At 43.9% G+C, this 60,948-nt stretch overlaps 1 protein-coding gene across 1 annotated transcript; it reads right to left on the bottom strand.

Annotated features, from left to right (window-relative positions):
* Positions 1-2,438: 2,438 nt before the first annotated feature.
* On the bottom strand, positions 2,439-58,717 carry LOC135505756 (synaptosomal-associated protein 25-A-like). Its single transcript, XM_064924856.1, has 8 exons — positions 58,625-58,717; positions 17,976-18,120; positions 16,441-16,482; positions 14,578-14,626; positions 12,981-13,098; positions 5,901-6,020; positions 4,932-5,076; positions 2,439-4,434 (listed from the first exon to the last, which is right to left on the bottom strand). Exons 2-8 carry the CDS (start codon positions 18,045-18,047, stop codon positions 4,366-4,368), a joined length of 615 nt encoding a protein of 204 aa, XP_064780928.1. The 5' UTR covers positions 18,048-18,120; positions 58,625-58,717; the 3' UTR covers positions 2,439-4,365.
* Between the last annotated feature and the right edge of the window lie 2,231 nt (positions 58,718-60,948).

Below are 60,948 nucleotides of genomic sequence, written 5' to 3'. Positions count from 1 at the left end.
TGCCAAACAGTGAAGGAGATATGATTCCAGGGAAGAGGCCAGTTCTCAGTCCTTGTCTGGGACGAGACACACCCCACCCCTTACATACCATTGTATTACAGCCATTTTACAACCACACAGCCCCATTACACACAGTCACACATATGGTATACTTCAGCCATTCAAACCTCTTATTCGCTGTATCTCCTCTGAACAGACAGACTTACTGTATATGGGATGAGAGCCAGACATCACAACTACATTACCCTATAATTTGCTGTGTTTAAGTGATCACCACCCACAGTCACGATGCAGGGAGCATCCAAGATGTAAATTACACTGTCTGCATCCCAAACAGCACCCTATTCCCCATTTGCTGCACTACTTTTGTCTATGGCCCATATGGTCAAAAGAAGTGCACTATATAGTGAATAAGGTCCCATTTGGGATGCATCCACAGTGAGGGGATAAGGGGCCTGGTGGGTAGCACTTTATTTTACAGTATTTATTCATAGATTTTAGAAATTAAATGGCCAGTCCTCTTCTGGTGCCGGGTGGAGATTATAACAGAACATGGCCAAGATGTTCAAATGTTCATAAATGACCGCATGGTCAAATAATAATAATCACAGTAGTTGTCGAGGGTGCAACAGGTCAGCACCTCAGGAGTAAATTGGGATGTGTAGAAAGGCCTCTTTATTGTGTCCTAAGTTTTCATAACTGTGACCTTAATTGCCTACCGTCTGTAAGCTTTTAGTGTCTTAACGACCGTTCCACAGGTTCATTGAACAAGCATGAGAAGCAGTGTTTAAACCCTTTACAATGAAGATCTGTGAAGTTATTTGGATTTTAACATTAACGAATTATCTTTGAAAGACAGGGTCCTGAAAAAGGGATGTTTCTTTTTTTGCTGAGTTTATATATATACAGATATATGTACAGTTGAAGTCAGAAGTTTATACATACAGTTTGGACACACCTACTCATTCAAGGGTTTTTCTTTATTTGTACTATTTTCTACATTGTAGAATAATATTGAAGACATCAACACTATAAAATAACATATGGAATCATGTAGTAACCAAAAAAGTGTTGAACAAATCAAAATATATTTTAGATTTTAGATTCTTCAAAGTAGCCATACTTTGCCTTGATGACAGCTTTGCACACTCTTGGCATTCTCTCAACCAGCTTCATGAGGTAGTCACCAGGCATTACCATCTTGAAAGAGTTCCCACATATGCTGAGCACTTATTGGCAGCTTTTCCTTCACTCTGCTGTCCAACCCATCCCAAACCATCTCAATTGGGTTGAGGTCAGGTGATTGTGGAGGCCAGGTCATTTGATGCAGCACTCCGTCACTCTCCTTCTTGGTTAAATAGCCCTTACACAGCCCGGAGGTGTGTTTGGGGTCATTGTCCTGTTGAAAATCAAATGATAGTCCCACTAAGTGCAAACCAGATGGGATGGCATATCACTGCAGAATGCTGTGGTAGCCATGCTGGTTAATTGTGCCTTGAACTCTAAATAAATCACAGATAGTGTCACCAGCAAAGCACCATCACACCTCCTCCTCCATGCATCACGGTGGGGACCAGACATGCAGAGATCATCCATTCCCCTACTCTGCATCTCAGAATATACAATTATGTATCATAATTATGAAACGCCCCCATCGCATTCATCTTAATAGTGAGACATTCCAATGGCCCACCAGATACTGAATCCTGATCCATTTCCAAATGGCACACTATTATCTATATAGCCAATAGGCGTGAAAAATATTCTGATGTGCCCTTGAGCAAGGCACTTAACTCAAATTTGCTCCAGGGGCACCGTACTACTCTGGCTGACCCTGTAAGGCAACACATTTCTCTGCAACTATCATGTGTATGTGACAACACCAAACACTGTTTTTTTTTGGGGGGGGGGGGGGCGGGACTGGAAAAGTTACATAACTGTAAAGATGGATGGTATCGTCAAATATGTGTCTTATTTACATGTATAATGTCAGTCACAGTATACATATACTGGGTATTGTTAATGTTGTCATTACATATACTGTTCAATTTACACACAGTATTTATTTCATGTTCATACATCATTTGGTTGAATATTGTGTTGTTGTCATATGTCAGTGTGGTGAATCTTACTGACACATGACCAATCACAGAGAATAGGTTTTATTTCTCAATTCAGCTAGCTACAAAATGTTCCACCACTTCAGAACCTGACAGAATACTAAGGGAGTTGTGATACTACATGCGTTTTGAGGACGTCAAATCTCACAATTGAATCTATGGTGTCGTTCAGAGAAGGTGTTTATTCATTCATCTCAGCGATTTGGTGTGCGTCACTATACAAAAAAGCAAACAAAAAAACATTTGTATGTCATTTTTTTGTTTCAGAGTGATATTACTATCATATTCATTTATTTGTATCATTATTATTTTACCATTAATAAACCACACGGGGAGATTAAACAAACACAATCCTCTTATCCTCTTATAAAAGTAAGGTCTCTCAGAAATACGAGTCTTTGCTTTGCATTTTTTTTATTTTCCCCAGAGCATCCAATACCTATGATACAGTGCCCAACTGGTCCCCCACCTTTCAGCACATATTCAATATCTTCACTGAACTGCATATTAATTTAGAAAAAAACAGGTCCTTTTTTTTCACGATAATCTCTTCACGTGAAGATCATTTTGCATTATTGTACAATGGTCATAGTCTGTAAATATATGTTGATATAAATAGTGGAACTATTGCAAACTTGCAGGAGAGTATGGATCGTTTAACTGTGTCATAATACTGATTATGAGTGAACAAAACATTAGGAACACCTGCTCTTTCCATGACATAGAATGACCAGGTGAATCCAGGTGAAAGCTATGATCCCTTATTGATGTCACTTGTTAAATCCACTTCAATCAGTGTAGATGAAGGGGAGGAGACAGGTTAAAGAACGATGTTTAAACCTTGAGACAATTGAGACATGGATTGTGTGTGTGCCATTCAGAGGATGAATGGGTAAGACAAAAAATTTGAACTGGGTATGGTAGTAGTTGCCAGGCGCACCGGATTGAGTGTGTTGAGAACGGCAGCGCTGCTGGGTTTTTCATGCTCAACAGTTTCCCGTGTGTATCAAGAATGGTCCACCACCCAAAGGACATCCAGCCAACTTGACACAGCTGTGGAAAGCATTGTCAACATTGATCAGCATCCTTGAGGAACGCTTTCAAGCCTTGCTGAGTCCATGCCCTGGTGAATGGAGGCTGTTCTGTGGGCAAAATGGGGTGCAACTCAATATTAAGCAGGTGTCCTTAATGTTTTGTACACTCAGTGTATGTATTTTTAAGACCACTTTTATGTATAAGACATAAAATTTACTATAATTTGTAATCATCGTGTTTTTTCCCTCTTCTTCATTTGTCATGACACCATCAAAATAAGGTGCATGACAGCAGCTGATGGAATGATACAGTTTTACTAAGACAATACTGAAATACTGACAAGGAAAACAGCAGTGTACCATTATACAGTATATACAGGTATCTGTCAGAATAAAGGAAACACCATCATAAAATATCATAGTAGGGCATTGGGCCACCACAAGCCACCAGAACATTTTCAGTGTGCCTTGGCATAGATTCTACAAGTGTCCGGAACTCTATTGGAGGGATACGACACCATTCTTCCTCAAGAAATTCCATAATTTGTTGTTTTGTTGACGGTGGTGGAAAACACTGTCCAAGGCGCCACTCCAGAATCTCCCATCAGTGTTCAATTGGCTTGAGAACTGGTGACTGAGATGGCCATGGAATATGGTTTATTTCATTTTCATGCTCATCAAAACGTTCAGTGACCACCCGTGCCCTGTGGATGGGGGCATTGTCATCCTGAAAGAGACCACTCCTATCACAATAGAAATGCTTCAGCATGGGTTGAAGGTGATCTCTCAGAATGGCTGTGTATTTATTGTTGTTTACCTTGCCCTCGAAGAGGTTGAATGGACCTAAATCATGCCAGGAAAATGCACTCACAGTAAAACAGAGCCGCCAGAACCCTAATCTACTCCAGTGTTTCCTTTATTTTGGCAGTTACCTGTATTTACTATATTTGATAAAGAGAATAAACACTTCACAAGTGAACTAGAGACATCGAGTCAGCACTGTATACAATCTTTGGAAAGAATGATACAGAGGATAAGAAATATTTCATTTTACGAGGACAATCATTGAAAAAGCCAGACAAAGGATACACAGAACAACATTTACAATGTGGGGAGGTGATATGTGCACATGTGCAAACCCAGAAGGTAAATACCATGACAATAAATTGCGATAAATTGCGATTGCGGGAAAAGCAACATGCTCTGGGAGCTCAGCCACTGCCCAGCATCTTAGTGGCCCGTTGGTTGGCTTCGTCAATCCTGGTCTTGTTAGAATCAGCCTGGAGAAGGAAAGGAAAGGACAGGAAAGGAAAGGAAAATGAAAGGAAAGGAAAGGAAAGAGAAAGAGAAAGAGAGAAAAAACATGAGTTATTTGTGGTTCTGTTTGTTTTCTCTTGGAACATTTTGCAGATAATATACGTAGATAATGGCACTTTGAGATGTGAGGCTATTGAGTCTCGGTTGTCATGTGTCAACAAATATTTGAACAACAACTCCTAATAATAGCATATAGACAATAAAAGACCAATAGAGGACCAATAGAGGACTAATACAGACGTGGACATCGATTAAAGGCAGGCCCCGTACTTCTCTGATTTAGAGGAGTTGGGTTAAATGCGGAAGACACATTTCAGTTGAATTCATTCAGTTGTGCAACTGACTAGGTATCCCCTTTCCCTTCCTTTTCCCAACAGAGGACAAATAGAGGACCAATAGAGGACCAACACAGGACCGATACAGGACAAATAAAGGACCAATAGAGGACAAAGGGCAGTACCTTCTCCATGATCCTGTCGATCTGACGATTCTGGGTGTCGATCTCATTGCCCATATCCAGGGCCATGTGGCGCAGGTTACCGATGATGCCTCCCACCTGTTCCAGGTTCTCATCCATCTCATTTTCCCGGGCATCATCTGTTACCCTGTGGTTTAGAAACTGAGTTAGGCTTGCATGCATCCAAACAAACACACAGTCATACTCGCTCGCTCGCTCACACACACACACACACACACACGTTTTTCTATCCTTTTCGAGATGTAGAATTAATTTCCATTCAAAATCCAATTTTCGCTAATGCCTAACCCTAATTGTAACTCTGACCACAAACCTAACCCCTAAGCTTAAAATAGCCTTTGTCCTCGCTGGGACTTGGGAAATGTTCTCACGAGGGAGAATTTTCCTTCTTTTACTATCCTTGTACTATCCTTGTGGGGACTTTTGGGGATTTCAGGTACCCACAAGGACAGAAGAACAAAGACCACACACTACATATGAAATAATATAATTCATAAAGGTAGTCATACATATTTCACCTTTAATTTTTCCTCCTTTGGGGACCTTCGCCTCCCATCAAACTCTCCATTCCATACAGCTCCCCCAAACCCAAACAACTGAATATCCCTGCCCCCTACATTAACCACCAACCCACCCGTTCCCTCCACGGCCCCCTCCCTAACCTGCCCCCTACATTAACCACCAACCCACCCGGTCCCTCCACGAACCCCTCCCTAACCTGCCCCCTACCAACTCACCCGGTCCCACCAACTCACCCGGTCCCTCCACGAACACCTCCCCCACCTCCCCCCTACATTAACCACCAACCCACCCGGTCCCTCAACGAACCCCTCCCTAACCTGCCCCCTACATTAACCACCAACCCACCCAGTCCCTCCACGAACCCCTCCCTCACCTGCCCCCTACATTAACCACCAACCCACCCGGTCCCTCCATTGCCCCCTCCCTCACCTGCGAACAAATCCTCCACTGATGGACATCTGTTCGCGGTCGTCCACCACACGGGCAGGCTGGCTGGCCACCACCCCATCCTGATTGTTCCCCCAAGCCTTGCTGCCGCCACTCTTCATCCTGGGGGGGATCGAGGAAGAGGAGGGTGAAGCTTAATCACTACTAGATATATTATCTATCAGGTCTATTTGTATCATCATGAATTAATCCACCACATAGAAAAATGAGAAACAAGTCAAAGACAACAGAAAGCAGGCATGGGTTTGGTCATTCCTTCATTCTCCAGTCTTAACATTGTTAGTGTGATGCGATGTCATATCTCAAAGGTATATATAACACACTGTACTCAGGCAAGTTTAGTATGTTGAGACACATACCTTTTCCCAGCTGAAAAATTTGACCTCTTACATTTTTACATGCATTTTGTAAACAACAGTTGGGATAACTCATTTTTTTCCACCCTCCCCAAAGCATTCCTTCACATTGAAATGCCCCACCCCTTCTCCCCCCTCCCAGGTTGCATCTGACATGCCACCCTATTCCCAACACACATCCACTACTTTTGGGAATAGGGTGGCTACATGTGACACAGAACAGAGAGACGAGGGTTTGACAAGACAACATAGAATAACAGGACTGGACTGCCACATAGGGGAAGAACTGGAAAAGAAAACGAAGCAGAGGGACATAACAAGAGTACACTTCTTTTTTTAATGTCAAGTATTTTGTTCACGTCGTGAATCTATCTAGGATATGTTATTTTGGGGTGGAAGGTGGCCTAGTGGTTAGAACGTTGCGCCAGCAACTGAAAGGTTGCTGGGTCGTATCCCCGAGCTGACAAGGTATAAATCTGTCGTTCTGGTCCTGAACAAGGCAGTTAACCCACTTTTCCCCGATCGGCCATCATTGTAAATAGGAATTCGTTCTTAACTGACTGCCTAGTTAAATAAAGAAAAATAATATCAGGTAGTGTTAAAGGGATACTTTGGGATGTTGGCAATGACTGGATGTCTATGGTATCTACTAGCATGCTAGCAGTTACCATAGACTTCCAGTCATTGTGCTAATGCTAGTTAGCATTTGCACTAATGTTCATTAGCCACTTCATTCAAACTGCACACAGAGGCATACACATGGTATCCAGTTGGATATGACTCTGGGGAAATAGATGATGAAACCAGGAAGTATCCCTTTAAGGTCGATCAGTGAACAGTGTATTATTATGGCATTCTTGGTCATTCTTTTGTCTTTGACAAAATGTTGGCTTCCTCTATTTCAGGGGGTAAGTAATATTTATGCAGTACCTGTAGTGCCTTGAGTGCAAGAAATGCCCTTGATAAATTAAATGTAATATTATTAGTAGTAGGTTAATTATTAGCAGGTTAACCAAGATGAATTTAAAACAAATTATGTAGCTGTATCTAGATTTGTCTAGCAAGACCCTTGCTGTCTCTGCCTGGCCAGTTCCCCTCTTTCCACTGGGATTCTCTGCCTCTAACCCTATTACAGGGGCTTAGTCACTGGCTTACTGGGGCTCTCTCATGCCGTCCCTGGAAGGGGTGCATCACCTGAGTGGGATGATTCACTGATGTGGTCATCCTGTCTGGGTTGGCGCCCCCCTTTGGGTTGTGCCATGGCGGAGATCTTTGCGGGCTATACTCAGCTTTGTCTCAGGATGGTAAGTTGGTGGTTGAAGATATCCCTCTAGTGGTGTGGGGGCTGTGCTTTGGCAAAGTGGGTGGGGTTATATCCTTCCTGTTTGGCCCTGTCCGGGGGTGTCCTCGGATGGGGCCACAGTGTCTCCTGACCCCTCCTGTCTCAGCCTCCAGTATTTATGCTGCAGTAGTTTATGTGTCGGGGGGCTGGGATCAGTTTGTTATATCTGGAGTACTTCTCCTGTCCAATTCGGTGTCCTGTGTGAATCTAAGTGTGCGTTCTCTAATTCTCTCCTTCTCTCTCTCGGAGGACCTGAGCCCTAGGACCATGCCCCAGGACTACCTGACATGATGACTCCTTGCTGTCCCCAGTCCACCTGGCCGTGCTGCTGCTTCAGTTTCAACTGTTCTGCCTTATTATTATTCGACCATGCTGGTCATTTATGAACATTTGAACATCTTGGCCATGTTCTGTTATAATCTCTACCCGGCACAGCCAGAAGAGGACTGGCCACCCCACATAGCCTGGTTCCTCTCTAGGTTTCTTCCTAGGTTTTGGCCTTTCTAGAGAGTTTTTCCTAACCACCGTGCTTCTAGACCTGCATTGCTTGCTGTTTGCGTTTTAGGCTGGGTTTCTGTACAGCACTTTGAGATATCAGCTGATGTACGAAGGGCTATATAAATAAATTTGATTTGATTTTGATTTGATTTGCTATGTACTCTGTCTGACAAAGATCTTAATATGACAGGCAGCTTCTATGGTGGCTTAGGAGGCCCTGGTGCGAGTCTATGCTTCAGGCTCATTTTAATGAGTCTACAAGTACACTGCAGTTGTCAAAATATGAACCACCATCACAAACTGTCTGTCTGTGTGAAATGTATGTCATACTGTGTTTTGTATGCAATTATTAATTTTAATACCATTCAACACAGAGCATAAGAGGACCCTGAGTTATAATGTCTATCTTGACTTCTCTTTCTTTCCTCTCCCTAAAACCATGCCTGTCTTTCCTCTAAGTAACCAAATGGCTTGGTTGGATTAAGCCTTTCTGTAACCTCGACGCTCGAGGAGGGTAGATATTTCTTGTTTTATCAGACGATGGAGAAGATGGCTGATTCTGACCTCTCCCACTGAGCTAGTATTTATAGAACTGGACTGAGGCGATGATTACACAGACCACTGTGGTAAAACACACACCGTCAGGCACACTGGCGACGCTCCTCTCTTCCTACATTCACTTTGACTCAGTTATGTAATACAATTTGTTTTACATGCAACAGTTAGGTTATCTAATTCCTTCGACATGCCATTTGCAACGTTCTCTATCACTCTCTCGTTTTATGAGGTAAAAATGTGTTGTTGTTTTTTTTTAAGTGAGAAACTCCCAAGTTCCCTGATCAGAGTGAATCTGTTTTAGTAACATACTGTATACCCTCCTTGGACTTACATACTGTACTTGGATATGATGTCAATCAGACAACAAGAGAGACCTCATCAGGGTTAACTAACCCTTTGACCCACAGGCTCATAGTCCCAATAATCCTACTAGTGAAGAAGATTAAGTTGGATATGGTTGGATGAGGAATAAGAAAAGAGACCTACAATACAGGTTAAATCCAGGGGATCGAGTTCTTGTCTCCAGTATAGATCTAGATATCTAGAACAAAGCCCCGGGTTTCAGTCAACAGGGTATCTTGCCTACAGTATATATGATCTGGCTGACCTAGATCTGCGCTGCTTCCCTGGGGCTGCATGGGAAGAAGGGGGCACACAGTTACCACAGTGCTCTGTGGGAGTGGCGGTAGGATACTGCATAGGCAATGAAGCATAGTATCCATTTGTTTTTAGAATAATCATTTGGTTTTTGTAGCCTATTATAACCTGTTTGCGTCTGGGACCAGGAGACTGAATAACAGCTTCTATCTCAAGGCCATCAGACTGTTAAATAGCCATCAGTAGCACATTAGAGGCTCCTGCCTATATACATAAACTTGAAAAAACTGGCCACTTTAATAAATGGAACACTAGTCACTTTAATAATATTTATATATTTTGCACTATTCATCTCATATGTATATATAATTCCATTCTATTCTACTTTACCTTAGTCTATGCCGCTCTGGCATTGCTCGTCAATATATTTATATATTCTTAATTCCATTCCTTTACTTAGATTTGTGTGCATTGGGTATATGTTGTGAAACTGTTAGATATTACTTGTTAGATATTACTGCACTGTTGGAGCTAGAAACACAATCATTTTGCTACACCCACAATAACATGTGCTAAACACATGTATGTGACCAATAACATTTGATTTGATTAAAAATTAATGTTATTTTATGTTTATTATTATCACAATTACTGATTATCCCTTATTCTATTTTTTTCCAGTCACTACCATAATAGTGGCAAATTAATGGGACCCAATTTAGCACCCAATTATATGACAAGTAACAGGAGTTCATCATGATCATCATCATCATCAGCATCATTTTTTCAACATGTGTACCATTAATATGAGCTGCATCATCAGCATGCATGGCATTCAATGGTCATGCTCTCCAGTCATTCCAGTCAGTAGTCATTCGTGGGTTCGGGGTGCAGAGTTCACAGTTGCAAGGAGAGAGACAGAGATCTGTCTGCATGACGTGCAATTACTGATCTGTTCTGCAGATCTCAGGTTATTTGGGTGTCTGACCATGTCGTATTTACATGCAGATGAAGAAAACTGACAAGCAGTCCTGGAATCTTATAGTGGCTTAGATCAAAACTATAGTGGCTATGAAAGTAATAGTAACAATAGTGGCCATGAAAGTAATAGTAACAAAAGTGGCTATGAAAGTAATAGTGGCTACAGTGGCTTTGATAGTCCGGCAAGAGGAGGGAGGAGAATGGTGCTGTTACGTGACGATACGTTTGCTTGGACGAGAAGGGATCTTGGAGAAGGGAGCTTGGAGAATGGCACTTAGAATATGGTGTTTGTGGAAGGGTGCATGGAGAAGGGTGCTTGGAGGAAGGTGCCTGGAGAAGCCCCTGCTGATGAGTTTTGGCCTGACTTATAGAAGGATAGGAGTCAATACTTTTGGTAGGATGGTGTGTTAAGGGGCCATAGAAAGTCTCTCCTGTCTGTCTAGCATTAATAATTAGGGACAGCAAGTGTTTGGACATTTGTGGGCAGTATTCAGCTTGGCTATTATGCTGTTGAGGAGAACTCCAATATAGTCTACATGCTGAATAAGCTAACACTGCATTGTTAAGGGGTTGAAAACCTCCATACACTGTTCTCACACCTTTGTTGATTGTTGGCTGTGACAGATGAGCCTGTGGGGAGCTCCCGAGCCGAGTCTGGGGATTCCACAAGATATTCTGGGATATGTCTAGAGGCCTGTCCGGATTATTACCAGAGTGAGACCCATGAGGACCTGAGGCTCCTGTCAGTCACCACTGTATGTGTGTGTGTGTGTGTGCGTGTGTGTGTGCGTGTGTGCGTGTGTGCGTGTGTGTGTGTGTGTGTGTGTGTGTGTGTGTGTGTGTGTGTGTGTGTGTGTGTGTGTGTGTGTGTGTGTGTGTGTGTGTGTGTGTGTGTGTGTGTGTGTGTGTGTGTGTGTGTGTGTGTGTGTGTGTGTGTGTGTGTAGAACGTGTGTGTGACATAATGTCGTGTGTGTGGGTGTGTGCACATATATTACCAGTCAAAGGTTTTGACACACCTACTTATTCAAGGGTTTGTCTTTATTTGTACTATTTTCTACATTGTAGAATAATTTTGAAGACATCATAACAATGAAATAACGCATATGGAATCATGTAGTAACAAAAAAATGTTAAACAAATCAAAATATACTTTGCCATGATAACAGCTTTGCACACTGTTGGCATTCTCTCAACCAGCTTCATGAGGTAGTCACCTGGAATGCTTTCCCAACAGTCTTGAAAGAGTTCCCACATATGCTGAGCACTTGTTGGCTGCTTTTCCTCCACTCTGCGGTCCAACTCATCCCAAACCATCTCAATTGTGTTGAGGTCAGGTGATTGTGGAGGCCAGGTCATTTGATGCAGCACTCCTACACTCTCCTTATTGGTCAAATAGGCCTTACACAGTTTGGAGGTGTGTTGGGTCATTGTCCTGTTGAAAATCAAATGATAGTCCCACTAAGCGCAAACCAGATGAGATGGCGTTTCGCTACAGAACGCTGTGTTAGCCATGCTGGTTAATTGTGCCTTAAATTCTAAATAAATCCCAGACGGTGTCAACAGCTAAGCACCCCCACACCATCACACCTCCTCCTCCATGCTTCACGGTGGGACCCACATGTGCGTATATAATCCATTCACCTACTCTACATCTCACAAAGATGTAGTCTGCGTCTCACTCTGCGTCTCACTCCGCGTCTCACAAAAATCTCATATTTGGACTCATCAGACCAAAGGACAGATTTCCACCATTCTAATGTCCATTGCTCATGTTTATTGGTCCAAACAAGTCTCTTGTTCTTATTGGTGTCCTTTAGTAGTGGTTTCTTTGCAGCAATTTGACCACAAAGACTTGATTCACGCAGTCTCCTCTGAACAGATGATATTGAGATGTGTCTGTTACTTGAACTCTGCAAAGCGTTAACTTGGGCTGCAATCTGAGGTGCAGTTAATTGCTAATTTCTGAGGCTGGTAACTCTAATGAACGTATCCTCTGCAGCAAAGGTAACTCTGGTTCTTCCTTTCCTGTGGCGGTCCTCATGAGAGCCAGTTTCATCATATCGCTTGATGGTTTTTGCGACTGCACTTGAAGAAACTTTCAAAGTTCTTGAAATTTTCCGGATTGAATGACCTTCATTGTTACGGTAATGATGGACTGTCATTTCTCTTTGCTTATTTGAGCTGCTCTTGACAAAATATGGAATTGGTCTTTTACCAAATAGGGATATCTTCAACTGATTGGCTCAAAACGCATTAAAAAGGAAAGAAATTCCACAAATTAACTTTTAACAAGGCACACCTGTTAATTGAAATGCATTCCAGGTACCTCATGAAGCTGGTTGAGAGAATGCCAAGAGTGTGCAAAGCTGTCATTAAGGCAAATGGTGGCTACTTTGAAAAATCTCAAATATAAAATAAATGTAACACTTTTTTGGTTACTACATAATTCCATGTGTTATTTCATAGTTTTGATGTCTTCACTATTATTCTACAATGTCGAAAATAGTAACAATAAAGAAAAACCCTGGAATGAGTAGGTGTCCAAACTTTTGACTGGTACTGTATGTGTATGTATGAGTGTGTGTCAAGAGGTCTTACGAGAGTATCAGAGGATTGAGGGGAGGAGTCAGTCTGGTTAGAGCTTGAGCAGACTAACGCACTGCTGGCCACTATGACGTCACTTCCACCTTGGTTAATGGCAGGCAGGCTGGCAGGCAAGCATCACCTACTTGTTACATGGGCAGGAGCAAATACCACAGAATTTTCCTAGATCGTTCAAATTCTTTTCTGCATCCTTCATGTCCTTATTGATTTGGTCCATTCCCTCTTCGATGCGCTCCAGTTGCTCTGATTAAACACAAGTAATTCATCCCCCACAGAACGAAGCACGTGAGAAGAAAAGGAAAGGAAAGAAAGGAAGGAAGGTAGGAGGAGAGAAGACAAAGAAGAGAAGACAACAGATTCAGACACTCACTGTGACGAAAGGGGGAAAAAATGGACGCCACCACAAGTGAAGAACCTTTGGGCTCGTTGGGTCAGTACCTACTTGTTACAGGGACATATGATAAGACCACAGCATTTCCCTAAATCTTTTAAACTTTTCTCGGCCTCCTTCATGTCTTGGTTGATATGGTTCATGCCATCTTCAACACGATCGAGTTGTTCTGGTCAGGACAAAGGGATGACAGCAGTGGAATGAATTTGATTGACTATTTGACAGAAAGATATGAGTCATGAGCAGCATTAAGCTGTATACAATATGATATAATCTATATGAGTTTCTATTGCGTGCATGCATCAGTAAACTGGTATAATATGTGATGATGGATCTTCACGCCAGAGAGGTACTGAATAAAGTTAAGCCTGAGACTGTCAGTTGCAATATATTCTTTAGATTTTCATTTTACAGAAAGAAGCCTTTTAGTGTTGAAAAGTACGCAAAACAAAATATTTGTGGTTTATTACTCATTGGCGAGGGGATTTATTATTTTTTAAATCTAAAGATACCATCATAAACGGTTTGCCATGGCTGTAGCATCACGGCAAATCTGAAATCCTACCGATCCTATACTACACCTAGGAGGTGAGCTGTTTTTGGGCAGTGTGGACATTGGGTCAAGGCATGAATATGGTAGCTGGATTGATGTTATTGGTGTAGGGAATGAATTGAAAAGAAAATGTGTGGGAGGGGATTAATGATACCGGGTAGGCAGGTGGGTGGATGGACAACTCTGATGTTCGGGTTTAGGAGGTTGCGTATGAATTACGTGCAGCACGTGTTATAGTAAGATGAGGTTGGAAAGTAGAGTAGAGTAGGTCAGGAATGCAGTCAAGGCTTAAGCCAATTGATAATGTCCACCTTTGTAAAAATTCCCGGCATGCTTTTATACACAAGTACTGTAGAAACAACTAAGTCATGTGACCTTTACTTGAACAGCGGCGACTAAGAGGAACGTCAAATGGAAATAAGGTGATGTTGAACGGGTATTTTTCTTCCGCTCAGTATCAACATAATCAATTGACCACTTAATGGATTACGAGCAAGTGCACAGGAAACATTTCAACCGTCAACAAAATCTCTGTTCGTTTACATGGGTATCTAAAATATTGCTATTTGAGTGTTTTTGTACCTTCATCCATATATATGTCTTTTTTAATGCACAAAGCCCTTAAAATAACTCAATAACTCAATATAAACCAGAATCTGTCATTCTAGCTAGCCACTTCAAAGCATGCACTGTTAAGTTATTCATAGCAAAAATTCAGATGCAAGGCGGGGCACAAAGTCCTATTGGTTTTCCCTCCCAGAAGACATCCAACACTTACCTCCTTGCTCGTCCAACATAACCAAAGTCCTGATACCAGCATCTTTACTCTACTCCCCGAATAACCGCAGAGAAGAAGGAAGGGGTGAGCGGAAGAAGGAAGGGATGAAGGGGAGGAAGGAAGGGATGAAAAGGAAGGAAACAAGGAGAAAGAGAGAGGTAGGATCAGTAAGGGAGTATACAGAAGCCATGTAGAATGGAGATTAGATGGCAAGGCAACGTGATAGAAAAACAGGATGACACCGTCAGAAACACCTCACGCTTTAGACAAAGTTAGATCAAGGTCTTGCGATTTGCTCAACAACAAAAAATCTCACAATAGGGGTAACATTGTCTGAATCGCAACAGCCTGATAACATTAGCATATTCGTATAGGAGAGTATCAACGTTTGGGGCGAGCAATATGCAGCCACTGCATTGTATAAATATATGTTACATTTTTTTTAGTAGATGCTCTTATCCAGAGCAATGAGGGGATTTGAACCAGCAACCTTTTGGTTATTGGGCCAACAAGCTTAACCACTAGGCTACCTGCCACCCTATAATTTATGCTGTAAATTAGCATTCGGGTTCCCAGACAAATCCCAAAGTAGTAAAGAATGACTCCCAGGGGGTTTACAAATCAAACACGATCCCCATACTGCACTGCACTGATCCCTTCAGCTCTGCTCAACACTACCACGTTATGCAAACCATATAGATGGAGATGGATACACCTTGATCCCATCATTAAGTATTTGGAAATGCAGTTGCTTGTTTGTTTGCATGAAAAATAAAATGTTCTCACTTATTTGTTATGATGAAAGAGAGAGAGAGACAACAACTTAAAATCAAACAGAATCTGTGCTCCAAACCAGTGTGGTGACACACTCTTATCGCTGAACAATTATCACACATAATCATCTGATTAATCATAGCAGTCTGACTAATGTGTCGCTCTATTCCTCTCTCATCCTTTATAGCTCCCTCTCTCATCCTTTATAGCTCCCTCTCTCATCCTTTATAGCTCCTCTCTCCGCTCTCCTTCTTTTTCTCCTCTTAAGTCTTCCCTTTCGCCAGACAGCCCCTCCCTCTATCTTCACAGACGCTCGTCTGTTTGTCACGTCTGAGGTGCTGGTATCTTTTTCTCCCTCTCTTCCTCCAGTATTGACAGGGAGGTGCTGGTATCTTTCTCTCCCTCTCTTCCTCCAGTATTGACAGGGAGGTGCTGGTATATTTCTCTCCCTCTCTTCCTCCAGTATTGACAGGGAGGTGCTGGTATCTTTCTCTCCCTCTCTTCCTCCAGTATTGACAGGGAGGTGCTGGTATATTTCTCTCCCTCACTTCCTCCAGTATTGACAGGGAGGTGCTGGTATCTTTCTTTCCCTCTCTCCCTCCAGTATTGACAGGGAGGTGCTGGTATCTTTCTCTCCCTCTCTCCCTCCAGTATTGACAGGGAGGTGCTGGTATCTTTCTCTCCCTCTCTTCCTCCAGTATTGACAGGGAGGTGCTGGTATCTTTCTCCCCCTCTCTTCCTCCAGTATTGACAGGGAGGTGCTGGTATCTTTCTCTCCCTCTCTTCCTATAGTATTGACAGGGAGGTGCTGGTATCTTTCTCTCCCTCTCTTCCTCCAGTATTGACAGGGAGGTGCTGGTATCTTTCTCCCCCTCTCTTCCTCCAGTATTGACAGGGAGGTGCTGGTATCTTTCTCCCCCTCTCTTCCTCCAGTATTGACAGAGAGGTGCTGGTATCTTACCCATGTCAATACCATGCACTGTTCTGAGGCAGATACTGTACAGTACACTAAGAGCTGTGACACAGCTTGCATTGTATTCTGGCTTGGCGTTGTAAACACTGTAAGTATGAATGGTTTCTTTCTCTAACCTCTTCCACCAGCTGTAGCATACGACGAGTGCTCTCCAGCGACTGTGGACAGAAAGGAGAAGAAAGTTAGAATTGGAAAGCATGAGAAGACATGACAGATGTAGGTTGACGAAGCTCCATAGACATCACACCCTATGTTTGTGAAATGGAATTGCCTGGAATTGGGACGTAGACACTGGAATCGATAACCAATACAATCAACATGGCAATACAATCAACATGATGATCATTTGGAAAGCCAATGAATTATCTGTCATTTCATACATATTCCATTGATAAGAAAATGTCAATATAATGTGCATCAGTAGGTTGAATGGTGAAAATAGAACTCTGATGTAACTACCCGCAAAAGTGAGTCAGTCAGTTATAATATGTGTTTTCTTTAGAGGCACAGAAACCATCACAACTATACTGTGGAATCAATACATTTCAAGATGTGGAAGTATTAAAGAACTTGTACTGTAAATGTATTTGAATTCAAATAAGATTTTTTTTAAACAGTGCTTCTAATTTTTTGTATCATTCAAAGCGATATAAACCCTGTTTTTAAATAACTGCATAAAGTCTGCTTTGATAGCTTAGGATCCCAGACCCCTTCTCAACCTCTACAATTGATGGCCAGCTAGCATCAATTATTTTGAATACATAAGTATTTTGAATACTTCTCAGAAAACCAAATATTTGAAGGTAATATGCAAGTTATAAAATAATATATATATATATATATTTATTTGATGGATGCCAAATACTTGATGAAGAGCCTAAAACTACAACAGTTAGTTGAATTAGTCTAAATATGTGATCATAAGCACATGGTTTGGAGGGCTCTTAGATATGAATAATAATATAGCCTATAGCCTAGAATTAATTACATGAGGGACATGGAATCAATTCAACATTGGAGTAGACCACTTTTACAGCTTCAAAATAATTAACAAATCATAGTTACAACTATAATTATCCTAGGTCTGGCACACACATAAACTAACACTCATCCACACGCACGCACACACATACACATCACACACACCACTATTATGTAAGAACGGAACCAGGTGGACTCTCCCTCCACCTGACACACAGACCCTGGCATTGCACAGTCGGAGCCAGGAGCTGTAAGCCCGAGGCTGGGCCATCAGCATGTTACAGTACCCTCCCTGTACATCTGCCCTGCTTGTCCTCTATAGGAGCTGGCTGCTGCTGACAGGAGGAAGTCATCTAGTGGGGCTAGATTGTGATACAATGTGTGATACAGTCAAATGTATTCGGAAAAAAAAACAAGAAGGATTTGACTGGATCTGTTTAAGTTGATTTTATGTCAAGAGGAGAGTGAGAAATTCACATTTCCTCAATTCTACAGCTAAAACATACAGATGTTTTAATTCTATAGCTAAAGCATACAGATGGTTTTGAAGTGTAGTTGCATATGCTTAAATTTGTATGATTTTCTGTGTAGGCTTGAGTGTCTCTCAGGTGTCTACAAATCTGTTGGAAATGTGGTATACAGTAGCATGGGTTGGGGCTGTGCTGCTCACCTCATCTCCAAGCTGGTCGGCGCGTTGCTGCATATCAGACAGCTCGTTGCGCATGTCCAAGTCTTCAGCCATGGCTGATGGCTGTGCGTGGTGGAGCTGGTCTCCAACGGGGAAGAGTAGGTTCTAATGGGAGGCCGGGGATAGGCTAGAGGTGGAAGGGAGATACAAAACAACAACCATTAGCATGATAAGCTAAATAATATCCTTTAGCACAATAAGCTTAGCAACAGTCACTGTAGCACTGTAAGCCAAACAATAGGCTTTAGCCAGCTAAGCTAACCGACATAAGTATGTTCCCAAAGCTAAGGCTACGTTTCAACGTCCATACTAGAATATCACAGAATACATGTTTATTAAAACACTTGAGTGTACAAAACATAAGGAACACCTTCCTAATATGAGTTTGCACCCCCTTTTGCCCATAGAACAGCCTCAATTAATTTGGGCATGGACTCTACAAGGTGTCGAAAGCGTTCCACAGGTATGCTGGCCCGTGTTGACTCCAATGCTCCCCACAGTTGTATCAAGTTGACTGGATGTCCTTTGGGTGGTGGACCATTCTTGATAATACACATGGGAAACTGTTGAGCGTAAAAATTTTAAAAAACAGCTGCGTTGCAGTTCTTGACACACTCAACCCAGTGCACCTGGCACCTACTACCATACCCCGTTCAAATATTTTGGCTTGCCCATTCACCCACTGAATGGCAGACATACACAGTCCATGTCTCAATTGTCTCAAGGCTTAAAAATCCTTCTTCAACCTGTCTCTTCCCCTTCATCTACACTGATTGAAGTGGATTTAATAAGGGATCATAGCATTCACCTGGGTTCATCTGGTCAGTGTATGTCATGAAAAAACCTAATGTTTTCTACATTCAGTTTGGTGCTTCAGTGCACTGTGGATACAGTACCTTGCGAAAGTATTCGGCCCCCTTGAACTTTGCGACCTTTTGCCACATTTCAGGCTTCAAACATAAAGATATAAAACTGTATTTTTTGTGAAGAATCAACAACAAGTGGGACACAATCATGAAGTGGAACGACATTTATTGGATATTTCAAACTTATAACAAATCAAAAACTGAAAAATTGGGCGTGCAAAATTATTCAGCCCCTTTACTTTCAGTGCAGCAAACTCTCTCCAGAAGTTCAGTGAGGATCTCTGAATGATCCAATGTTGACCTAAATGACTACTGATGATAAATACAATCCACCTGCGTGTAATCAAGTCTCCGTATAAATGCACCTGCACTGTGATAGTCTCAGAGGTCCGTTAAAAGCGCAGAGAGCATCATGAAGAACAAGGAACACACCAGGCAGGTCCGAGATACTGCTGTGAAGAAGTTTAAAGCCGGATTTGGATACAAAAAGATTTCCCAAGCTTTAAACATCCCAAGGAGCACTGTGCAAGCGATAATATTGAAATGGAAGGAGTATCAGACCACTGCAAATCTACCAAGACCTGGCCGTCCCTCTAAACTTTCAGCTCATACAAGGAGAAGACTGATCAGAGATGCAGCCAAGAGGCCCATGATCACTCTGGATGAACTGCAGAGATCTACAGCTGAGGTGGGAGACTCTGTCCATAGGACAACAATCAGTCGTATATTGCACAAATCTGGCCTTTATGGAAGAGTGGCAAGAAGAAAGCCATTTCTTAAAGATATCCATAAAAAGTGTTGTTTAAAGTTTGCCACAAGCCACCTGGGAGACACACCAAACATGTGGAAGAAGGTGATCTGGTCAGATGAAACCAAAATTGAACTTTTTGGCAACAATGCAAAACGTTATGTTTGGCGTAAAAGCAACACAGCTCATCACCCTGAACACACCATACCCACTGTCAAACATGGTGGTGGCAGCATCATGGTTTGGGCCTGCTTTTCTTCAACAGGGACAGGGAAGATGGTTAAAATTGATGGGAAGATGGATGGAGCCAAATACAGGACCATTCTGGAAGAAAACCTGATGGAGTCTGCAAAAGACCTGAGACTGGGACGGAGATTTGTCTTCCAACAAGACAATGATCCAAAACATAAAGCAAAATCTACAATGGAATGGTTCAAAAATAAACATATCCAGGTGTTAGAATGGCCAAGTCAAAGTCTAGACCTGAATCCAATCGAGAATCTGTGGAAAGAACTGAAAACTGCTGTTCACATATGCTCTCCGTCCAACCTCACTGAGCTCGAGCTGTTTTGCAAGGAGGAATGGGAAAAAAATTCAGTCTCTCGATGTGCAAAACTGATAGAGACATACCCCAAGCGACTTACAGCTGTAATCGCAGCAAAAGGTGGCGCTACAAAGTATTAACTTAAGGGGGCTGAATAATTTTGCACGCCCAATTTTTCAGTTTTTGGATTTGTTGAAAAGGTTTGAAATATCCAATAAATGTCATTACACTTCATGATTATGTCCCACTTGTTGTTGATTCTTCACAAAAAATACAATTTTTATATCTTTATGTTTGAAGCCTGAAATGTGGCAAAAGGTCGCAAAGTTCAAGGGGGCCGAATACTTTCGCAAGGCACTGTATATGTGGATATATCAGTCTTTTTGGGAAGGATGCTACATCATCAATTTTTATGAGATGTGTTTTTGCCCAATGTCACAGTAATTTAATTTGATTTGAATCTGTTAAGAGATTTTATCAAGGTTTAACATGAATGATTAAATAATTCTACTCAGAAACTTAACCATTAGGGATTAGAGGTTATGTAGCATGGATAAGGGGTAATTGGAAATGATAACCATTGTGGAAGAAGGAATGAATGTGTGTCTAAAGTAAGCAAAGAGAATCATTAACCTATGTTTGAAACGACTCAGCTATAACTCTGTGGCGATAAAATAAGACAGCGAGAGCCCCTTCAGGTTTTACTTAGCTGGAACTGTCTGCTAAGTGGTAATAGACTATGGTGAGACTTCAGGAGTTAATCCAGGTATAGTGTGTCAGGTATGTGCGCTAGTGAGTTGGAATTAACTTTTGAACCTGCTTTGTCCTGGTCGAGAGGAGGAGAGACATTTTAGATATAGATAGATATATCCCATTTAGCAGACGCTTTTGTCCAAAGCGACTTACAAGTCGGCTGGGGCCACTATTTTTACATATGGGTGGCCCTAGCGGGAATCGAACCCACGACGCTTGGTGTTGCAAGCGCCATGCTCTACCGACTGAGCCACACAGGACCCCAGGACCCCAAACCCCAGGACCCCAAACCTATGATGTCATATGTGATATCATATGGTTCTATGAGCAGCGCTCTCGAGAATAAATGCTATTGGCTAATTTTGGTAGACTGGTCTCTGTCTATTTTATGTAAATAAGGATCTTACAAATTCTTAGAAACAGACAGAGTGATTTTAATTGAATTGGTTAATGAACACATATAGGAATTGTTCAATTCTTTTGACAGAATCTCCCCAGTTTTTTCTTCCCAAAACAAATATTTTTGTTTGATCTCATAAGCATTATTTTCTTGGATCTCAAGAGAATGAACGGCAGTCTCTTTCCAGCTGCAGTTAGAACCCAGTATAATAGAGGATGTGTGACTACGACAGCGTTTGTTCCACTCAATGAAAGGGAAGCAGAGCCAATGATGTTTGTAGAAGCATGGAGAGTCTTAGAGAGTCTTAGAGTCGTGTCGATGGAATAGTGTGGATTAGCTAGCTAGCACACCAGACGTAAATGTTCTGCTGCAAGCCTGTGCCGTGTTCTCCTGTAGACAAACATCATGAGAGTTTCAATCACACACCAGACAAGGGTTTGATCCTTCCTCAGCAGCAACGACCCACATTCACTAAGGGAATGATGACATTAATTGATTAACTTGCTGTAGCTCAGTTGGTAGTGCATGTCTCCTGCAATGCCAGAATAGTGGGTTTGATTCCCGGGGCCACCCATAGGTTAAAAATGTTTGCATACATGACTGTTAGTCACTGTGGGTAAAAGTCTGTAAAATTGCATATACTATCATAATAATACAAAAGAAGTGCAATCATAATGGTATGCATGCAGCATACCACCCTGCATCCCACTGCTGGCTTGCCTCTGTGGGATGCAGGGTGGTCCCTGGATGAGGGACCAGGTGGTGTTGGAGGGCCAGCTGGGGGCACGCTTCCCTCTGGTCTCATGAGATTGAAGGGGACATTGCCCTGCGACGCGTGCCAAAATCTTTATAAACCTCAAATACACTACAATTTTAAAATGTCCTGCACTGCAGGAAAGCTCTCCTGCTACACAGTGATCAAATTAAGATCATACATCTGTAGCTGATGTGTGGTGAGCTTTCTGGCACAAAATGGTCGGTGTGCATCAAACAGGTGGGTGCCAGACATTGGCGGTGGATGATGTGAGTTTCCCCCTACTTTGTAAAGCGCTATATACTGTAAATTCAATCAATTATGCCACAACATATACAAGGTAGGTACTTAATTTGAAACAGTTTGCTCCAGCAGGAAAATAATCCTGCAGCAACAGGACATTTTTCATAAGGAAAAATCAAGTCTTAAATTTCAAAGGGAAATTCACAAAATTCAGAAACCTTTTTTAAGGTTTAATGAAGCAATTTTGATCTCAATATCAAATCATTTATGGGTAGCAATTAAATACCTTACTGTGATTGTTGGTCAAAAATTATTTAAAAAAATACAGTCTTAGCAAAAAGCTATTTCTCAAGGAAAGATGTTACTAGGACTGTCTGGGGGTGGTCTGAGTGTGGAGAGGAAAACTGAAAATTAGCTGGTATTGGCAGAGAGGCTTGGAACTCTCTTGGTCTATTAGCTAATTCACCCCCTGGAGATGTCACCAGGCAGTCCAAAATTTCACCTGACCAAAACGGGCTAAAATTTAAACAGCTCTTACACTAAATGGGCATTACTATAATTTTTACAATTTCACAGTATTATTCCAACCTCATAGGGTGGAAATATATATATATATATATTTGACATCACTCTCACACACAAGTTTTACATTTCATGAATTGTAGAAAAGTTATACTGCAACAGGGTGATCAAATTAAGATCCTACGTCTGCACCCTTCGCAGGTTCCGTTGATTTCTATAATATATAATCTCCTCAAGGGTAACCTAACAACATTAAAATATTCAATGTTAAAGTTATGTGTATTACTGTGCAATATTGTGTGCCAGAGAGTGTATCATTGTTTGTGACTAAGGAGTGAGAAGGACATCCACAGATGTAGGATCTTAATTTGAGACAGTTTGAGACAGCAGGAGAATAATTCTACAGCAACAGGAAATGTGAATTATTATGTGGATTATAATTAATTGACATTTTGTAGGAGTTGATACATTTTCCATTAAGGAAAATCAAGTCTTTCATTTTGAAGTGGAAATGACAATCTTTAGAAGGCTTTTTAAAATTCAAATGCACTGCTGTACAGGACTACTTTCTTATGTCAATCTCACTAGCACCTACAGTTAAAAAAAGTGTTGATAAGGGACAGAATGCATCAAACTATCATATAGTTGCCATTCACTCTTACGGAATTTCCACGTAGGTGAGGATATTAGAAATGTTATCAAAGCCAACTGGATGACAACTTTACATTTTCCTACATAACATATAGTCAAAAGTTTGGACATACCGACTCATTCAAAGGATTTTCTTTACTTTTACTATTTTCTATTTTGTAAAATAATAGTGAAGAAATAGTGAAGAAATCAAAATTGTTAAACAGATTCTTCAAAGTAGCCACCCTTTGCCTTGATGACAGCTTTGCACACTCTTGGAATTCTCTCAACCAGCTTCATGAGGTAGTCACCTGGAATGCATTTCAATTAACAGTTGTGCCTTGTTGAAAGTTAATTTGTGGAATTTCTTTCCTTCCTTGAGCCAATCAGTTCTGTTGTGACAAGGTAGGGTTGATATACAAGATATCCCTATTTGGTAAAAGACCAAGTCCATATTATGTCAAGAACAGTTCAAATAAGCAAAGAGAAACAACAGTCCATCATTACTTTAAGACATGAAGGTCAGTCAAAATTTCAAGAAATTGTAAATTTTTTTCAAGTGCAGATGAAATAAACATCAAGCACAATGATGAAGCTGGCTCTCATGAGGACTGCCACAGGAAAGGAAGACCCAGAGTTGCCTCTGCAGTGGATACGTTCATTAGAGTTAACTGCACCTCAGATTGCAGCCCGTTCAGAGGAGTGTGTGAATCAGGCCTTCATGGTCAAATTGCTACTAAAACTAAAAAAGCTACAAAAACTACTAAAGGACACCAATAATAATAAGAGACTTGCTTGGACCAAGAAACACAAGCAATAGACATTAGACCGGTGGAAATCTGTCCTTTGGTCTGACGAGTCCAAATTGGAGATTTTTGGTTCCAACTGCCGTGTCTTTGTGAGATGCAGAGTAGGTGAACAGATCATCTCAGCGTGTGTGGTTCCCACCGTGAAGCATGGAGGAGGAGGTATGATGGTGTGGGGGTGCTTTGCTAGTGAAACTGCTACCATTGCATTCTGCAGCGATACGCAATCCCATCTGGTTTGCGCTCAGTGGGACTATAATTTATTTTTCAATAGGACAATGACCCAACACACCTCCAGGCAGTGTAAAGGCTATTTGGCCTTGAAGGAGAGTGATGGAGTGCTGCATCAAATGACCCGGCCTCCACAATCATCCAACGTCAACCCAATTGAGATGGTTTGGGATGAGTTGGACTGCAGAGTGAAGGAAAAGCAGCCAAAACTGCTCAGCATATGTGGGAACTCTTTCAAGATTGTTGGAAAAGCATTCCTCATGAAGCTGGTTGAGAGACTGCCAAGAGTGTGCAAAGCTGTCATCAAGGCAAAGGGTGGCTACTTTGAAGAATATCAAATATCAAATATATTTTGATTTGCTTAACACTCTTTGGTTACTATATGATTCCGTGTGTGATTTCTTAGTTTTGATGTCTTCACTATTATTCTACAATGTAGAAAATAGTACAAATAAAGAAAAATCCTTGAATGAGTAGGTGTGTCCAAACTTTTGACAGGTACTGTAAATAAAACTTTGCTGGGGTTGGGGGCCCAAACAAATCTCAACTCATCATGGTCTGCGTACCCACATGTGCATTCTCCCCCACCACATTGCAAGCAAAACATGTTAGCAGCCCCCTCTTGAATGCAGGCCGCCGGTTGCCCATCCCTGGTCTTGGGGATGCACAATAGTAGTTTCATCTTGCTGTGATGTTCTCACATTGATTTTTTAGCTCTCAACAGGAAAAAATACAAAACCATTTCATAGAATTTAAACAAGACTAATTTCCCTTGGTCACAGATGGATGAAATCACTTTGTGTTTTAAGTTGAAGTTGTAATGAGTCTGCACACATTTGAATGGTGAATCTGTGCTGCTCAGTAGACATTGAGAATAAAAGTCTCTGTTGTCAATTATATGAAATAATGCCAATATTGTACTGTCAGTAAGTATGATCATATTATTTTACAGTTATAAGAATTATGAAATCTTATAGTAGGTCATTTATAATCGGATTGCTACTAGATTCAGAAAGCATTTCAGTCCTTTCAAGCCCTATTGCCTCACTGTTGTTAAATAGGGAAAAAAATCAAATAATGATTTTTCATATTTCAATAATATTTGCGCTATGTACTTGAGTTTGTGTCCTCAAAAGTGAGAAGATCTAAGGAATTTATTTATAAAAATGAACGGAAAGGTGAGTTCTAGACCTTTCTTAGACTATGCAACATTACCAGTTATTGTTTATGGCAATAACATGGAAAGGAATTACATTTGGGCATGTCTATTTAGGCGAAAATCTGAACTTTGTCCTATCATAAATAGATGGAAGTATAATCTAAGCAGGAATCAACTGAGACATTTTAGATAACACAAGTTAAGCATGTTTCTACAAAATCAAAATCTATACTACAAAATCAACACAATCAATGTGTGAGGGGGAATGGTCCACATACATCTCCGCTGACAGATAAACAGGTTGGTTTATGTTGCTCTCAGATCCAGCGGAGAGAGAATGTGTTTCTGTCATGTTAACCAGATCAGACACATTTATTGAGTGGCCTAGCTAATTTACTATGATTTACTCACTTCTGCTGCACTTTGACAGCTGCCAGACATCTGCCTCATCCTCTACCTCCGTCCCCTTTCCAAATTCATCCACTATCTTCTCTTCAAACCCAAACTATACCGCCTCATTACCTCCCTCCCCTCCCCAAACCTCCTCCTCCACCTACCTCCCCTCTCCAAACCCATCTACTACCTCACTCTTTCTCTCCAAATCCAAAATAAATCAAATTGTATTAGTCACATGCACCGAATACAACAGTGGAATGCTTACCCACAAGCCCCTAACCACCAATGCAGTTTAAAAAATAGGAATAAGAATAAGAAATAAAAGGAACAAGTAATTAAAGAGCAGTAAAATAACAATAGCGAGACCATATACAGGGGGTACCGGTACAGAGTCAATGTGTGAGGGCACCGGTTAGTCGAGGTAATTGAGGTAATATGTACATGTAGGTAGAGTTATTAAAGTGCCTATGCATAGATAATAACAGAGAGAAGCAGAACCATAAAAGAGAGGGTGGGGGGGCAATGCAAATAATCTGGGTAGTGTAAAGGTAGCTGGTGTAGAGAGTCAGGCGCAGGACAGCAGATATGAGTAATCAACGTACTTTACTCAAAAAATACAATAATACAAGGCAACATAGCGAGCCAAATCTTTTCAATCTCCTGAGGAGGAATAGGTTTTGTTGTGCCCTCTTCTATACTGTCTTGGTGTGCTTGGACAATGTTAATTTGTTGATGATGTGGACACCAAGGAACTTGAAATCGCTCAACCTGCTACACTACAGCCCCGTCGATGAGGATGGGGGGCGTGCTCAGTCCTCCTTTTCCTGTAGTCCACAATAATGTACTTCGTCTTGATCACGTTGAGGGAGTGGTTCTTGTCCTGACACCACACGGCCAGGCGACTGACCTCCCCCCTATAGGCTGTCTCGGCGTTGTCGGTGATCACTGTTGTGTCATCGACAAAATACTGTTGATTATTTCATTTGGGATTGGTATGCAAAAGTCCAACTACCTGCAGAGGAAATGTAACAAAAACAACACCTTGACAATATCTGTTGAGATGCTTTCGACTTTCATCCTTTCATTCATTACTAACACATGTTCAATTCTCCACCACTTCTGCATGCAAGCCACTGCTAGGTCTATCTTACTATTTGTCCTGATACCAGTTAACACACTCTCTCCCACAAACACACATGCAGACACACACACACACACACACACACACACACACACACACACACACATCTTGAGTGAGCTTTGCTGACTATCATAATTGAATCATTTTCTTTATGGCAGCAGAAAATGTTGTTAAACATTTTATATGACAGCTATTACATTTCCCAAGGTAAATAAACACTTCGTACGCCTCCAGTTGAGTAGAGACTTTTGAGGAATTATTGTGATTTTCAAAAGCAGTTCATCAGTTAATTCCTGCATTAACTTGAACGTTTCCACATTTCTAAACTTAATTGCCAAAGATACTGCTAATGGCGCCAGAGGGGATGGCTGCCGTTTTATGGGCTCTTAACCAACCGTGCTATTTTTTATGTTTTTTGCATTGTTTGTAACTTATTTTGTACACAGTGTTGCTGCTACCGTCTCTTATGACCGAAAAGAGCTTCTGGACATCAGAACAGAGATTACTCACCTTGAACAGGACAAATCATTTTTCTTTAATGAGCCGGACGAGAGGGATTACTCCAGACACCCGACAAGGCCCTCATCCCTGTCATTTGCAGGAGAAAAAGACGGAGATATCGCGGAAGGAGATCGGGGTGCCTTGTAAGGATCCGGCGACGAGTGGCTACTCTGCCTTGGCCATCGGTAATTGGCCACAATCGCTGGATAATAAAGTGGACAAACTACAAGCACGTATATCTTACCAACGGGACATTAAAAACGGTAATATCTTATGTTTCACTGAGTTGTGGCTGATGACGACATGAATAACATACAGCTGGTGGGTTGCACACTGTATCGGCAGGCTAGAACAGCAGCATCTGGAAAGACAAGGGGTGGCGGACAATGTATATTTGTAAACAACAGCTGGTGCATGATATCTAAGGACGTCTCAAGGTTTTGCTCACCTGAGGTAGAGTATCTCATGATAAGCTGTAGACCACACTATCTACCAAGAGAGTTTATCTATATTCTTCGTAGCCGTCTATTTACCACCACAAACCGATGCTGGCACTAAGGCCACACTCAATGAGCTGTATACGGCCAGAAGTAAACAGGAAAATGCTCATCCAGAGGTGGCACGATGGCCGGGGACTTTAATGCAGGGAAACTCATATCCATTTTACCTAATTTCTACCAGCATGTTAAATGTGCAACCAGACGCGAAAAAAACTCTAGACCACCTTTACTCCACACAGAGATGCGTGAAGCTCTACCTCGCGCTACCTCTACCTGGCAAATCTGACCATAATTCTATCCTCCTGATTCCTGCTTACAAGCAAAAACTGAAGCAGGAAGAACCAGTGACCTGAGTCGATGAAGCAGATGCTAAGCTCCAGGACTGTTTTGCTAGCACAGACTGGAATACTGTATGTTCCGGGATTCTTCTGATGGCATTGAGGAGTTCACCAAATCAGTCACTGGCATAATCAATATGTAACGGCTTTCATCGGAAGAAGAGCAATCGTCAGACCAAAATGCAGTGGGATACATGTTCATCTTTAATATAAGGAACTGAATACAAAAATAACAAAAGGAAAACCCGAAACAGTTCTGCAAGGTGTAACAAACACTAAACAGAAATACAACTACCCATAACTAAAAGTGGAAAAACAGGCTACCTAAGTATGATTCCCAATCAGAGACAATGATAGGCAGCTGTCCCTGATTGAGAACCATACCCCGCCAAAACATAGAAATACACAAAGCTAGACATACAAACATAGAATGCCCACCCAAATCACACCCTGACCAAACAAAAATAGAAACATACAAAGCAATCTACGGTCAGGGCGTGACAGTACCCCCCCCCCCCCAAAGGTGCGGACTCCGGCCGCAAAACCTGAACCTATAGGGGAGGGTCTGGGTGGGCATTACTCCGCGGTGGCGGCTCTGGTGAGGGACGTGCCCCGCTCCACTTCTGGCTCGGCCCACTTCGGTAATGCATGTAGAGCGAGGACCCTCACCGCCGACCCCGGACTGCAGTACGCCATTGGACTGGTCGAGTCTGGAGTGAGTGTTTCCTCTGGATTGAAGGGTGCCTCTAGCGCCTCTGGACTGAAGAACACCTCTGGACTGGAGGGAGACTCTGGCAGCTCCGGGCTGGAGGAAGACTCTGGCAGCTCCGGGCTGGAGGGAGAACCTTGAGGGAGGAGACGGAGAGACAGCCTGGTGCGTGGGGCTGGCACAGGGCCCACCAGGCTGGGGAGACCTACAGGAGGCCTGGTGCATGGAGGAGGCACCGGCTGAACCGGGCTGTGGGGGAGCACTGGAGCACAGCCTTGGTACCACTCCTCCAGGCTGGATGACCACTTTAGCCCGGCCCCTCCAGAGCGCAGGCACAGGTTGAACCGGGCTGTGGGGGAGCACTGGAGATCTGGTGCATACCAATCGCACCTCTCCCTTAAGCTCAATGCCCACATTCGCCCGGCACGGGTGGAGCGCAGGCATAGGGTGAACTGAACCCTCCCAACGCCCCGGAGACACAGTACGCAGAGCCGGCGCAGAAACCCTGGACCAAAACGGCGCACCGGAGACCAAACGCGCTGAGCTGGCACAATCCGCCCTGGCTGGATGCCCACTCTTGCTGGCCTATAGCACTCCAGACTATGAACACACACTGGAGCCACCTTGCGCTTCATCACATAACACGGTGCCTGACCAGCACCACGGTGCTTCTGGTAAGCATGGGAGGTTGGCTCAGGTCTCTCGCCTGACTCCACCAATCTCCCCGTGTGCCACCCCCAAAAATAATTTGGGGCTGGCTGCTTCTCGTGCCTGTTGCGCTGCCTTGCCTCATATCGCCGCCGCTCAGCTTTAGCTGCCTCCAGTTCTTCTTTGGGGCGGCGATATTCCCCAGCCTGTGCCCAGGGTCCCTTGCCGTCCAATATCTCCTCCCATGTCCATGAGTCCAACACTTTCTGCTCCCTGTTACGCTGTTGCTTGGTCCGTTTGTGATGGGTAGTTCTGTAACGGCTTTCATCGGAAGAAGAGGAATCATCAGACCAAAAAGCAGCGGGATACATGTTCATCTTTAATATAAGGAACTGAACACTGAATACAAAAATAACAAAAGGAAAACCCAAAACAGTTCTGCAAGGTGAAACAAACACTAAACAGAAAAACAACTACCCACAACTAAAAGTAGAAAAACAGGCTACCTAATTATGATTTACAATCATTGACAACGATAGACAGCTGTCCCTGATTGAGAACCATACCCGGCCGAAACATAGAAATACACAAACCTAGACATACAAACATAGAATGCCAACCCAAATCACACCCTGACCAAACAAAAATAGAAACATACAAAGCAATCTACGGTCAGGGCATGACACAATAACTGCATTGATGACGTCGTGCAGTTCAGTTCATCCTATTCTCGCTATACACCAAGTCACTTGGCTCTGTCATAACCTCACATGGTCTCTCCTATCATTGCTATGCAGACGAATTAATCTTCTCCTTTCCCCCTTCTGATGACCAGGTGGCGAATCGCATCTCTGCATGTCTGGCAGACATATCAGTGTGGATGACGGATCACCACCTCAAGCTGAACCTCGGCAAGACGGAGCTGCTCTTCCTCCCGGGGAAGGACTGCCCGTTCCATGATCTCGCCATCACGGTTGACAACTCCATTGTGTCCTCCTCCCAGAGCGCTAAGAACCTTGGCGTGATCCTGGACAACACCCTGTCGTTCTCAACTAACATCAAGGCGGTGGCCCGTTCCTGTAGGTTCATGCTCTACAACATCCGCAGAGTACGACCCTGCCTCACACAGGAAGCGGCGCAGGTCCTAATCCAGGCACTTGTCATCTCCCGTCTGGATTACTGCAACTCGCTGTTGGCTGGGCTCCCTGCCTGTGCCATTAAACCCCTACAACTCATCCAGAACGCCGCAGCCCGTCTGGTGTTCAACCTTCCCAAGTTCTCTCACGTCACCCCGCTCCTCCGCTCTCTCCACTGGCTTCCAGTTGAAGCTCGCATCCGCTACAAGACCATGGTGCTTGCCTACGGAGCTGTGAGGGGAATGGCACCGCAGTACCTCCAGGCTCTGATCAGGCCCTACACCCAAACAAGGGCACTGCGTTCATCCACCTCTGGCCTGCTCGCCTCCCTACCACTGAGGAAGTACAGTTCCCGCTCAGCCCAATCAAAACTGTTCGCTGCTCTGGCCCACCAATGGTGGAACAAACTCCCTCATGACGCCAGGACAGCGGAGTCAATCACCACCTTCCGGAGACACCTGAAACCCCACCTCTTCAAGGAATACCTAGGATAGGATAAAGTAATCCTTCTCACCCCCCCTTAAATGATTTAGATGCACTATTGTAAAGTGGCTGTTCCACTGGATGTCAGAAGGTGAATTCACCAATTTGTAAGTCGCTCTGGATAAGAGCGTCTGCTAAATGACTTAAATGTAAAAAAAAAAATGTAAATGTAAATGTCGTCAATACAGGCCTAAGATCTATTCGTACTACACTGGCTCCAACACTCGTTGGATGTGTCAGGGCTTGCACCTTTGTACAGACTACAAAGGGCAGCACAGCCGCAAGCTTCCCAGTGACACAAGCCTACCAGACGAGCTAAATTACTAATATGCTCACCTTGAGGCAAGTAGCAAGTCAAATCAAATTTTATTGGTCATATACACATGATTAACAGATGTTAATGCGATTGTAGGGAAATGCTTGTGCTTCTAGATCTGACAGTGCAGTAATATCTAACAAGTAATTTAACAATTCCCCAACAACTACCTAACACACACAAATCTAAAAGTAGTGAATGAGAATATGTACATATAAATATATGGATGAGCGGTGGCCAAGCGGCATAGGCAAGGTGCAATAGATGGTATAAAATACAGTATGTACATATGATATGAGTAATGTAAGATATGTAAACATTATTAAAGTGTGATTATTTAAAGTGGCATTGTTTCAAGTGACTAGTGATCCATTTATTCAAGTTGCCAGTGATTGGGTCTCAATGTAGGCAGCGGCCTCTCTGAGTTAGTGATTGCTCTTTAGCAGTTTCATGCACCTGTAGTACTGACCTTGCCTTCTGGATGGTAGCGGTGTGAACAGGCAGTGGCTTGGATGGTTGTTGTCCTTGATGATCTCTTTGGCCTTCCGGTGACATTGGGTGCTATAGGTGTCACGGAGGGCAGGTAGTTTGCCCCCGGTGATGCACTGTGCAGACCGCACGACACTCTGGAGAGCCTTGTGGTTGAGGGTGGTGCAGTTGCCGTACCAGGCTGTGATACAGCCCGACAGGATGCTCTCGACTGTGCATCTGTAAAAGTTAGTCATGGTTTTGGGCGACAAGCCACATTTCTTCAGCCTCCTGAGGTTGAAGAGGCGCTGTTTCCTTCCTTCACCACCTGGGGGCGGCCCGTCAGGAAGTCCAGGACCCAATTGCACAGGGAAGGGTTGAGACCCAGGGCCTCCAGCTTGATGATGAGCTTGGAGGGAGGGTACTATGGTGTTGAATGCTGAGCTGTAGTTAGTGAACAGCATTCTTACATAGGTATTCTACTTGTCCAGATGGGATAGGGCAGTGTGCAGTGTGATGGCGATTGCATCGTCTGTGGACCTGTTCGGGCGGTATTGCAAATGGAAGTGGGTCTAGGGTGGCCAGTAAGATGGAGGTGTTATTATCCTTGACTTGTCTCTCAAAGCACTTCATGATGACAGAAGTGAGTGCTATGGGGCGTTAGTCATTTAGTTCAGTAAGGGAATTCCCCCCTGTATTGGACAAAAATGAATGGCAAACTATTGGCATAGTACAAACCATGTACACATTGGTCAATACCACCCAAATCGGCGTTGATTCATGCAAAATGTACTTCAAATGCCATATGGCTATTGCCAGTTGTAACACTTCAGAAATCCAACAGGGGGCGTGTGCGCTCCACCGTGGTTTTTCATATTGAAAATGGACTCCAAGTCAACATCCAAAGGCCAAATTTTGAAAAAATGGATTTTTTGTCAAAAACTTATCACCCCTTAAAAAAGTGCTTTCTGGACCGTTTTTCGAAATTCTTTCGCTTTTTTTGTCAATTACACATGTGTAAGAACTGTATGAATATACTTTTGACCAATTTTATTATCATTATTTTTTTATTTTTTTTACTTGCGCATTATTGCATGTGTTTTCTCCATTTGCAATATGATTTCATAGGAAGTCAGAAGTCAAAAGTCAATAATTGCAAAATTTCATAAAAAACTTCACACACACCTAAAAAAGTGCTTTCTGGACTGTTTTTCGAATTTTTTTCGAATTTTGTGTCAATTACACACGTATAAGAACTGTATCAACATACTTCAGTCATATTTTATTATCATAATTTTTTTTTTTTTTAACTTGTGCATTAGGCATATGTTTTCTCCATTTGGAACATGATTTCATAAGAAGTCAAAAGTAAAAAATTGCTAAATTTCATAAAAAACTTCACACACCCCTAAAAAAGTGCTTTCTGGACCGTTTTTCGAAATTCTTTAGAATTTTGTGTCAATTACACACGTATGAGAACTGTATCAACATACTTTAGTCATATTTTATTATCATAATTTTTTTTTTTTTTACTTGTGCATAAGGCATATGTTTTGAGGGGCCAAATGTCATAAGAAATTTGACATGCTCAAAAATCCTGCAGAAATGCAAAATTGACTGGCCTGATGAACTCTGGATGGCCGGGCAGTGATTGTTGTTCCTTTCAATCACTCGTGGTGTTGATTTCATCATGTCCATTTGTTTATGTTTTCTCACTTTTGCAAAGTCACTGTGCATTTGCAATATGGTTAACTGGGCATTCACCATCACCATTTTGTCATGCTATAAAAATCGTGCAGGAATGCCAAATTGACTGGCCCGATGAACTCGGGATGGCTGGGCAGTGATTCTGGTACCTCTCCATCGCTCGTTTGGGTTGATTTCAGAATGTCACTTTTGGTGATGGTACCTCACTGTTAAAACATATTGCAAATGTTTTCTCACTTTTGCAAAGTCACTGAAAATTCGTGCAGGAATGCCAAATTGACTGGCCCGATGAACTCGGGATGGCTCGGCAGTGATTCTGGTACCTCTCCATCGCTCATTAGGGTTGATTCCAGAATGTCCATTTGGTGATGTTTCTCACTCTTTCAAAGTCACTGTGCATTTGCCATATGGTTAACTGGGCATTCACCATCACCAATTTGTCATGCTATAAAAATCATGCAGGAATGCCAAATTGACTGGCCCAATGAACTCGGGATGGCTGGGCAGTGATTCTGGTACCTCTCCATCACTCGTTTGGGTTGATTTCAGAATGTCACTTTTGGTGATGGTACCTCACTGTTAAAACATATTGCAAATGTTTTCTCACTTTTGCAAAGTCACTGAAAATTCGTGCAGGAATGCCAAATTGACTGGCCCGATGAACTCGGGATGGCTTGGCAGTGATTCTGGTACCTCTCCATCGCTCATTAGGGTTGATTCCAGAATGTCCATTTGGTGATGTTTCTCACTCTTTCAAAGTCACTGTGCATTTGCCATATGGTTAACTGGGCATTCACCATCACCAATTTGTCATGCTATAAAAATCATGCAGGAATGCCAAATTGACTGGCCCGATGAACTCGGGATGGCTGGGCAGTGATTCTGGTACCTCTCCATCGCTCGTTTGGGTTGATTTCAGAATGTCACTTTTGGTGATGGTACCTCACTGTTAAAACATATTGCAAATGTTTTCTCACTTTTGCAAAGTCACTGAAAATTCGTGCAGGAATGCCAAATTGACTGGCCCGATGAACTCGGGATGGCTTGGCAGTGATTCTGGTACCTCTCCATCGCTCGTTAGGGTTGATTCCAGAATGTCCATTTGTTGATGTTTCTCACTCTTTCAAAGTCACTGGGCATTTGCCATATGGTTAACTGGGCATTCACCATCACCAATTTGTCATGCTATAAAAATCATGCAGGAATGCCAAATTGACTGGCCCGATGAACTCGGGATGGCTGGGCAGTGATACTGGTACCTCTCCATCGCTCGTTAGGGTTGATTTCAGAATGTCGCTTTTGGTGATGGTACCTCACCGCTTAAACACTGATTTACACAGGGTTGAATGCACTATGTCTATCAAACTGCAGGCAGGTTATGGGTATACACTTTTAGGGCGATTTTAACCACTTCCGGTTGGTCCAGGAAGCTTAGAATTGACACAGGTAGACCTTATAGTGGCCTGATGGACTGGTACCGAAGACAGGTTCATACAGCATTCATAACCCATATAGACTCCAGGTTGTATTTGGTGGAGCAGGCAATGTATTCCTATGGGGAGAGAAGTCAATGCACACTGTTTTTATGTAAACACCTTATTTTAACTGTGAAGGGTTAATGTCACACGGTCAAGGTTAGGCTTGCACAGATCAGGAGGACTGTAGGAACATTCCTGTGGTTGAATTGTCATTCTAAACCTAATGGTTCCGCCGCTGTCACCCAAAATCAAATGACATTGTGGTGCAGGCTTCATTGTGGGCCTATTTTTCTCATGGTCGCTGCGCTCAGACCGAGCGAGCTACGGTCAAGCGGGGCGCCTCGTTGGACTCGGCACAGTCTGGACACTATGGTGATGCCATTTTTTGTGTTGATTTCAGAATGTCCATTTGGTAATGTTTTCTCACTCTTTCAAAGTCACTGTGCATTTGCCATATGGTTAACTGGGCAGTCACCATCACCAATTTGTCATGCCATAAAAATCATGCAGGAATGCCAAATTGACTGGCCCGATGACCTCGGGATGGCTGGGCAGTGATACTGGTACCTCTCCATCGCTCGTTAGGGTTGATTTCAGAATGTCGCTTTTGGTGATGGTACCTCACCGCTTAAACATATTGCAAATGGACAAGAGTCACCTGCAAGTCACCGTCCATCAGTCAATTTGATATCATTCAAAGCTAACTATTGGAGGCACTGTCACTCTCTACGCACCCCAATAATACGTCCCTCCATCCAAGTTGTGAATCTGTGTGATTTAGTTTTCCTTTGAATTTTTATGGGAAAAATGACTGATTTACAGTTCATGGGGGTTGCCTAATCATATATATGAAGTTTTGGAAAGATCTGATTTTTTTAACCCCTCGAAACAGCCCATGAGACACCAATTATGGCACTTCCGGTTGGCACAGGAAGCTGTAACTCAACATACATCCTCATTGGGGTATTCCATTAGAGAATCCTGAGTTTTAAGTCTTTACCATGAAAACTGACTGATTTACACAGGGTTGAATGTACTATGTCTATCAAACTGCAGGCAGGTTATGGGTAAACACTTTTAGGGCGATTGTAACCACTTCCGGTTGGTCCAGGAAGCCTAGAATCGACACAGGTAGACCTTATAGTGGCCTGATGGACTGGTACCGAAGACAGGTTCATACAGCATTCATAACCCATATAGACTCCAGGTTGTATTTAGTGGAGCAGCAAATGTATTCCTATGGGGAGAGAAGTCAATGCACACTGTTTTTATGTAAACACCTTCTTTTAACTGTGAAGGGTTAATGTCACACGGTCAAGGTTAGGCTTGCACAGATCAGGAGGACCTTAGGAACATTCCTGTGGTTGAATTGTCCTTCTAAACCTAACGGTTCCGCCGCTGTCACCCAAAATCAAATGACGTACTGGTGCAGGCTTCATATTGGGCCTATTTTTCTCATGGTCGCTGCGCTCAGACCGAGCGAGCTACGGTCAAGCGGGGCGCCTCATTGGACTCGGCACAGTCTGGACACTATGGTGATGCCATTTTTTGTGTTGATTTCAGAATGTCCATTTGGTAATGTTTTCTCACTTTTGCAAAGTCACTGTGCATTTGCCATATGGTTAACTGGGCATTCACCAATTTGTCATGCTATAAAAATCATGCAGGAATGCCAAATTGACTGGCCCGATGAACTCGGGATGGCTGGGCAGTGATTTTGGTACCTCTCCATCGCTCGTTTGGGTTGATTTCAGAATGTCACTTTTGGTGATGGTACCTCACTGTTAAAACATATTGCAAATGTTTTCTCACTTTTGCAAAGTCACTGAAAATTCGTGCAGGAATGCCAAATTGACTGGCCCGATGAACTCGGGATGGCTCGGCAGTGATTCTGGTACCTCTCCATCGCTCATTAGGGTTGATTCCAGAATGTCCATTTGGTCATGTTTCTCACTCTTGCAAAGTCACTGTGCATTTGCCATATGGTTAACTGGGCATTCACCATCACCAATTTGTCATGCCATAAAAATCATGCGGGAATGCCAAATTGACTGGCCCGATGACCTCGGGATGGCTGGGCAGTGATTCTGGTACCTCTCCATCGCTCGTTTGGGTTGATTTCAGAATGTCGCTTTTGGTGATGGTACCTCACCGCTTAAACATATTGCAAATGGACAAGAGTCACCTGCAATTCACCGTCCATCAGTCAATTTGATATCATTCTGACACCAAACTGATACAAACTGACACCAAACCCACTTTTCCCAACTCGTTTAGGAGCCAAGTATCACATACTTCAGAGCTGGCCCAAAATTCACAACGCCTTCGGTTCAAACCATAAAAAAACCATAAAACACATAGTTACTTTCTAGCTGCGGGGCCAGTTCGGACATTATGTGTAGTCCTATGTGAGGCGACCCCGAATCCCGAGTTTCGGCTCGATAGGTCATTTGGTGTCCGAGTAAAAGCCTAATTGGTGCTGAAAATCCACTTTTTTCTTGCTACGGGGTCCTTGAATGAGCTATCGGACAGAGATGTTGGGTTCTGTCTCTATGGGCCGAGACGGTCACAATGCACCTAGTCTTGTGTCTCTGGGACATTTCTAAATGTCGCCATTTTCGTAATGGTCAAAATGAATTGAAGTCATTGCAAATGTTCGAGGCTGTTTCTTGGTCCGAGAACCTTCTAGAGCGCCGTAACTCACCACGCACTATCGACCTGAGGTCTAGAACAGGATTCTAAAGTTTCGGAACTCTAGGTCTGACGATTCTTTTTTAGCTCGAACAAAGCTAACTATTGGAGGCACTGTCAGTCTCTACACACCCCAATACGTCCCTCCATCCAAGTTGTGTATCTGTGTGATTTAGTTTTCCTTTGAATTTTTATGGGAAAAATGACTGATTTACAGTTCATGGGGGTTGACTAATCACACATATGAAGTTTTGGACAGATCTGATTTTTTTAACCCTTCCAAACAGCCCCTGAGACACCAATTATGGCACTTCCGGTTGGCACAGGAAGCTATAAATACACACATGTCTTGATTGACATAGAAACCTACAGAATCCTGAGTTTTAAGTCTTTAAGTTGAGAATTGACTGATCTACACAGGGTTGAATAATGCAGAGTCATTTTCACCTTTGGAGGTGATGTACATCCAAATACCTTTTGGGTCAATTTAACCACTTCCGGTTGCTCCAGGAAGCTTAGAATCGACACAGGTAGACCTCATAGTGGTCTGATGGAACGTCATAGAAGACAGGTTCATAAGGCATTCATAACCCACATAGGCCTCAGGTTGAATTTCGAGGTGAAGCCAATGTATTCCTATGGAGAGAGAAGTCAATGCAAACTTTTTGATGTAAACACCTTCTTTTAACTGTGAAAGGTTAATGCCACACAGTCAAGGTTAGGCTTGCACAGATCGGGAGGACCTTAGGAACAGTCCTGTGGTTGAATTGTCTTTCTAAACCTAACGGTTCCGCCGCTGTCACCCAAAATCAAATGACATTGTGGTGCAGGCTTCATTGTGGGCCTATTTTTCTCATGGTCGCTGCGCTTAGACCGAACGAGCTACGGTCAAGCGGGATATCTCGTTGAACTCGGCACGGCCTTGGGATTATGTTTATGCCATTGCCTGCTCTCTGTGTCTTTAAACACCACACTTTGTCACTCCATCCTTGCTGTGTGTGTGTGTGAGAGCTTTTCTTTGACATCTGTTGGGAGAAATGACTGATTTTACAGTTCAGGAGGGTTGCCTAATCACATATGAAGTTTTGAAAAGATCTGACCTTTTTAACCCTTGGATACAGCCACTATGACACCATTTAAGACACTTCCTGTTGGCACAGGAAGCTATAAATAAACTCATATCCTCATTGGGGTATGCCTTTACAGAATCCTGAGTTTTAAGTCTTTACGTTAAGAACTGAGTTATTTACGGAGGGTTTAGTGAGTGTGTGTTATTTCAGAAAATCATAGAAAATCACAGAAATGTCGCAGAGCTCCGCAGCACACTTTTTAAAAATATTCGTATGAACACCCTGCAACTGGATCTGTAACCGTTGAAAAAAAAAACACCTATATCTGAACATCACAAACCTGTCATCGTACGATTTCTCTTAAATGACGATAGATAAATGGCTGATTTTTTTATTGACACCGGAGGCTCCTTGACTTTGACGTGAAGTGAAAAAATCATTTCTCTATTTTCATTTTGGACCTTTAATCCCAGAAAAATGGCCATAACTCAAAAACCGTTGAGGCCTAGACGCCATCTTGTTCGGGGCCAACTGCCCATTATGCCAAACCTATGCTCACCAAGTTTCGGCTTGAAATATTTTCAGTTTTCGAGATATGGCCCGTCGTGATTCGGGATGTTTTGTCCAATTGCAATATGATTGCTTATGCCCTCTTGTGGGATTTTCCGGCATAGCGGAAAAATGGACCAAAATTTGATTATTTTATAAAACGAAAACCGAATGTCCGACAAAGTTCATTTGATGACTTCCCGGTAGGTCTGGCCCTGCCGCTCGGCCCGACGCCGTCCCCGAATTTTAAAAATGTTTTTGGACGTCTAGTAAGGGACGTTACATTTGCAATATGGACTTTCTCACTAACCATACGGTGATTGTCGAAAAGTTCCCTTAAGTTCAGTTATCTTTACCTTCTTGGTCACAGGAACAATGGTGGCCATCTTGAAGCATGTGGGGACAGCAGACTGGGATAGGGAGCGATTAAATATGTCCGTAAACATATTCAATGGTCTGAGCATGCTCTGAGGACGCGGCTTGGGATGCAGTCTGGGCCAGCAGCCCTGTGAGGGTTAACATGTTTAAATGTTTTACTCATGTCAGCCACAGAGAAGGGGGGGCAATCCTTGTCAGCAGGTCTTGACGGTGGCACTGTATTATCCTCAAAGCGGGCTGGAAGTGTGACGTCGGTATCCATGACGTGGCTGGTTTTCTTTTGTAGCCCGTGATTTCCTAAAGATCCTGCCACGTGTCTGAGCCGTTGAATTGCGACTCCACTTTGTCCCTGTACTGGCATTTCACTAGTTTGATTGCCTTGCGGAGGGAATAACTACACTGTTTATATTCAGCCATATTCCCAGACCTCTTTCCATGGTTAAATGCGGTGGTTCGCGCTTTCAGTATTGCGCAAATGACTCCATCCATCCACGGTTTCTGGTTAGGGTAGGTTTTAATAGTCACATTGGGTACAACATCTCCAATGCACTTCCTTATATACTCACTCTCTGAGTCAGCGTATAGATCGATGTTGTTCTCTGAGGCTGACTGGAACGTATCCCAGTCCGTGTGACCAAAACAATCTTGAAGCGTGGATTCTGATTGGTCAGACCAGCTTTGAATGGTTCTAGTCACTGGTACATCCAGTTTGAGTTTCTGCCTATAAGACAGAAGGAGCTAGATGGCTTCGTGGTTGGATTTGCTGAAGGGAGGGCGGGGGAGAGCTTTGTATGCATCGCGGAAGTTAGAGTAGCAGTGATTGAGTGTATTATCTCCGCGCACAGTGCAATCAATATGCTGATAGAATTTAGGTAGCCTTGTTCTCAAATGTGCTTTGTTAAAATCCCCAGCTACAATAAATGCATCCTTAGGATATATGGTTTCCCGTTTACATAGAGTCCAGTGCAGTTCCTTGAGGGCCGTCTTGGTGTCTGCTTGATGGGGAATGTACACAGCTGTGACGATAACTGACGAGAATTCTCTTGGTAGGTAAAATGGCCAACATTTGATTTTAAGGAATTCTAGGTCGGGTGAGCAGAAGGACTTGAGTTCCTGTATGTTGTTATGATTACACCATGAGTCATTAATCATGAAGCATACACCCCCACCCTTCTTCTTCCCAGCGAGGTGTTTATCTCTGTCGGCGCGATTCATGGAGAAGCCCAGTGGCTGAACTGATTCTGACACCATTTCCCGAGAGAACCATGTTTCCGTGAAACAGAGAATGTTACTAACTCTGATGTCTCTCTGGAAGGCAACCCTTGCTCAAATTTTGTCTACCTTGTTGTCAAGAGACTGGACATTGGGGCGACTAGTATACTTGGGAGCGGTGGGCGATGTGCACGTTTACGGAGCCTGACCAGGAAGCCACACCGTCCGCCCCTTCTGCAACGCCGTTGTTTTGGGTCGGCTTCTGGGATTGTCCTGGGTGGTGGTCCAAACAGATGATCCACTTTGGGAAAGTCGTATTCTTGGTCGTAATGTTGGTAAATTGACATCGCTCTTATATCCAATAGTTCTTCCCGGCTGTATGTAATAACACTTGAGATTCCCTGGGGTAACAATGTAAGAAATAATACATTAAAAAAAATACTGCATCGTTTCCTAAGGACTCAAAGTGAAGTGACCATCTCTGTCGGCCCCATGTTTATTTTTATATATATTTTTTTTTAAACATGCATGAGAGCATCAGCTGTTCCGGATGACTGTGTGATCAAGCTCTCCGTAGCCGATGTGAGTAAGACATTTCAATAGATCAACATTCAGAAGGCAGATTACCAGGATGTTTTCTCCGTGCATGCGCTGACCAAGTGTCTTCACTGACATATTCAACCTCTCCCTGTCTGAGTCAGTAATACCATGTTTCAAGGAGACCACTACAGTCCCTGTGCCCAAGAACATTAAGGTGGTAACCTGCCTAAATAACTACTGACCCGGAACACTCACGTCTGTAGCAATGAAGTGCTTTGAAAGGCTGTTCATGGCTCACATCAACACCATTATCCCAGAAACCCTAGACCCACTCCAATTTGCATACCGCCCCAACAGATCCACAGATGATGCAATATCTATTGCACTCCACCATGCCCTTTCACAACTGGTCAAAAGGAACACCTATGTGAGAATGCTATTCATTGACTACTGCTCAGTGTTCCACACTATAGTGCCCTCAAAGCTCATCACTAAGCTAAGGACCCTGGGACTAAACACCTCCCTCTACAACTGGATCCTGGACTTCCTGATGGGCCGCCCCCAGGTGGTAAGGGTAGGTAACCAAACATGCGCCACGCTGATCCTCAACACTGGGGGACCCTCGGGGGTCCGTGCTCAGTCTCCTCCTGTAGTCCCTGTTCACTCATGACTGCATGGCCAGGCACGACTCCAACACCATCATTAAGTTTTCCGATGACACAACAGTGGTAGGCCTGATCACTGATAACGACGAGACAGCCTATAGGGAGGAGGTCAGAGGCCTGGCCGTGTGGTGCCAAGACAACAACCTCTCCCTCAACATGATCAAGACAAATGAGATGATTGTGGACTACAGGAAAAGGAGGACCGAACACGCCCCCATTCTCATCGACGGGACTGTGGTGGAGCAGGTTGAGAGTTTCAAGTTCCTTGGTGTCCACATCCCCAACAAACTAACATGGCACACCAAGACAGTCGTGAAGAGAACACGACAAAACCTATTCCCCCTCAGGAGACTGAAAAGATTTGGCATGGGTCCTCAGATCCTCAAAAGGTTCTGCACAATCTAGATTATCCAATCTACAGCTGCACAATCTAGAGCATCCTGACTGGTTGCATCACTGCCTGGTATAGCAACTGCTCAGCCTTCTGACCACAAGGCACTACAAAGGTTAGTGAGTACGGCCCAGTACCATCACTGGGGCCAAGCTTCCTGCTATCCAGGACCTCTATACCAGGTGGTGTCAGAAGAAGGCCCTAAAAATGGTCAAATGCTCCAGCCTCCCTGGTCATAGACTGTCCTCTTTGCTACCACACGGCAAGTGCCAAGTCTAGGTCCAAGAGGCTTCTAAACTGCTTCTTCCCCCAAGCCATAAGACTCCTGAACATCTAATTAAATGGCTACCCAGTGTAACGGCTTTCTTTATGTGAAGGAGAGTCGGCCCAAAATGCGGCGTGGCTATTGAGATTCATGTTTAATAAAACAATGGAAACACGAATCAATACAAAAACAATAAACGTAACGTGAAAACCGAAACAGCCTATACTGGTGCAAAGTAACACAGAGACAGAAACAAGGACAATCACCCACGAAACACTCAACGAATATGGCTGCCTAAATATGGTTCCCAATCAGAGACAACGATAAACACCTGCCTCTGATTGAGAACCACTTCAGACAGCCATAGACTATGCCCCTACTAAGCCACAATCCCAATACCTACGAAAAAACCCAAGACAAAACACACCACATACCAAAACCCGTCACACCCTGACCTGACCAAATAAAGAAAGAAAACACAAAATACTAAGACCAGGGCGTGACACCCAGACTATTTGCAATTTCCCTCCCCACCCCCTCTCTTTTACGCTGCTGCAACTCTCTGTTTATTATCTATGCATAGTCACTTTATAAACTCTACCTGCATGTACATATTACCTCAATTACCTCAACGAACCTGTGCCCCCGCACATTGACTCTGTACCGGTACCCCACGTATATGCTCTCACTATTGTTATTTTACTGCTGCTCTTTAATTATTTGTTACTTTATTTCTTATTTTTCTAAAAACTGCATTGTTGGTTAAGGGCTTGTAAGTAACCCTTTCACTGTAAGTTTGTATTCGACGCATGTGACAAATAAGATTTGATTTAGATTTGATATAAAAGGCACCCTTCAAAGAATATACAGCTGAGCGACAGTCAGCGTGCTATAATCACTGCAGGTCCTGTAATGAAAAATATGGAGATGCCTTCATTCACATTACCCACACATTCCCTTTTGAGGTTGTAATTTTTCATGCCTTGTCCAATCACAGAGTGCTTATAGAACGCTCTTCACACCATCACCTCTACCCCCGTCGGCTGTCTTTTGCTCATGTGCCTGCAAATGATCTGGCCTGGAAAACCTAAAGCGACTGTACCTGTATTCATCAAATAAAACCCCTGCATGCTGCTACCCAGTCACAAACACATCAAAATGGACGAAGGGATGAGAATACCATGGAGGTGCTTAACATTCCTCAGGGATGCATTCTGTGCCATTCCCTGATCCATGTCATTCATTCAGTAGGCAGCAGCTATGTGGCAGACTCAAGCACTCAGACCAGACAAATGTTCAGTTTAAACTGGCATTCCCGAACCTGCAGACAAACTGGCTCATGGTCTGTTCTAATAATAGACCAAATCATTGTTCTGCTTCAACAGTTAAAGAGAGAATAGCTCTTTGTCTCTGTGTGTGTGTGTGTGTGTGTGTGTGTGTGTGTGTGTGTGTGTGTGTGTGTGTGTGTGTGTGTGTGTGTGTGTGTGTGTGTGTGTGTGTGTGTGTGTGTGTGTGTGTGTGCGTGCGTGCGTGCGTGCGTGCGTATGCATGCTCTCACAATAACCATTTGTCTGCCATGGCTGCCATTTTGTCTTATTCCTCCAGTTAGTCTGTCTTTGCTCAATCTTTTACCACACACATTATCCACCATAACAACACTATTTACACATCAATATGCCCTCCATAGAGTCATTCCTCACAACAATCTATTTTAATTTCAGCTAAAAATAGAACGTCATCATGTTTTGGTCACTGAGAAAAAAGTACATGGTTAGCAAGTTGGCTACAGCAGGTTCTACCATTTCACAATAGCCTCTAATCACTAGTTATTATTTCTAAACAAAATACCTTTTTGGGTGGATTCTTGTTGTTTGGTTTACTGTTTGAACAGTGGCTGATATTATATTTGGGTATCGATGCAAAATATTCTACTTTGATGAATAGCCTATAGATCAGATCAAGGAACCAAGTGACAACACTGCCTCTATGGCTGCGGAAGGAATGATATTGATGTCTACATTCTCACGTAGTCAAAAGGTAAGTTGAATGTCAGAGCATGTTTACAAGGGGCCGCCCCTATTGTGATGAAAAACGACATTGCAAAACTCAGAATTGTTACGGTTTTCTTTGTGTGAAGGAGAGTCGGACCAAAATGTGACGTGTAGATTGCGATCCATGTTTAATAAACAAAAGTAAACACAAATCAATTACAAGAACAACAAACGTAACGAAAACCGAAACAGCCTATACTGGTGTAAATTAACACAGAACAGGGACAAAAGGACATAAGGACAATCACCCACGAAACACTCAAAGAATATGGCTGCCTAAATATGGTTCCCAATCAGAGACAACGATAAACACCTGCCTCCGATTGAGAACCACTTCAGACAGCCATAGATTCACCTAGAACACCCCACTAAGCTATCAACCCAATACATGTGAAAAAAAAACAATACAAAATACCCCCCCCCCCCAAGGTGCGTACTCCCGGCCGCACACCAAAACCCATAGGGGAGGGTCCGTGTGGGCGTCTGTCCACGGTGGCGGCTCGGGCGCGGGACGTGGACCCCACTTTAACAAAGTCTTAGTCCATCTTCCTCTCGTCCTTAGATGGGCGACCCTCGCCGCCGACCTTGGCCTAGTAGTCCTCACCCAGGACCCCACTGGGCTGAGGGGCAGCTCGGGACTGAGGGGCAGCTCGGGATTGAGGGGCAGCTCGGGACTGAGGGGCAGCTTGGGACTGAGGTAGCTCGGGACTGAGGGGTAGCTCGGGATTGAGGGGTAGCTCAGCACTGAGAGGAAGCTCAGCACTGAAAGGAAGCTCAGCACTGAGAGGAAGCTCAGGCAGGTAGTTGGCTCTGGCAGATCCTGGCTGGCTGGCGGTTCTGGAAGAGTCTGGCTGACTGGCGGATCTGGAAGAGTCTGGCTGACTGGCGTATCCTGGCAGACTGACGGCTCTGGCTGCTCCATGCTGACTGGCAGCTCTGGCTGCTCCATGCTGACTGGCGGCTCTGGCTGCTCCATGCTGACTGGCGGCTCTGGCTGCTCCATGCTGACTGGTGGCTCTGGCTGCTCCATGCAGACTGGCAGCTCTGGCGGCTTCTTGCAGACTGGCAGCTCTGGCGGCTTCTTGCAGACTGGCAGCTCTGACGGCTTCTTGCAGACTGGCAGTTCTGGCAGCTCCATGCAGACTGGCAGCTCTGGCAGCTCCTTGCAGACTGGCAGCTCCTTCCAGACTGGCTGCTCCTTGCAGACTGGCAGCTCCAGGCAGACTGGCAGCTCTAGCTGCTCCATGCAGACTGGCAGCTCTGGCTGCTCCATGCAGACTGGCAGCTCTGGCTGCTCCATGCAGACTGGCAGCTCTGGCTGCTCCATGCAGGCTGGCAGCTCTGGCTGCGCTGAACAGGAGGAGACTCCAGCAGCGCTGTAGAGGAGGAAGGCTCTGGCAGCGCTAAACAGGCGGGAGACTCCGGCAGCGCTGTAGATGCGGAAGGCTTTGGCAGTGCTAAACAGGCGGGAGACTCCGACAGCGCAGGAGAGGAGGAAGGCTCTGGCAGCGCTGGAGAGGCGAGGCGCACTGTAGGCCTGATGCGTGGTGCTGGCACTGGTGGTACTAGGCCGAGGACACGCACTGGAAGCCTGGTGCGGGGAGTTGCCACCGGAGGGCTGGTGCGTGGAGGTGGTACAGGGTAGACCGGACCGTGCAGGTGCACTGGAGCTCTTGAGCACCGAGCCTGCCCAACCTTACCTGGTTGAATACTCCCGGTCGCTCTGCCAGTGCGGCGAGGTGGAATAGCCCGCACTGGGCTATGCAGGCGACCCGGGGACACCGTGTGCAAGGCTGGTGCCATGTAAGCCGGCCCAAGGAGACGCACTGGGGACCAGACGCGTAGAGCCGGCTTCATGGCATTTGGCTCGACGCTCACTCTAGCCCGGCCGATACGCGGAGCTGGAATGTACCGCACCAGGCTATGCACCCACACTGGGGACACCGTGCACACCACAGCATAACACGGTGCCTGCCCGGTCTCTCTAGCCCCCCGGTAAGCACAGGAAGTTGGTGTAGGTCTCCTACCTAGTGTCACCATACTCCCTGTGAGCCTCCCCCCAATAAATTTTTGGGGCTGACTCTCGGGCTTCCATTCGCGTCGCCGTGCTGCCTCCTCATACCAGCGCCTCTCCGCTTTCGTCGCCTCCAGTTCTTCCTTGGGGCGGCGATATTCTCCAGGCTGTTCCCAGGGTCCTTCTCCGTCAAGGATCTCCTCCCAAGTCCATTTATCCAAATAGTGCAGCCTCTCCCACTGCTGCTGCTGCTGCTGCTGCTGCTGCTGCTGCTGCTGCTGCTGCCTCTGTTGCTTCTCCTGCTGCTCCTGCCTGTTGACACGCCGCTTGATCCTGTTGTGGTGGGTGATTCTGTTACGGTTTTCTTTGTGCGAAGGAGAGTCGGACCAAAATGCGGCGTGTAGATTGCGATCCATGTTTAATAAACAAAAGTAAACACGAATCAATTACAAGAACAACAAACGTAACGAAAACCGAAACAGCCTATACTGGTGTAAATTACCACAGAACAGGGACAAAAGGACATAAGGACAATCACCCACGAAACACTCAAAGAATATGGCTGCCTAAATATGGTTCCCAATCAGAGACAACGATAAACACCTGCCTCTGATTGAGAACCACTTCAGACAGCCATAGATTCACCTAGAACACCCCACTAAGCTATCATGCCAATACATGTGAAAAAAAAAATACAAAAACACACCACATACAAAAACCCATGCCACACCCTGGCCTGACCAAATAAATGAAGAAAACACAAAATACTTAGACCAGGGCGTGACAAGAATCTTGCGTCTGCGTATAGCTTGTAAGTTGGCTATACAGTAGCTTCTATTGGACATCACCCCTCCTTGTCCCTCCCACCTGTTACAAGTGTACTAGGGCCTGCTGCTTAGGAACAGGAGAAAGATCCAGGATCAGCAGTGCATACAGGCCCCTTCTCATCTGGGTTCAAATAGTATTTGTTTTCTTTCACTTTAGACGTGCTTGATTGAACCTGCGGTGCCTGAAGCAATACAACCAATGGAATTGTCCCAAAATGACAGGCTCCCATCAGACAGGCTCAATTAAATGCTTTAAGCATTTGAAGGAAAACAATGACCATTTGAACCCAGGTCTGGCATCAGCGCATCCCTACCCCATCAATACAGAGCATAGGGGAGCTGAGCAGAAGCCCTAGCTCCCCTCTGACAGTGGCAGACAGTCACCTCTGTGGTCTCCTTGCGTAGGGAGACAACGGCTGGACTGGCTCTCTCCCTTCCTCCTGGGGGAGCCCCAGGACACATTTATTAACACAGAGGCCATTAAAGCAGACACACTGGACCCAGAGGGCCTAGGAAATATGACAAGTGACAGGCCAAACACGACAAGGAGCGGCAGCCGCAGGGGGTGGCAGTGGGCAGGAGGAGAGAGGTGAAGGGGCTGTGGGGACAGAGGGAGAGAAGAGGGGATAGATTGACAAAGGTAGAGCAACAATATCACCACAGAACCTAATCACGCTCCATTGGCTCCTGATTAAGATACTGCAATCGTGTGGAATGCAGCCCAGAGTCAACAGAATACTAATGTCTATCCAGTCTATTGTCAGGCACCTGAGTTCACTGTAGGACATGTAATGGTGAACGGATCAAGCACGTTCATGTTGACTAGAGCAGATGATTAGGTTAACGTGGTTCATTTGAGAACGGATTAGATGGTAATTAGATGGCCGGTGCTTCAATCCAGACCAGGGAGATTTCAGCCATTCCTACAGTTTGCCTCGTAACTCAACACAGAGGAATCCTTCCATCATACAACTGACTTGGAAGATGCTATCGGCGTGGTAACAGCTCGCAGCGCGACACTTATTACTGTTGCAGTCTCCGGCCTACCTTCTTAGTGGCAGGCCTGTTCAAACAACGTGTCTTGTTATCACTGACCACTGGATGGTTGCAAAACAGAGATAGCCCTTGAAGTCTATAATAGCAAACATTCTTTACAACAACGCTTTTATTAGAGAGGTGCTACATAACAAATATTATTTACGACAAAACTTTTATGATGGAGGTGCTCTATGATTTGGAGGTCCAACATCGAGCAGATAGATAGTACTTCCCAAAAAAACAATCTACAGTAGCAAAGATGGGGAGAAGTCTGTCCATAATAAAGCGCTGCTCTGCCTTCTATAGGGTCCTACAGGCCCTGGTTTTGTCACACCTAGTCTACTGTTCAGTAGTGTGGTTGTCACGCCTTGGTCTTAGTATTTTGTGTTTTAGTTAATTAGTTGGTCAGGCCAGGGTGTGACATGGGTTTATGTTATTGTGTTGTCGTATTTGGGGTTTTCGTAGGCATTGGGATTGTGGTTGATTAGGGGTGTGTTTAGTTTAGGTTTGGCTGCCTGAGGCAGTTCTCAATCAGAGTCAGGTGATTCTTGTTGTCTCTGATAGGGAACCGTATTTAGGTAGCCTGGGTTTCACTGTGTATTTCGTGGGTAATTGTTCCTGTCTCTGTGTAGTGTTCACCAGATAGGCTGTAATAGGTTTCACGTTCCGTTTGTTGTTTTTTTGTATTTATTTGTTATTACATGTATCGTTCCGTTTTTCTTCATTAAAGACATGAGTAACCACCACGCTGCATTTCGGTCCGACTTTCTTGCGACAAACAAAGAACGCCGTTACAGAATCACCCACCACACACGGACCGAGCAGCGTGTTAACAGGCAGCGACAGCAGGAGCAGCGAAGGGAGGTCGTTATGGACAGCAGAAGCATGGAGTATACGACGTGGGATGAAATAGACAGGTGGGCGGTCGACCCAGAGAGAGTGCTGGAGCCTGCCTGGGATTCGCTGGAGCAGTGCGAAGAGGGCTATAGGAGAATGGAGTTGGAGAAGCAATCACGACGGCGCAGAGGAAAGCCCGTGAGTCAGCCCCAAAAATGTATTGGGGGGGGGCTCAGAAGGAGAGTGGCTGAGTCAGGAGACAGACCTGAGCCAACTCTCCCTGTTTATCGTGAGGAGCCAAGGAGGAGACCAGAACCGGTGTTGGAGGTGAGCGAAGCAGAGACTGTGAAGGAGTTAATGGGGAAATTGGAGGAGAGAGTAATGAGGGAGTTGCTAGTTTGGTGCTTTAAGTACAAGATTTGTCCGATGGAGCGTGTCGGGGATTTAATGGCACCTGGGTCAGCGCTCCATACTAGTCCTGAGGTGCGTGTTAGTCGGCTGGTGAAAAATGTGCCAGCCTCACGCACTAGGCCTCCTGTGTACCTACCTAGCCTTGCACGTCCTGTGCCAGTCCTGCTCTCAGGCTCTCCAGTACACCTTCACAGTCCAGTCCATCCTGTGCCACCTTCACACACCAGTCCTCCAGTGGCAGCTCCCCGCACCAGGCTTCCTGTGCGTGTCCTCGATCCAGTACCACCAGTTCCAGTACCACGCACCAGGCCTTCAGTGCGCCTCGCCTGTTCAGCGCAGCCAGCGCTTTCTCCCTCTCCTGCGCTGTCGGAGTCTCCCGCCTGTTCAGCGCTTCTAGAGCCTTCCTCCTCTACAGCGCTGCTGGAGTCTCCTGTCTGTTCAGCACTATCAGAGCCTTTCTCCTCTCCTGCGCTACCGGAGTCTCCCGCCTGTTCAGCGCTTCTAGAGCATTCCTCCTCTACAGCGCTGCCGGAGCCTCTTGCCTGTTCGGAGCAGCCTGAGCTGCCAGTCTGCATGAAGCAGCCAGAGCTGCCAGTCTGCAAGGAGCTGCCAGTCTGCAAGGAACTGCCAGTCTCTGCAAGGAGCTGTCAGCCTGCATGGAGCAGTCAGAGCTATCAGTCTGCATGGAGCAGCCAGAGCTGCCAGTCTGCATGGAGCAGTCAGAGCTGTCAGTCTGCATGTAGCAGCCAGAGATGTCTGTCTGCATGGAGCAGCCAGAGCTGTCAGTCTGCATGGAGCAGCCAGAGCTGCCAGTCTGCATGGAGCGGCCAGAGCTGTCAGTCTGCTTGGAGCAGTCAGAGCTGCCAGTCTGCATGGAGCTGCCAGTCTGCATTGTGCTGCCAGTCTGCATGGAGCTGCCAGTCTGCATGGAGCGGCCAGAGCTGTCAGTCTGCTTGGAGCAGTCAGAGCTGCCAGTCTGCATGGAGCTGCCAGTCTGCATAGTGCTGCCAGTCTGCATGGAGCTGCCAGTTTGCATGGAGCTGCCAGTCTGCAAGGAGCTGCCAGTCTGCATGGAGCTGCCAGTCTGCATGGAGTTGCCAGTCTGCAAGGAGCTGCCAGTCTGCAAGGAGCTGCCAAGTCTGAAAGGAGCTGCCAGTCGGCAAGGAGCTGCCAAAGCTGTTAGTCTGCATGGAACAGTCAGAGCTGTCAGTCTGCATGAAGCCGCCAGAGCTGTCAATCTGCATGGAGCAGCCAGAGCCGCCAGTCAGCATGGAGCAGCCAGAGCCATCAGACAGCATGAAGCAGCCAGAGCCGTCAGTCTGCCAGGATCCGCCAGTCAGCCAGATCTGCCAGTCAACCAGACTCTTCCAGATCTGCCAGTCAGCCAGACTCCTCCAGATCTGCCAGTCAGCCAGACTCTTCCAGATCTGCCAGTCAGCCAGACTCTTCCAGATCTGCCAGTCAACCAGACTCTTCCAGATCTGCCAGTCAGCCAGACTCTTCCAGATCTGCCAGTCAGCCAGACTCTTCCAGATCTGCCAGTCAGCCAGACTCTTCCAGATCTGCCAGTCAACCAGACTCTTCCAGATCTGCCAGTCAGTCAGACTCTTCCAGATCTGCCGGTCAACCAGACTCTTCCAGATCTGCCGGTCAACCAGACTCTTCCAGATCTGCCAGTCAACCAGACTTTTCCAGATCTGCTAGTCAACCAGACTCTTCCAGATCTGCTAGTCAACCAGACTCTTCCAGATCCGCTAGTCAACCAGACTCTTCCAGATCCGCCAGTCAGCCAGGATCTGCTAGAACTGCCAGCCAGCCAGGATCTGCCGGATTCAACTGCCTGGCTGGGCTTCCTCTCAGTGCTGGGCTGCCCCTCAGTCCCGAGCTGCCCCTCAGTCCCGAGCTTCCCCTCTGTCCCGAGCTGCTTCAGTCCCGAGCTGCCCCTCAGTCCCGAGCTGCCCCTCAGTCACGAGCTGCTCCTCAGTTCAGTGGGGTTCTGGGTGAGGACTATTAGGCCATGGTCGGCGGCGAGGGTGGATTATACCAGGAAACGAAGGGGAGGAACTATGACATTTATGGAGTGGGGTCCACGTCCCGAGCCGGAACCGCCACCATGGACAGACGCCCACCCGGACCCTCCCTATGGTTTTGAGGTGCGTCCGGGGGTCCGCACCTTAGGGGGGGGGGGGTTCTGTCACGCCTTGGTCTTAGTATTTTGTGTTTTAGTTAATTAGTTGGTCAGGCCAGGGTGTGACATGGGTTTATGTTATTGTGTTGTCGTATTTGGGGTTTTCGTAGGCATTGGGATTGTGGTTGATTAGGGGTGTGTTTAGTTTAGGTTTGGCTGCCTGAGGCGGTTCTCAATCAGAGTCAGGTGATTCTTGTTGTCTCTGATAGGGAACCATATTTAGGTAGCCTGGGTTTCACTGTGTATTTTGTGGGTGATTGTTCCTGTCTCTGTGTAGTGTTCACCAGATAGGCTGTAATAGGTTTCACGTTACGTTTGTTGTTTTTTTGTATTTATTTGTTATTTCATGTATCGTTCCGTTTTTCTTCATTAAAGACATGAGTAACCACCACGCTGCATTTCAGTCCGACTTTCTTGCGACAAACGAAGAACGCCGTTACAGTGGTGAGGTGCCACAAAGAAGGACTTGGGAAAATTGCAGTTGGCTCAGAACAGGGCAGCACGGCTGGCCCTTAAAAGTACACGGAGAGCTAAACATTAATGACATGAATGTCAATCTCTCATGGCTCAAAGTGGAAGAAAGATTGACTTCATCATTACTTGTTTTTGTAAGAGGTGTTGACAAGCTGAATGCACTGAGCTTGTGCATACCCCACAAGACATGCCACAAGAGGTCTCTTCACAGTCCCCAAGTCCAGAACTGACTATGGGTGGCACACTGGACTACATAGAGCCATGACTACACGGAACTCTATTCCACATCAGGTAACTGATGCAAGCAGTAGAATCAGATTTAAAAAGCAGGTAAAATACACCTTTATGGAATAACAGGGATTGTAAAGAAACACAAACAAAGGTACAGACACATGTATACGCACACATTGTGGTATTGTTGTATGGTGGTATTGAAAATGTTGTGTGGTGGATTTGTGGTGATTATGTGTAATGGAAATTTTATGTTTGTGCTTTTCTTGTAAATAATTTCTGTGTTCTATTCACCAATTTCTGTGTTCATACCAGTGACTGATTCAACGAATTCTCACTTATCCATATCTGAAATTTGACAGTACGCCCAGACCTTGTTTTGAGAACGAACAAAAGATATCTCAGTTTCAAGGTCTCAGCTTAGAGAGAAGAAGTCTCGTGAGGTACTGGTCAGTCACATGTTATGAACCAGTATTGGTCGGTCGGTCACATGAATGAAACAAAACAGTAATGATTAATGAATGATGCTAAATCATGCAAATATAACTTGTCTGTGTATAGCCGAATATAAGACAACTGCAAGGACTACCCAGTAAGAGCTCCTGAATGACATGTGTACTATGGTGCATTGAGCTGGTTGGAACCTCTCCAGCACGCTGACAAATAAACAATTATTTATTTAAGATTGACTTAGAGTGTCCCTGTGTAAGAATTTCCACGCCAGGATGTTATATGATGTATTATTTTATCTTTAGCTCATTCAGTATAAACATAGTTGACAATCTTTTGTTGTATATGTAATGTGGGTACTTTGGTGTGTTTGGACCCCAGGTAGAGTAGCTGCTGCCTTGGCTGCAGCTAATGTGGATCCTTAATAAATACAAACACAAATCTACGGCTCTTTGCCAGGGCCATGAACTTAGAATAACCTCCGGCCCACTGGTCTCTGCTGGTCAGAACAGCACCAATAGAGATCTCATTATGGAGATTCCATCACACACAGTCCCTCTGACATCGTTCTAACACGACGGAGACAGAAAAAGTGCTGCTGTGCGCCTGGAGGCCTTGACGACTATTTTCTTTATCAGAGAGATTAAACTGAAGCGTGATAACTTTATTCTTATATCCAATTAAAAAGCAGAGTAAAATTCACGATTATTCAGGCTTTTTTTTCTCCATGCTTTCGAGTTTCCTCCAGGCTCTCAAATGCATGTCATATTCTGCATGTTATGGTGCCATGTCTCTTTCAATTGACAAGCATCATTGGCAATCAGTGTCAGTGGGGCATGTTTTGTGGGTATGTTTGGCAAAAAGCTTAAACGGACAATCTGCGGTTGCTACATCCATTTTTTGTACTGGATATTAATGAGCTGTACTCATTGATTTTTGAAGAATATAACTTATAAATGCCTCATGAGCTTGGTTCAACTGTCGTGCCCCACCAGAACCCAGAATCTGAAATCGATTTACTCCCAAGTCACTTTTTTGTCACGAACCGGCTCAAAGCCCGTAACAAAGGGAGACAACGTGGAGATAAGGAGTAACAAAATATATATTTATTAACCAAAGCAACTAAGGAAAATATACAATGGTGTGTGTAATCAGTAGTGTAAGTGAGTGTTTTGCATGCATGAATGTGATAATGCAAGGTGTTGAAAGGTGCCAATGCAACAAACAATAAGCCACCAAGAACCACAACACAATCTACAAAGGTGTCTGCATGGAGAGAGTCTCCTCCATAAATGTGGAAGAGGTCTATTTATCCTGGGACACACCTGGCCCAGGTGTTTCCCATGTAGCTGACGACCCTCCCCAACTCCGCCCACCGGCATCCTAATAAGGAAACAAGAACAAAAACAGAATACGGCAGACAGAGTGGGAGGGTCGTCACATTTTGGCCAAATGTCAATTTCAGTAGGCCTATAGTTGTTCAGGGGAAAATTAAATCCTGTCTGCAGTCAACTACTTATATCTGGAGGGTATATACTCAGAAAAACAAACAGGGATAGCTACAAGTCAAACACGCACACGACGCACAGTTCAACGGATCTTTAAAAAACATTGATCTCCGAGGCATTGGATTGATTCGAGAAAAGTCAGCTCAGTAGACCACACACAGACAGAGTGCAGCTTTATAGATAAGCAATAGGCTGTGCCGGGAAACAATCAACCACTGGTGATGATATATGAGTCTGTTTTTACTCGGGGAACAACCCCTATAGCACAGAGCGATGGAAGCAGCATGATGCAATATGGTATAGCGTAGCAGCCGTGCCAAACAAGAGCATGTCCTTTGTTTGTCAGTTTAAGGCTCTCTCAACAACCCTTTTGATGACGTATTTCTAGCATAACTATAGGCCTGCTACTAGCTTCTCAATTTTGATGCTCTCTGTCTCTCTATCGCTTTCTCTCTGATGTTATAACAAGAGACTGAACACGCTCGAGCAGAGCGACAGGGGAGATGTGACAGTGGTCCAGCACGGAAATCTAAAAGCATTATCAGACCTTTATGAGACAGTATTACCAGGTCTGACCTACATAATTCATTTGCCCAAAAAATGTATGGTCAACAAGCAACAACTTTCCATTGAACCATGATGAAGAAAAGCCAGTGAGCAATAACTGCATTTTTGCCAATTCCACCACATGCTTCGTGCTGTCTACAATCTAAGGATCTCATGCTCATCTGTGGTTTGTTGTAGGGGAAGTGCATTGATAGACCAGCATAGATGTATGATATGGCGTGGATGAATGGGTGCTATTGAATGGGTGCTATAGGATGTCATAGTGCAGGTTTCACCACCGTCCTCCCATGCTCTTCTCGCCTCTAGCCTCCGCCCATCTAGACACATTATGCCTCACCACCACAATATGCAGCCTGGTCTCATGGGTTAGACGTAACATAGTACATGTAAATCCAGGACACTCAAATTAGTATGATATGTTACATTTGGTATGGTTACGTAAGACAGATGGTTACTTAAGGCAAAAAACTAAAGTAAGGTTGTTGGTCGGGGTGGATGGGTTGGCATATAATGCAAATTTCGTATAGCAACATTTCAACTACTTACAACTTTTTAGCTACTTTGCAACTACTTAGCATGTTAGCTAACCCTTCCCCAAGCCCTAACCTTAACCATTTGATCTAACTCTGCCTCTAGCCCTAGCCTTAACCCCTTTAGCTAACCCTTCTCCAACCCTATCCTTAACCCTTTCACCCTAAACTAACCCCTAGCCCAAACCCCTAGCCTAGCTAACATTAGCCAGCTAGCTAATGTTAGCCACCTAGATAGGATTCGTAACATATCATACGTTTAGCAAATTTGTAAGTTATAGCACATTTGCGAAATTTATAACATATTGTACATTTTACTAATTAACAGTGGTGGGAAAAATACCTAATTGTCATACTTGAGTAAAAGTAAAGATTCCTTAATAGAAAATTACTCAAGTAACAGTGAAAGTCCCCCAGTAAAATACTACTTGAGTAAAAGTCTAAAAGTATTTGGTTTAAAATATACTTAAGTATCAAAAGTAAAAGTACAAATCATTTCAAATTGCTTACATTAAGCAAAACAGAACTTTTTGTTTTTGTTATTTACAGATAGCCAGGGGCACACTCCAACACGCAGACATAATTTACAAAAAAAAGCATTTGTGTTTAGTAAGTCCACCAGATCAGAGGCAGTAGGGATGACCAGGGATGTTCTCTTGATAAGTGCCTGAATTGGACCATTTTCCTGTCCTGCTTAGCATTCAAAATGTAATGAGTACTTTTGGATTTCAGGGAAATGTATGGAGAAAAAAATTACATTATTTTCATTAGGAATGTAGTGAAGTTAAAGTTAAAGTAGTCAAACATATATAAATAGTAAAGTAAAGTACAGATACCCCAAAAAACAATATATGTAGTACTTTCAAGTATTTTTACTTAAGTACTGTCAGGATTTGGCCAGAGTTGTTCCGGGTTTTGGTCACTAGATGCCCCCATTGTGCTTTTTGACCTTGTGTTTTTTCCCTTGATTCCCATTATTATTTGCACCTGTGCCTCGTTTCTCCTGATTGTATTTAAACCCTTAGTTTCCCTCAGTTCTGTGCTCTGTGTTTGTATGTTAGCACCCAGCCCTAGTGTTCTGTGTATTCTTGTCGATTCCGGTGGACGCTCTTGTGGAATTCTGTTTTTGTTTTTTGAGTATCTCTTGAGGCTTTTTTGTGCTATTCCTACCACCTTTTGGATTTGCCATTTTGTATTGAAGGACTTCTCTTTTTTTTACTTTATTAAATACACCGTCTTAAGTACTGCTGTGTCTGCCTCATCTTCTGGGTTCTGCTGACTATTCGTGGCTCAGTTGGTTAAGTGACTGTTTCTCACTCCGGAGACCCAGGTTCGTAACCGGGTCCTGACAAGTACTTTACACCACTGCAAATTAGTAACAAATATACGAATTGTAATTCATAACATATCACGAAATGGAGTGTCTCGGATTTACATACAGAATAATATGAAATGCTCGGAGACCAGTCTGCAGCATGGCATGGTAGGGATATGGCCATTTTGACACAATAAACTATGGACAGACGTGCACAATAGTGGCACATTCATGAAGTTTGACAGTCTCCACCTTCCATCAAGACACTATGCATGGCGCAATTCACTATAGCCTAATGACAATCCCTAAATCAATCAAGGACCCCGTCTTTCACCCCCTAGGATGTTTTTCTCCCCAACTCTGTTAACTTTCTAGTATGTGTTTGGAGAGACAGAGTTTACTTTTAATTTGATTGTTTATTTCACTGTTGTTTATTTTCTAGTTCACTTGTTTGGCAAAGTTAAATATATTTCCTATGCCATAAAGCCCTTAAATTGAAATTGAGAGAGAGAGAGAGAGAGAGAACAGCAAAGATGTCGTTGTCCAAGGTTCTGAAACACAGAAAACGACCACACCTTACACATTAGCACACACAACATCCTTCATTTTCAACAATTGACAACGCGTGTAGATTTTACACGCACAGCACCGTGGTCATGTATTTCGAAAGGCGTGCCGCGTTTGCCTCTTTCTAATAACTATACACACAGCCTAGAATGGATAAATAGGCAATATTAAACACAAAGGCAACGAAAAGAAGTTTGTTAATCAAGTGCTGTTATCATACCGGATTTAACAATAAAAACCCATCCTTCGTTGTACTCAGTCGAACATGGCTTCACAATTCAAAACCTAATACTTCATTCTGTAGTAAAAGTGTTTTGTGGGGATGAAAACTAAAATAAAGCCTTTGCGATATAACAGAATAGAGAATTTTATACTTTTCTCCTACCTGTGCCCGTGATCGGTGGCTTGCAGTCAGCAGGAGGAGCAGATGTCCGCAAATTTCAACAACTAACAGATATCAACCCCCGTTCTGTATGGACTGGATTGTCACAAAGGCAGTGCGCGTGGTTGACACCTCCTCAGTTCTTCTTCAATGAAAAGCAGCATCTCTGCAATCGTAAAAGATGGAGGATGCTTTTGACGTCAGCAGCTTTGAATCGATATCTGTCAAAAAGATCCACACTTCTGCAGGTTTGGAAATGGGAAGCTGCACATGCAACAGTAACGGCTCAATGGAAATCGCCATGTATTTTTAGGCAAAACAAAAGCATGTTAATTGTGTTCACAGTGTCGAATCGTGGTGTCACATCTCAGCCGTGGAGTCTAGACATTTTCTCCATCAAAACCAGTATTGTTTAGTATTACGTTTGTCAGGAGGATGTTCTTGAGCATCCACTAAACACTAAACATGACATTTAGTCCTATTGAAGCAAACTGCAGTGACACAATAACAGCACCATCTTTCGAGTGCTCTGAAATAGAATAGACTAGTGAATACAACCAGCTTTACGTTAATGGATAGTCGTTAGGGACCATTCGAAAATTACTGGAAAGTGGGGGAGTCCAACTCGAGAGTTCATTTTTTTAAAGGCACCCCCCACCCCAATGTTATAAAAATATATTCACATGACCCTCCCCTTGTACTTAAAAAAAATGACAATACCCTCCCCTTCATTGAATTAACTCAAAATAATTGATTGTGACCACAGTAACAGTGACAAAGTATAAATGCATTTAATGCAATTCTAGTAATTTACATGACTAAAGACATTAGCAGAATATATTTTTTTATACCAGTTTTTCTGAGCTAATAGTCAGCAGGCCAGAACATAATATAAATGCAGCCCAATTCATTCACCTTCACTATTTCAAACAATATTTTTGAACTCATCCGTTTAATAAATAATCAATTGAATTACACATTTTTTAGTAGTCTTTGTCTATTTCTCTGTGCATTGACTGGTTAAAAACAGTTAGCCTACCATAAAGAAAATGTAGCTTTCGATAAGTCCCAAAAGAAAGGAAGATTTAGAAAATAGGAGTTTCAGGGAAAAATGGACAGATAGATTATCATTAATCTTACCACATTTCTCAAAATGTCTCTGATGCCAATCCCAGTGTGTCTTGTTTGCAACGAAACCGTTGCTGTTTGTAAAAAAAAAATGTCATCTGAGACGTCATATGATTCTAAGCAACGCAAGCTACTTTTACAAGTGACATTCCCCCACCCCAGACAGAGGCCCAACGCAGAAACATGTACGTTTTAACTGCTGGCTACTCTTCCATGGCTTAACCCATCAAGAGAAGGTCAAAGTTCTTCCCTAAAAGTTGCCTGGGTTTAAACATCTCTTTTACAGAAGTGAATAGCTCAATTGATAGCGACAGAGTTACACATTGTAGGCCTATTAGATTACTTCCCAAGCAAAGTAAAACATTTTACTTTTCGGCTAAAGAACTTCGTAATTCAGCCTGTGAATGTCATAGAGACGAACCAAATATATTCCCATATGCATTAGAGTCACGTCGTATTGTGCATTTTGCAACTCATATCTCTAGCATAAAGCATCGCAGAGGAAAGTGTCGTTATTATTGGCTTTAAATAATCAGAATCTGTTTAAGGTTCTTCAAAATCTTAAACTAACAAGGTGTATGGTTTTTGCCATAAAAAAAAAAATTTAAAAAAAGAAAAGAAAAGTAAGCTATGGCAAACCCTCACATAGGCCTACCCCCAAATTCAAGCACTGGTTTTAACTTAACACACCAATACTTTCATGGATACAGAGGTATTTAAGGAGTGGTGATGCTTTAAGAGGAATTGGCCAAGAAAAATCTCTGGAAAGCTTATAATTTCATCTGCTGGAGCCTATTTCTTCCCGTCTAAGAAATAAAAGGCCTACCTCTTATTTCTTAGACAGGAAGAAATAGGCTCCAGCAAAAATCCCTCTTGTTGTTAGTTAATGTGAGTTAAAATGAAGTCTGTTGAAATTAATTGCTCGAATTAGCCTTATTTCCGCACCATGTGCTGTCCACCTTTCGATTGATTGTGCATTGGGTGCAGCTTCACGTTTCAACACCACAAAGTAATGGAAGTTACTGTAATCTTGATTATTGTCAAGTCAATAAATTATGACCTCACAAACATCATGAGTAACAAAACATGTTGTTTTATGGCCTTTGGAGTGGAAAATATCAAAGGTATGAGTGTGACCAATATGAGCCCAGAGCCGACGGCAGCAACCCATGTGGGTACTGTGGGATTGGCTAGTGTAT

This window comes from Oncorhynchus masou, chromosome 19 (assembly GCF_036934945.1).
Source record: "Oncorhynchus masou masou isolate Uvic2021 chromosome 19, UVic_Omas_1.1, whole genome shotgun sequence".
Taxonomy (NCBI): Eukaryota; Metazoa; Chordata; class Actinopteri; order Salmoniformes; family Salmonidae; genus Oncorhynchus; species Oncorhynchus masou.
Note: the sequence above shows the minus strand (reverse complement) of the source record. Positions and strands in the feature narration are given on the sequence as shown.

Excerpts from the sequence above, each read along its gene's own strand:
- LOC135505756 (XM_064924856.1), bottom strand. The coding sequence starts at position 18,047 with ATGGCTGAAGACTTGGACATGCGCAACGAGCTGTCTGATATGCAGCAA. Across the intron at positions 6,021-12,980 it reads TGCTCCTGCCCATGTAACAA|GATGAAGAGTGGCGGCAGCA; the intron begins GTAGGTGATGCT and ends GATCCCCCCCAG. Across the intron at positions 4,435-4,931 it reads TCGACAGGATCATGGAGAAG|GCTGATTCTAACAAGACCAG; the intron begins GTACTGCCCTTT and ends TTCCTTCTCCAG.